We start from the raw sequence: 63,871 nt of genomic DNA on the forward strand, positions 1-63,871 counted from the left end.
TGTTAGATCTCACCGTTTTATAAGACTGATTGAGCCCCATGAGCAATTGCATCAACTTGTCTTCTTCGCGTTGATCAATATGTATTTGACGTTGATTACAGGTAAATGGTGTGCGGTACGCTTCCAGTTCATCTCAGAGTGCTTTGAGCTTGGTGAAATATGTTGACAGTGCCATGGTTCCTTGTGACATCGTTGCTATCGAGTTTTGTATTTGAAAAATTGCTGGAGCATTCTTTTGTGAGAATTGATCGTGAAGATCAACCCACACTTGATGAGCTGTCTTGGCGTGAATAATGCCTTTAGCGATATCTGCTTCAACGGAATGAGTTAACCAAGATATTATCATACTGTTGCACTGATTCCAGAGTTCGAATTCGGTTGAATTTGCATCTTGGGACGGTTCCTCAATTGTGCCATCAATGAAGCCAATTTTCTTCTTGGCAATAAGAGCATGCATAACTGATTTACTCCAGGATTGATAATTTGCTCCATTTAATTTGATTGGAACAAGTGAATATCCTGACTGATCAGAGTGATGAATATAGTACGGATGTGTTAAATCAACATCCGAAATTTTGAAGCTAGATTTGGCTGATTCTGCCATAAAGGAAATTTTGATATTTAAGAACACCAAGATCGGTGCTCTGATACCATGTTAAGAATGAGAAATAGAAATAGAATTGAGATCGAAAGTATGATCTTCATTCAGGTTTACCACGTTTAAATAGGATACAAACTATCAACTAATACCTAAAAATAGAAAAATATATATCTAATTAAATCTGGTAAATAAATAAAATATACGGTTAATCAAATCTATTCTAACAGCTTCCTAAATATCTAAGATATATTCTAACTGATTATCACGGCAAAATATCCTCTTAATACTTTTTGGTATATTAAAATGTTTTACCTTTTTAATAGAAATTATATTAGAAAACCCAGATTATCCACTAAAATATTTTTTAAAGGAATATTTTTAGAATTATATATAAAATGGAAAGAATTACGTGGGATGAGAAATTTCATAAGGATGAAGAATGAAACTTGGAAGAGACAAAACACATAATCAGCGCAAAACTCAAGATTGGAACTCGAAACTCAAACTTGAATCAAACAAACTCCTCACAATATGGAGTTTGCGATGCTCTCGAACAATAGGAGAGTTAGTGACGCCTTGCATTTGAGGAAACAAAGCTAAAACTTAAAGCAATCGATGTCCTTCTGAATGCATCCACTTGCAACGTCTTGTTTCATGGATTGACTAAGTTATTTCATCACTACGTTTTATAGTTGTTCTAGCATGTCAAGAAGGTCAAAATTAGGGGGGAAATGGATTTTTTCAATCTTTTCTAGTTAGAAACCCCTTTCATTTTCTTGTGTTTTTTTTTCTTTTCAGTCTATTTATGTTTTTCTTTTCAAAACAACTTTAGAAGGATTGTATGGACGGTTTAATGGGTATAGACTTATATGAACTCATGATGTTTTTTATTAGAACTTGTTTTTCTGACTAACGAGACTTCACTGCATAACATGTAAACAATTTTTTAGTTCTTCAAAGATGTGAGACGTTACATCTTGGACGTTGTACATGATCCATTGCATGCCTTAAATACACATTTCAGCAAATGGGAAGTTTTGTGAGAGAATCTTTGCCATCAAGATTCATGGCTCTCCAACAATTTATGCGGTTGACATTGGGTTCACTTTTCCGTTGTACTGTGTTGGTGAGAATGAATATGAATATGCTAAGACACATCTTGTGGTGTAGAAGAGAATTAGGAACTCTCTATCGAATTGCTTCCAACTACCAATTGTCTCAAGTTCCACATCGATGTACTAATAAAAAACATTCCATTTTAATGTACAAAATACTTTACTAGTAAATTTTCTCGAGTGTCAGTGTTCTCACATGTCTCAACAAAGTGAGCAATGTGTTGTTTAAAATTGCATTTTCCATCAAATTATTGGAATTTTGACGACTAGTACCTAGTAGACATTCTCACATTCATGATCCTCGTAGTATACAACGAAGAGGTAGGAATAGTTCACTGTACTGAGTTTTGATGGAATTCATGATCATGTCTTGATGATATTGGACTCATACTTCAGTGTTGCTGTTGATCTTCCTGCACGACCAACTTCTCTTTGTTGTGACTTTTGACAATAGGAGTTTGACCTGCTTTCAACAATATTGAACTTCTCTTTGTTGTGACTTTTGACAATAGGAGTTTGACCTGCTTTCAACAATATTGAACTTCTCTTTGTTGTGACTTTTGACAATAGGAGTTTGACCTGCTTTCAACAATATTGAACTTCTCTTTGTTGTGACTTTTGACAATAGGAGTTTGACCTGCTTTCAACAATATTGAACTTCTCTTTGTTGTGACTTTTGATAATAGGAGTTTGACCTGCTTTCAACAATATTTTGACTCTTTATTGTATTGACCAAGGTGCTGATTTGCTTATGCATCTTTATCATTTTTTCTTTCACAATGCTTATTTTAGTTGTCACAATGGACACTGCGTCAAATCGAGATCAAACAAGGGGTTATACCTCACACGAAACTTGTCATCTATAGATGCCTGGAAAGTTTCACTACTTCACTTGTAATGATAGGATTTTCTTTGGTTGAAAATCAATCATCAAAGAAATCCTTCTCAATCACATTACTTCACCTATCTTTGAGATGAGAAAGAGAGAGAGATAGAGAGGGTTCGACATGCTAATTTGTTCACACTTAACTTCTAAAAGAATGTGACGCATGAATAAAGTTATATTTTGTATATATTTTGTAAATGCTTTATAATTTCTAATATGTTCCACTTATTTTCTCTCAAACTAGACAATTTATTCTCGAGTGCACATTTATTGTTGGATCAACTCTTGAATTGTTGATCTTGTTGGATCAATTTTCAACTTATAAGTCAATCTATAATGTTTAGAGACCAAATAGACTTAAATCTAAAAATTTTAAAAATTATTAAAAGCGCTTTAAAAAAGATAAACCGAATAAAAAAACTCAAAATTCAAAAAACTAAACTTCCAATTTAACCTATAAAAAGAAAAAAAAAAAAAAAAACATGCATCTAACCTATTATTTGATGACAATTTGGAAGAGGAATAGGCTGATTCTTCAATAAATTTAATACACGTACAATGCTAGAACTCAATACATATATGCACAAGTTATAACATTCACAAATCTAATCTAAGATGTACCTAACTATGATAAAAGTTTTACACTACAGAAGCTATGTGACAAAGGCTGCACTCTACTTCCTTGAATTTGGCATGGTCTAACTTGGATACAATAAATTACATCCACAATCTGGATAACAGAATACCGTGCAAACTACTCATCTGAACCTGAACCTTCTCTTCTTTCTGAACATTCATCAACATCCTGCAGCTCGTCCTCACTGAACATGCTTCCATCACTTGAATCGGAAAGCAGCCCGACATCGTCATCAGTAAACATCTCTGTCTTGCGTCTTTTCCTAATATCCTTTATACCTTTCCCTTGAAGAGCTAATCTTCGTTTTCGAGTGTTCCTCTTGCGTTTTGGAAACTCTTCTTTATGAGACTCGAGGCCTTTATTTTCTGCAACCTTTACAGGTCTCCCTTTACCGTATTCGCTATCCTCAGATTCTTCAACATCGAATTTCCGTCTTTTCCTACTTGAATTTGTCTGGCATTCAAACATGTCTCAGAATTAGATAACAGTTGGAGTAGTTAACTGAATAAAGCTTTCTTTTTTGAATGACAACTAAACAGCACCTAAACGATGTTTCAAATATAAGATTATAAGACTTCCCTGATCTACATATCAGAACCTAATTCAACACCCATACAAGCCAATATAAATTCCCAAAGCAAGCTGACTTTCATGTGAACCGTGTCAACTTAATTTCAATACAAGGTTAGCACTTACAAATTTATTTGAGGTCTCGTAGATATTCAAAAAGTTATTCCTTTGGATCTCCGTGAACCACCTAATCACAATTGATCTACCTTCAATGTGAAAGTAGAATGGAGAAAAAATGAACAAGAACAGGCTTGAAGCGTTTTAGTACGTTGGAGTTACAAAGTTGAGGCTACATTTGGTAAATAGGTTTGTTGTTGCAAACCACGAGTATGCTAATCTCACGAGCAACATACCACCCACGCACTGTTAATTAGACTCAACTTTTATACTAACATACAGACTTCACCATTTTTTCTTTATATGGGGGAGGGGAAGGAAAATCCTAGCCTATAAGGAATCACAGAAAGAGAATAGCAACTAGAGCAAAGACTGCTGAGAATAAATCACGAAAAAGAAGAGAAGGTAGCATCGTGGGCAGCTACTCTAGAAGTTCCATTCTTTCTCGTGAGTAGCTACAGAGAGAGGAACTTCTATAGTACAAAAAGATAATGTTATTTCTTTGGTTCCAATTTCACAAAAGGAAAGATTCTTCTGATGCTCAACCAAAGGGGCTTCATTCTGTCTTTGAATGGGTGGTTGCCAAAAAAGAAAGAAAAAAAAAAGTTAAACAATTTGACACTTGGTTAAACAAAATGCTCAAGAAAAGCGAGTATTGCATTCGGCTTGCCCATCTTGGAATATTAAACACATTGGAAAGACTAAAAGTACAATATCTAGCATTGGTGATGAATCGTCCATTTCTGGGATAGCACCAGGAGTTTCTTTTCAAGATCCTTGAATTGGCCTGGCTTTTAGATAAAGGTCAAAGGAAAATATCCTTCAACTTCTATTTGGCGTACAGTTGAAGAGTTAAGTTAAATGACAGAGAATGAATGCTTAAAGCTGTTGGAGAATTTAGGATGGAAAGTGACCAAAACTTCTATTTGGCGTACAGTTGAAGGGTGAAGTTAAATGATAGAGAATGAATGCTTAAAGCTGTTGGAGAATTTTGAATGGAGAGTGACCAAAGAATCCATAGAGGAAAGACTTCAAAATGATAAGAAAGATGGGATTTCCTAAAGAAATATGCTTGTTTTTTGGTGTTTTCTTTCAAGTTTCTAGTCCTTTTTCTAATTACTCTCACAACCCAAGCCGATCCTACGGAATGGGCAAGGTCCGTATTGATTAAAAAGTTGAAATTATAGAAGATCAAGCTCAAGCAATGGAACGAGAATGTTTTTGGTCTCCTAGATTAGAGAAGAATTTTCTCGAACACTATCGCACAACTCGATGAAAAAGAGTGGGCTGAAGGGCTCTCTTTAGAGGAGGTTAAGGAGGACCCAAATTATAGATCATTGATGCGAAGCTGAAAAGATAGAGATGGTGGAAACAAAAAAGTAAGTCCAAATGGCTCAAGAGAGAAGGCCAAGGAGCTCGATGAAAAAGAGTGGGCTATGGAACTCATTAACGGAAGTTGAAAGAAGGATCCTAAAGCCCAAATGGCTGTCGTGATTTTGAAAGAAGAGAGGAAATGGAAACCAAGTCAAAATGCTCCAATGAGGATGACAAGAACTCCTGCTTCTTCCACTAACATGAATAATGCTAAAAAGAAGAAAAGCCTTGCTATGGAAATTGTGAACTCAGAAGGAAGAAGCTAAAAAGTGGATTCCACTTCACAAAGGACCTTTTTCTGCTACACAAGCACGTGGGGTTTAATAGCTAAATATTGCTTTTGGATAAAGAAATGGTATGAAGCCAAGATGGGTAATAGAGAGAAGCAAGAGGATGACAGGATCGTTAGTTGCCCTCTCAAATCTACCTTCCAAAGGCTTAATAGTGTAGCGTAATCAAAAAAGTTTTCCAAGCGGATTCTAGACAGTGAACACTCCATAGCAGTGGTTACTTCACAGTGAGCTCTCTCACTCCACACCTCAAATGAAAGTTTTTTTTTTTTCTCTTTTTTTAGTTTTGAATAAGATACAAACTTCTCATAGAAATAATGAATACAAAAGTGTTCAAAAGGCTTAATAGTGTAGCGTAATCAAAAAAGTTTTCCAAGCGGATTCTAGACAGTGAACACTCCATAGCAGTGGTTACTTCACAGTGAGCTCTCTCACTCCACACCTCAAATGAAAGTTTTTTTTTTTTCTCTTTTTTTAGTTTTGAATAAGATACAAACTTCTCATAGAAATAATGAATACAAAAGTGTTCAAAGGAAACAAGCCCCCAAAAGAGTGAAGGTAAAAAACAACATGAGTAAACTTGAGCTTAAAACCTAGTGAGGAAAATAAACTCATCCCAATTCATACAAATATCACTAGAAGAATAATTAGCAAACAAATTAGAAAAAGAACACCAATGAGATGCTTTGTATATAGATATCATTCCTTGAAAAATGTGATACCAGATCAAGGTCCCTAAAAAGGTGAAAGTGTTCCTTTGGATCTTTATTCAAGAAAAATTGAACTCTTGTAATCCAATCCAAAAGAAGCTCCCTATTCTACTGGTTTCCGCAGTTTCCTATTGACTGGTACACATCAAGTCTGAAGAAAGTGTTTTCAAAGCACAACATGCACCCCAAGGGGCAACAAGTCTCTAAACTGCCTCAAGGTGAGAAGCAATGAGAATGTATTTTCCAAGTGGCGCGCTCAGTAAAATAATAATAAAATGTCTATATCCATTATAGATTTATAAATTCTCGATTTTTAAAACACGAAATATTAAACCAAACAATTTAGTATTTAAATAAAAATTAACTCGAGTAATTTTGAAAACTAAGAGTTTTTTTTTTTTTTAAAGGGTAAAATAGGGGGAGGAATGTAAAGTGCAGCTAGTGCTCGTTTGGTCCTAGAAAATGTAAGAGCCTTTTTTCTTTTCTTCTTTTATTTTCTCCTCTTCCGACTCTTTCTCTCCTTTTCTTCTTTTTCTTCTTCTTCAACTGCGTATGTCACCACGATCACACATTCACAGCAACTTAAATGCGGAAATGGTGAGGACATTGGTGCTTGTCTAGGGTGCATATGGGAGATGATCATACCCCTTCCATTGCCCTCATGTACCTCAAAAACACAAATAAAAGTAAATTGGAGAGCAATCATAACCTTTTCTCCGTTGCCCTACCACAGTTACTAGTCAGTCTAAGCTCCTTCATTCCTATGCCTCAAACAGGTGCTTCTCAAAAGTATGTGAAGTCGTTCTTTCTCAGTTGTTGGATGGTTCCCTTTCGAGGGCCAAGTGCTTGTTTTTTTGGTCCAATGTGCGATAATCTTTTGTGACTATGGTTCGAGAGAAACCAAACAGTTCTTAAAGGGGCAGAGATTATTCTGGAGGATTTTTGGGACCTTGTAAATATGTGTTCTTCCACGGGGTGCACCCTATTTAGAGATATTGTGATTATGATCTTGTGCACATCTTAAGGAATATGGAATCATTTTCTGTAACCCGCTTTGATTCTGTGGGAATATCTCATTATCCATTTTGTAAGGGCTTCCTTCATCAATATATGTTCAGTTTATTAGGAAAAAAGAAGGAATTACTCGCTCGATGTAATCAACTCTCTCGCAAGTTCAGTTTCTTAGAAAATAATATAATTAAAAGTTTGGGTAGTTTTTGCTAATTTCGTTACTTTTTCAGCAAATGAATTTTTTTCTATGCCATGGTTAGTATTTGAGGGTGGTAAGCCTAAAGTGAATCTTTGTAATCATTTAATTTAATCAATGTAAATTATGAAGAGTTATTTTTGTTTTAAAAAAATATGTAAGCTCAGCATTTCTGCAAAGGTTCTTGAAGTTGAGACATGTAGCATCATACCATTCTATTCCCATTTATAAAACTAGAGGATTATAAACTTTTCTTATTGAAACACTGTTGCAGACACATAGCAATGGCTCAAATACAAATCACAGGCATACCTTTGGACCACGGTCAACCAGTCTAGCCCACTCATGTCGGTTCCTCAAACAATCAAGAACAGCTTGTGAATGACTCGAATAAGCATAGCGCTCTCCGTTGTGCTTCCTCAGGTTATGCCAGTGCTGCAAAGAAAGCAATTGCACCGAAAAAGGAAAAATGAATATTCTATAATACACCAAACAAATAGTGAATCGAGATGCATACATATAAATATTAAAAAAAAAAATCTGCACATCAGAAGAAGCCGTACAGGCAAAACAGCATTACATAGTTCTTCATAGGTCATACGCCTTCCTTGGCTCATAATTTCATTGATTAAGCCTACATAGAAATAAGATGAGAACACAAGGCAAAGATGTTCAGAATTTTAAAATTAGTTAATTTTATAAGAAAATTTTTATACTTATAGTTCAGTTAACACGTACCAGGTAAAGTTGGATGAACAGGGCCTTCTCCAACCGTGCCTGTGTCATCATCAGATGTGTTTCTTGGTGAATGATGTATGGATGAATTATTATGATCATTTGCTTCCATTGATGAAGATGGGCCACTACTTGCAGTATTTGTAGCATAGGCTGAAAGAAGACCTTTTTTAAGAGCATTCAATCTTGAAGGAGATCCATTTTCTTCCCTCTTAGATGCTTCTGCGGAATTACTTGCAGTATTTGTAGCATAAGTTGAAAGAAGACCTCTTTTATGTGCATTCAATCTTGTAGGAGATCCACTCTCTTCCTTCTTAGATGCTTCTGCAGGATTACTTGTCTCTTGCCTTCTTTGATCAGGGGAAGACAGAATTTCATCAGTTCTTTTAACATCGTCATCAGGCTCATGGGAACTCCGAAATGTGTCTCTCAAGGCATCTCTGTTTTTCATTCTAGAAGCCTACAAAATATAACCACAAATATTTTACAGAAAACTCTTAGAACCAACACATCTGCATATCTAAAAATAGAGCTAAATGGTACACATAATATTCATAGGAGTGAGATATTGACATATATTTTACCGATGCATAATCTCTTCCCCTAGAAGAACTGCGTTTTATTAGCAAGCTTGTTGCATTTGAAGAACCCAACTGTGGTGAGCTGCCTGTCTGACGCAATCGTGGCACACGAGGTACTCTAGGTGAGCTATTGAGCTCCTGATGCAAAAGAAAGGCAAGCTGCCAAAAGCCACAAAAGTTATATATGCAAAAAGTAATATCAAAAGCCTATTAACACAATTCACGAGAAGAAAATGAAAATGTTTAAAAACCTCTTCATCACTCAGCACAGCAGGTGGATTTGTAGTTGCTGGAGGACACATAGCTGTTGCATGACGCTGATTGACCTTAGATGGAAGATGGTTTGGCTTGTCACCTCTTTGTGGTAAACATGAGCTTGAAACCTTGTTGTGTGAAGTTAAACCCTTATGATTGAGATGCGACTCAATGGACTCACTGTAACCTGGACTATCTGGTGCATTATGTGCCAAAGATGTCTTAACCGTTGAGAGCACAACAGAATCTTTTACGTGCAATGTGTTTCTTTTTGAAATAGGATCTTGCAAGTCCCTAACTGAGTATAATGAATTGGCAGCGGCATTTAAGCACTCTTTTGGATGCTCTTTAATTCTTCTCCTAGGCAGTTTATCCCTTTCTTCAACTCTGTCAACGCCATTTGAAGAATATTCTTTCCTACTACCACCACAACTTCCGGACACTGCCTCATGTTTGGCAGCAGTACCTTCTAGGTTTTCAGGATCTTCAGGTGTTAAATCATTGGACATGGATGGTTTAGAAATTATAACATTTGACGATGCAGGGGAAGATTTTCCAACACATAGTGTCGCTTTGTGTTGACTAGGTAATACATGTTGGTGTAAAGCCATTCCACTAGATTTTGATGGCTTTTCATCACCAAATTCAGAGACATTTTGAGGTTTCAAAGAATTAATATGTACTGTTGTGCTGCCTTCTGGACAATCCCACTCCTGTTTAAATACACATGGATTACTACGTTGTTCATCAGCCTTTTCAAGATGATAATTGCTAGCACCTTCAAAGCTTTTTTCTGCCTTATGGCTACCCACTTGCAAACCGCACGATACACCACCAGAATTCACCTTATTACTTTCAGGCATACGATCATTACATTTCTGCATCGCTGTAGCATCCGAATGTGCCGAAGCCTGGAAGTTTAAGGCTCCTCCAGATACATCAAGTTGCTTATCTATTTTAAATTTGGCATCTGTATGGGATGAATCAATTGAATTGCCGCAATTAACATCATCATGAATCTTATCATCCTTGCTTTCAAGTTTAGTGCTACCTAAGCTTCCAACAGAAGGCTTGACAATGGTCCTAGAAAATCCTCCATCATCCGAATGGTCAAGAGCTGTACCACCTCCCTGCAGTTGAATAAGTAAGATTAAGAGTTGCCAAAGATCGAAAAGAAACACAGAAAGAACACGATCCCCAACACCCCCCCCCCCCCCCCCCCCCCCCCNACACACACACACACATTCTTGAAGTATTCAGCATGTGTTGACCTTGCTGGATGACATATTCTAGAGGGTAAATTCATCAACCGCTTGCATGAGGATATCAAAATGGAGATACGGATTGGGCCACCTATTGGGTTGATGTTATAAATGTGGATGGTCCATAAAATTGAAGAAAAGCTACAGCATTCAGAAGAAAGTTGCCTTGAATCCAAAGTATGGAAGCCCAAGCCATGATGTTAGTGTAAAGTCCATTAAGTATGGGGCTGTTTCCATGATGTACAATTTCCATTAACCAAATCTATCTGGGTGTCAGATTTAAACAGGGAGGGATAGGAAGATCATAAACACCACCGTTCAAGCTTAACAGAATCCAAGCGTCAAAGCCGTCGAGTGGAAGGGCTATGATTTTATTAGGAAGAACACTTTACACCTGAGCATCGCTGCAAGAAAAAAAAAAAAAAATACAGGTGATGGTGATCCACGATTTTGAGGAAGAGGGTGTCAAGGAAGTGGCTATGCAAAATTTGGGGATGACTGGTAAAGAAATTGAAGATGAAGAAAAGGATAAGATAGCAAAATCGGCTTTGCATTCGATGGTGGAGAAACAAAATTTTATTCCACAACCTTGGGGTGAAACAGAGGGATACAGTGTGATGCTAGGAACTGAGGCTTCCGTGCGTGGAAATAAGATCTGTAAGCAAGTGGTGTTGACAATGGGAGAAACAACTACAGCGTAGGAACTTTTGCCAATTTTTTTGGGAAGTGCCAATTTAGTTTTCAGTGTACAGTGGCTTGCAACGTTGGGGGATATCACAACGAATCATTAAAATCTGAAGAAAAAAATATTCATGCGAGGTAAATCTTACAAATAATATCCTTCTAAAAAGGGGATCCCACGTTGGTGCATTTGCAGGTAACATTAAAATTCTCGATGAAATCGTCAAAGTTAGAAAAACAAGGGTTTCTTGTACAACTAAATGTGTTATGGAAGTCGGGTGTTGAAGAACCATGGTCACGTGTACCTACGGTCAGTGCTTCAAGCTTATGCTTCAGTATTTCAGCCATTCCCGAGACAACCGCTCGTGAGAGAAAAAGGATCATGGAATTGAATTGTTGTCGGGTTCAACTGCTCTAGGCAATGTTCATCCCCATAGATAACCCAATTCCAAAAAGATGATTGAAAGGTTAGTTGAGGAAATGTAGGTGGCTGGGATAATTCAACTGAGTAATAGTACATTTTCTAGCCCAATTTTATTAGTACACAAAAAAAGATGGAAGTCGGAAGTGGATTATAGAGCTTGGAATAAAGTCACATTACTGAACAAATTTCTCATTCCCATGATTGATGATTTGCTAGAAGAACTTCATGTATCTGAAGATTGATCTGAAGTTGGGTTGATAGCAGAAAATTTCTTGAAGTCAGCTTTTCGAACTTAGGAGGGTCACTAAGACTTCTTAGTGATGCCTTTTGGGTTGAGAAATGCACTAACAACCTTTTAAGTATGGATGAAATTGGTATTATGTCCATATTTAAAAAAAAAATTGTACTGTACGGTGTTTTTTTACGAAATTTTGGTGCTCAATTTTTCGTTGAACGAGTGTGTGCAACACTTGACAAAAGTTTTATCCGTACTTCAAGAGCATCAGTTGATTGCTAATCAAAAGAAGTGCCAATCTGCATTGCAACAAATCAAATATTTGGGGCATATTGTCTTGGCTCAGGGGTTCCTGTTGATCCATCCAAGGTGTCTGCTATGGAAAAATTACCTTTGCCTCAGAATTTGAAAGAATTAAGGGGCTTCTTGGGATTGATAGGCTATTGCCGCTAGTTCGTGGAGAACTATGGTACCATTGCTTTCCCCTGACGCAACCATTGAAGAGGATCGTTTTGCCTCGAAAGAAGAAGCACAAAGGCTTTCTTTATTTGAAAAAGGTAATGGTTTCCATTCATGTGCTTCAGTTGCCTGATTTCTAAAAGGAGATTGTTGTGGAAGCTGATGTATAGAGTTTGGGGTGGGAGTCATTTTGATACAAGAGTCACGACCTAAAGCATTTTTTAGCTATGCTCTTCCACCTTTGCATCGGATTAAAATAGCCTATGAAAGGGAGCTTATGACCATTATCATGGAGGCCTTATATGTTGGGTAAGCACATTATTGTTCAAACATACCAACAAAACTTGGAAGTTTATCTTTGATCAACTTATGGTGGCGGAAGAATATCAAAGGTGTTAAATCCCCAATCAATCCAAAAACTTAACTTGATGGGTATAGTAAATTTAATTTATCAACATTTAAACTCTCTCTTTCACTTATGAGCTTGAAAAAAATTTCAGAGGCTCAACAAGTGAAAATCAACATTAATTGAGGAGGAAATGACATCACGGTTTGAACTCAACATCTCCTACTCGGATACCATGTTTAATCACCAACCAACCTAAAAACTTAAGAAGACAATAATTCAGTCAATAATTTCTTTGGCAAGATTTTTTTTGTTGCAGGGTGTCTCAGTGTTTGGAGGTGTGGTTTGGTGAAGCTTTGTCGGGATGGTTTTGGCAGGGAAAAGCTAAAGTGCTTTGAAGGAATCTTGTTAGGGTTATTTTGTGGCTTCTTTGGAAGGATAGAATCTTGAGAGTACTCTCATATAAGGCATCTTCTTTCAACTTTGGGAGAGAGGATGTCTCATCCCTTTGTCCCTTAGATTATTTTGTTTTGGCTCTTTTGCCTCCTTGAATGAAAGTCTCTAGTTACTTATTAAAAATAATAATAATAAATTAGTTAAATTAAAATTTTCTAAAAAAAAGTCTTATCGATATTGAAATTTGCTTCCACCAGTAGAACTCATCATTGAATTTTATTCAATTTTTAACAACATTTGAGCTCCTTCCGAGAGAATCACATTAGAGTATATCTTTTGTCTAAAAGAGTCGCATGAGATGCTTACAGCAAATTTCCAACCATCCTTTTGGTAAAAAATTACTTATAAGCAAAAGAAGATTTAATTTGAAGTTTGTGCCTCATGTGGAAGAAGACATATACCACTAATGCTATGCTTCCAAAATAAAACCAGGAAATGCAATATAAATACTTTTAGAAAAGACCGACGTACCTGTTTCACGACAATGTTTCCAACATCTTTCTTTGCAAAGAGGGGCGGTCCATCATCCTCAATTTTGGTGGAATTCTCAACCGTCAGAGAAACTTGCACTCCATTTTCGTCCATCGGTCCAACTGCAATGGTGCTGTTGTTTTTAGATATCTCAGAAGATACGACACCAGGAGAGAGCTCACAACTGTCTCTATGGTTATCATTATTTTTATTTGCTACATGATATGCATTTGATAATTCTCGATCCACCATTTCCCTTGAACTCTTGTTCCTAGGATTTTCACTATTGCCCCTCGCATGCTTCTGATCTCTGTCTGCCAATTGTTTTTCATCATTCATCGATGTAAACACCGGTTATAATAAAAGAGTGAGAAAAAAAAAATTGTCCCTGATGTGAAAACTGCACACACTTCCCACATAATAATTTAAGATATCAATTCAGTAAGTATGAAGATGAATTACCGATCTTAGAAGCATGATCAATTCTCTTTTTCAAGTTTGTCACCTTATCAGAGGGCGTAGACTTCATCTTCCCAGATTGATCTTTTGATACCAAGTAGTCTTCCGTTTTGCACTTACCAGAATGTAGCAGAGGTCGAAGAAAGCTTTTCTCCCTCACACCATTGTCAGGACACCTATCCAAATCTTCACTTACACCATGTTTTTCACTCAAAAGCCCATTCCTGTCACATAAAACATCCCCAGATTTGCTTCTCACACCAATCAAAGCTGCCACAGGGGTACCCAATACATTGTCCTTAGACAAAGAGAAAAGAACACCAGCACATTTGTCAGCAGGATTCTCATTTTTCCCATTATCTGTATTCTCGTTCTGGTCCTCATCCCAACAGGGGAACTCCCGGTACTGAAAATTAAATTTCTTTGGAACATACCCAGTGCAGTTCCACAGCTGTGGAGTAAATAACGATGACAACCCGCTGAATAAAGCAGGGTCACCACCTGGAACGCCATGAACATGAACTCTTTCCTCAATCGGTATGTCTGTCCAAAGCCTAAACGGACGCTGGGATGGGCCATTACAGACATATGTACTCTCCATGCTCATGGTTTTGGTAGGAAGTTCAACCAATAACTGCGCAACCTCGGTCTCCTCACAGTCATTCCTCTCATTCTTCCTCTTACATTTGTCGCAAACAAAAATATCATCTCCCTTCACGTAACGCGAACACCTTGTGTGCACCCAAACGCCACATTCATCGCAATTAACCATTTCTTCCCCGTCATCAAAATTGACGCCACAGATGCAATCCACAGTCCACGAACCATTAACCCAATCATCAGGAGGGTCCATACTCTGAAGGCGATTAGACTGCCCTTTCATACCTATTTCAATGCCGAACTACCCAAAGTGCCCAGAATTTCCAACAGAAAAGGTTTAAACAAACACCACAAACCCTAACTCAATTTCCAGATTACAAAGAACAATTCCAAAAGCCAGAATGCAAGATTCTATTTTTTAAAAAAATCAAAAACAGTGTTCCAACAAAGGCCAAACAAGATTAATCTCGTTCCACGTGGGTATACCTGGAAATTACATAACGATTACGACGACAAAGACAAAGGATACTAGAATTCCGCGTTCAACGAAGGGCGACTATTGTGTAGAAGCAGAATCGCTCATAGAATCGATTGAATTACATCCGCAGATGCGAAGAAGGCTTCTCTGCCACTGCCGGATCAGTAAACAAAGAGGCTCGGACTTCCGTGCAGCCACCGGATCTGTGAAACCGTGAAAAAGTAATACATCCTGGGCAAACACGGTATGAACAATTTTGTTAGTGTATTTTATTGTTTATTATTTGTCTCCAGTTTTAAATTTTCAGATTTAATATTTCAATTTTATTATGACATAATAATGACAAGGAGAATAACACGAAGACATCTAATTAGAATATTCAGACATGAAACAAAATATTCCTAATAAATTTGTAATTATATTCTTAATTTTGTCATTTATTTTTTTGGTTTTTGTTATTTTTTTTAGAAAATTTATTCTTTTTTTTTTACAAATTAGTTTATAAAGAGTGGAAGTACCTACAATTGTAAGATTTATTTTATCTCTTAATAGCGGTTATACGTGGATTCATAAAATTGTATGCCTCGTGATATTAACATAATATAAATTTGAAGTTTTTTTTTATAGTTTAACCTCAATTTTATAATTTTAAAGAATAAAATATGCATAAAATTAAATTTTAAAATATAAAATAAATTTTATTTTCACATTTGTCATCATGATTGTTGAAACCACGACATTGGGTGATGAAAATTCTCTATTTATAATCATTTATATAATAGAGAATAATGATAAATTACAAATGATACGGAAAGAAAAATAAATGGAAAGAATAATAAATAGATACAATATATTAACCTATACTAAAAGAGCAAATATGATATCTATGATAAGCTGTAATGGAAGACAAATATCTAGATATTTGCCCATAATAAACGATCAAATATGATACATATGGTAAACCATAATTCAAAACTAAATATCATTAACGTCAGATTTAAACGAACGTGAAGCTTGGATCTGAAGAATTCAGAGAGAGATCGAGAAACACTCTTTGTGAAGATGTCAGCAACTTGGAGATGGGAAGGTACATACTGTGTGCGAAGTTTGTCAGCGATAATAAGTTTCCGAAGGAAATGATAATCTAGTTCAACATGTTTGGCCCGATTGTGAGAAATAGGATTAGAGCTAAAAAAAAAAATAGAACTTTTGTTGTCACATAAGAAGTTCAGCAGCAATCGTGGCAAGAGCACGATACTCAGATTCACAGCTGGAGCGTGTGACAGTAGGTTGCTTTTTGACACTTCAAGAAACGAGATTGTTACCAAGATAAATAGAATAGCTGGATGTAGAACGATAAGTGTCGGGACAAGCAGCCCCAGTCAACATTCGAATAAGCCACTAGCGCACTAGGAACAACGGATACACGAAAGGTAAGACCAAAGTGGAGTGTTCCCTTGACATAGCGAAGAATACATTTGACAGCAAGAAAGTGATCTGCAGTAGGGGTATGCAAAAATTAACTAATAAAATTGATAGCATGGGTAATATCTGGACGCGTAATAGTCAAGTACTGAAAGGCGTCAACTAGAGATTGATAGAGAGTAGGATCAAAGAAAGGAGAATCATCATCATCAGGTGTTGAGAAACAACCATGGGGTGTGGACTAGTTTGCTATCGAGCAACTGAGCACGAGTAAGAATATCTCAAGCATAATTTAACTGACTAATAAAGAGACCATCAGGAGTGGGTGAAGCTTCAAGACTAAGAAAGTAATTGAGAGAACCCAAATCTTTGGTAGCAAACTCAGAATAAAGCTTGCGAGTAAAACTATCAATAAGAGATGAGTTGTTGTCAGTAACAATAATGTCATCAACATAAAAAAAGCAGGTAGATAAGGTTAGATTGTTGATGAAAGACAAAAAGGGACGTGTCAGCACGACTGCAAGAAAAATCAAGTGTGAAGAAATGAGATAAAACATTGAAACCAGGCGATAAGAGCTTGTTTTAAGGTATAGAGGGCTTTCTTTAATAGACAGACATGAGTGGGAAATCGAGGACCAATATAACCAGGAGGTTGTTCAATAAGAACATGTTCAATAAGAGTGTCATTGAGGAAAACATTCTTGACATCAAGTTGCTGAAGAGGCATTTATTTTTTACCGCAATAGAAAGCACAACACGGATAGTGGTAGCTTTGACAATCAGACTGAAAGTGTCAGTGTAGTTGAGACCTGAAACTTAAGTATAATCTTTAGTTACAAGATGAGGCTTGAAATGCTTGACGGATCTATCATGTAATATTTAATGCGAAACACCCATTTAGAACCCATGATGTTGGTGTTGGCAGGGCGAGGAACTAAAGTCCAAATGTCAGGTTGTTGTAAAGCTCAAATTTTTTCATCCATGGCAGCAACCCAAGCAGGATTCTTAGCCGCAGATTTGAATTTCTTTGGGCTTAGTGGATGCAAGAAGAGTAGAAAGAAGGTTAGATGAGTCCAAAATACCAAGATTTGTTGGATGACGAGTCTTGAAGATACCAACTTTGGCTCATGTGATCATAGTATGAGAGCCCAAGGAAGAAGAGGAGTCAACAGTAGGTTCAATAGAGGCAGGATCAGAAGTCGAGGGTGGCAAAGAGGAACCTGCAAGAGAAGTATCAACCTGCACAAACTCATCCACAAGGTCAGAACAAATATCACACGGGGATGAACTAGATCAAGGAATGTGCGTTGAAGAAGTGGTAGGAGAGGATGAATTAATATGGTAAAGATGCAGTTCCAAGAAATTTGAAATATGAAGATAGGAAAGAGGTTGGGCCTAGGAGCTAGGAACAGCAGGAAAGTGAGTTTCATTAAATTGAGCGTGTCGGGTGATGTATAGCTTAGTGGTGGTGGGATCAAGACAACGAAACTCTTTATGAGCAGGACTATAACCCAAAAAAATGTTAGGAATGCTGCAGGGAGAAAGCTTATTAGGCATATAATCACGCAAGCAAGGATAAACACAACAACCAAAGGGATGAAAATTGTCATTATGCAAAAAGTAGCCATAGAGGAGTTCAAAGGGTGACTTACCTCCAAGAAGTGGAGTAGGCAACTGGTTGATAATATAAACTGCAGCATTGAAGACGTCAAACCAGAAATGAGGAGAAAGATGGGAGTGAAAGAGAAGGGTCAAGTCAGTCTCAGTCACATAACGATGTTTTCTCTCAGTACGACCATTTCGAGCAAGTGTATATAGACAAGAGAGTTGATGGTGGATGCCAGAAGTACGTAATTGAGTTTTGAAACAAGTGCTAGTAAGTTCAGCACCTCCATCGCTTTGGAAAACCTTGATACAAGCAGAATATTGATTTTCTGCAAAATGTTGAAATTGAAGAAAAATATCAAAGAATTCATATTTAAATTTTAAAGGGTAAAGCCAAGTGAATTGAGAATAATCATCAATAAAAATAACATAGTAAAGAAAACCCGAATTAGATTTGACAGGGAATGATCCCAACGATCACAATGAATAAGATATAATACATGAGACGACCTACGTTCATTGCGGAAATAAGACAATTGATGACTTTTCGCAAGCTGACAAGTACTACATAGTGATTGGAGGAGGCAATAAAGATGTAGGAGGAAGATCACATTTTTTATTTAAAAAAGAAGTAATATAATAATTCACATGACCCAGACGAGCATGTCATAAATCATACGAATTACGTAAAGATTTGTTTCTAAGAATAGAAATAAAGGCAGAGTTGCCACTCTCTAGCACATATAGTCCTTCATCCCTTTTACCGGTTGCCACCACCCTTCCTGTTTAACGATTCTGGATAGTAAGAAGATTATTAATAAATGTAACAGAGAGAGAAAAATCAAATGTTAATTTACTAATTGGAAGAAGATTTTTTTTTGTGAGACGAGGGACAACCAAGACATCTAATAAATGAATTTTTGGAACTAAAGAAAGAGTACCAATGTGGGTAATGGGTAGGGATGCACCGTTTCCTACGATCACAGAGTCCTTACCCATGTAATTTTTAGACTGATCCAAAATAGATGGGTCGGCAGTCATATAGGTTGAAGCCCCAGTGTCCAAAAACCAATCAGTAGCCTCGGTTCTAGTAATAGAACATGATGTGTTGAATGCTTCAGCAAGGTGAACATGAGCAGAATCAGGCCGAGCGTATCGTTGGTTGCAGTGGTCATGGCAACGAGGTGGTCGACAACCCTGACCTGAGTGGGTTTGTCCTCGGTTGGAAGAATTATTTTTGTGGGAATGAGAACGACCTCGCTGGTTGCTAAAGGAAGTAGGATGACTTCCATGGGTGCGACCACGATTAGTGGTTGCGAATATTGTTGGAGTAGAGTCAGAAGACTCAAGGGAGTGCTGGAACAACTCAAAACTTTTAGCTTTAGAGACTAAATCTGCAAAACAGGGGAGAGAGATGAAAGCCATTTAAGTAGTAGAAAAAGTTGAAAAATCGATGTCGAGTCCACGAAGGAACTAATACACTTTACCAATGTCCTCGACAGGTCTGCCAATAGCATGAAGTTGGTCACAAATTGTTTTGAAGGTACGGGCATACTCAGTAACAAGTTCTCTGCCACGTTTTATCAGCTGCTCATCCTTGAGTCTTAGTTCATGAGCTTTCGAATGATGGTTGAACGTAGTTTTCAACGTGAGCCAAACGTCACGTGCAGTGGAGAGACCAACAACAATAGCAATGGCTTCTCGGTGAGAGAGGAGAGTATGAGATAGAGAAGTCGTTGATTGGCTGCTTTCCGCTTTAGAACGTAATCATACTTGGTCTCTCATTCCTCTACTACCTGGCCATAAAGCTATTGGTTGTCGTTGGGTGTACAAGATTAAATACAACTCTGATAGTTCTGTTGAACGTTATAAAGCTCGGTTGGTAGCAAAGGGATACGCTCAAGTTGAAGGTATTGATTATAAAGAGACATTTTCTCCTACAACAAAACTTACTACACTTCGTTGCTTACTCACGATTGCTGCTGCTCCAAAATGGTTCACTCATCAGTTGGATGCTCAAAATGTATTTTTCCATACTAATCTAGACGAGAAAGTCTACATGTCTTTACCACCAGGTCTTCGTTGACAGGGGGAGAATACAGTATGTCGGCTACATAAATCTCTTTATGGGTTAAAACAGGTTTCTTGCAATTGGTTCTTTATATTCTCTACCATTATACAAAATGTAGGCTACACTCAGTTCAAAGCAGATTACTCTTTATTTAGTACGAGTGAAGGTACTTATTTCACTACAGTTCTTATCTATGTTGATGATATTTTGTTGAAAGACAATGATCTCAAAGAAATTCAACCTCTCAAGACTAGCTTACTCGAGAAATTCATTATCAAAGATTTAGGGAATTTGAAATATTTTCTAGGCATTGAATTTTCTCGATCTAGAAAAGGAATTTTTATGTCTCAAAGGAAGTATGCTCTATACATTCTTCAAGACACAAGTCTTATAGGAGCACATTCAGAAAAATTTCGTGTGGAGCAAAATCTAAAACTTTCTTTAACCGAAGGAGAGAAGTTGAATGATCCAAGTAAATACAGACGGTTGATTGACAGATTAAATATTTAACTGTTACTAGGCTTGATATAGTGTATTCAGTTCGTATGGTTAGTAAATTTATGCATGAACCAAGAAAACTACATTGAGAGGTAGCTCTTCGAGTTCTTAGATACATCAAAGGTACTCCTAATCAAGGACTTCTACTCCCATCTGAAAACAACTTGAGATTACAAGCATATTGCGATTTTGACCGGGTGGTTGTCGAACTAGACGGTCTATTTTTGGGTTCTGCATTTTTCTTGAAAATTCAATTATTTCTTGAGAGTCTAAAAAGCAAACCAATGTGTCTAGACTTGAAAGTTCCACTGTCCGAATCGACATTATTGTATTGGGATAATCAAGCAACATTACATATAACAGTCAGTCCAGATTTTCACAAATGTATGAAGCACATTGAAATAGATTGTCATATAATTCCAGAAAAGTTACAAGCTAGAATCATCAAATCGTGTTATGTTTCAGCTAAAATGCAATTGACAGATATTTTCACTAAAGCTTTGGGACGACAACAATTTTATTTTTTGAAAGACAAGTTAGGTGTGATTAACATACACTCTCCAACTTGTGGGGAGTATTAAGATATAAAGATATTTGAAGAATATACTTTGTGGTATAAGTGTAATTAGTTATGGAATATATCTTAGATATTTATTCATCATCCGTCAATATTTTTTTCACCTATTTTCCGGATTTGGTCAGTAGTATATTTTATATATTTTATCTTATTTTCAGTATTTGGTTAATAGTATATTTTATCTTATTTCAGGATTTGGTTAGTAGTATATTTTATCTTATTTTTAGGATTTAGTTGGTAGCTATTTAAATGTTGTGAACATTAACGAAGATCGTACTTTTGATCCTATTTGTGCTTTTTATTCTTAACACTTAATAAACATGCTCTCATCATTACCAATAAAAATTTGATCGTTAACATATAGACTAACAATCAAAATTTTACCTCCACCTCCTGTTGATATGAATAAAGTAGGGTCATAGTTGCACCTCTCAAATCCTTTTTTGATAGAATGTGCTTCAATTTGATTGTACTATAGACGTGGGGCTTGTTTAAGACCATATAATGTCTTCTTCAATTTGTACCCCTTGTACTCTTCACCTTTTTTCTCATAACCTTGTAGTTGCTCAACAAACACGATTTCATTTAACTCTTCATAAAGCACTTTTCATGTCAAGCTGATCCATGCTCCAACTATTTCGAGCTGCGAAAGTAATTATCATTCGAATAGTATCCCACCTAGCCACAAGTGCATGCACCTCGGTATAGTCTATACCATATTGTTGTGCGTACCCTTTTGCCACTAACCTAATCTTATACTTGTTAACTCATCATTTTCGTTGAGTTTAGTTTTGAAAACTCACTTTACTGTTCTTCATTCCTTTAATCAAATCTGTCAACTCCTAAGTCTCATTTCTTTCGATGGCTTCTATCTCCAAGTCCATTGCAACTCTTTATTTTGAACTTTGAACAGCTTCTTTAAAGGTAGTTGGATCTATAGTTGTGGTTAATAGAACTAAATTGTTGTGTTCAACTTCTTCAGAAAATTCTCCTTGCTCACATAATCTTTCATCCATAATGTTGGAATTCTGTTCCTCCCTTCTGGTGTGATTTCTTCAGATGTTGAAGAATTTGCTTCATACGACTCATGGGAAGATATACTAACCTCCTCTTCTTGTGCCACCACCTCATCTTCAAAAAAAAATTTCACTTTTGTCATGTTAGTTTCATTTTGTATTGTTAACTTCGCATTCGAGGGTATCGAGTCTAGCTTCTTCGTTACTTTTCCCTCAATCCCAACACCTATTTTCTTCAAAAATCACTTCTCTCCTTACAACTATCTTATCCCATTTGAATGAGTCAATTTTCAATAAAAAAATGACATGGGACTGGAATCAAATCGGGTTGCTAACTTATCCCATTTGAATGAGTCAATTTTCAAGTTCAACCAACCCATTTTCAAAATAGTGGATAGATAAAAATCTTTAGAAACTATTTAATTGCCTATCATTATATACATTACCATCTATATTATCATTATCTATGGAACTTGAACCCACAACTCTATTTATAAGCCATTTTTTCATTTCATTGGTCCTTATTTCTTATTAGAGCATATCCATTTAGGTCTAATCTATTAGTTTTTTTTTTTTTCAACCTATACCATTTCTTTCTTTCTTTTTTTTTTTTTAATTTTTTCCATGGAAATTCCACATATTTTCATATTTAGGATTTACATATACAAAAGATTAGATTTTCATATTTTCATATTTTCATTTTTCAATATTTTGAGGCAAAAGATTAGATTACAAACATTAAAAAAAAAAAAAAAAAGAAAAAAAAAGGGATTGAGTTGCATCATACATATAAAAGAGTATACAAGATGAATCAAATACCATGGTCTAATAATGAACCATTTTGATTAGTTGATAATATTAGTCGAGAATTTTGTGAAAGGATTCTTATAAAATGTTTCATTAACTTCTAATTCATGTCGGAGTAGAAGTTGTTGTTGCGAGAATTCTTAATTCATGAGTTGTAGGGACGGACTTATGTCACTACAAATAGAGACTAAAGCAAGTGTTGGATTCAAAGTTGTGTTAAAAATTATAAATTGATTTACTATACTCCTGAATATGAGACCAAAGATACTGATATCTTGGCAGCATATTGAGTAACTCCTCAACTGGGAGTTCCACTCGAGGAAGCAGGGCCTGCTATAGCTATTGAATCTTCTACTGGTATATGGACAATTGTGTGGACCGATGGACTTACCAGTCTTGATCGTTAAGGACGATGCTATGAAATCAAGCCCATTTGTGGAGAAGAAAATCAATATATTGCTTATGTAGCTTATTCCCTAGACCTTTTCGAAGAAGGTTCTGTTACTAACATGTTTACTTCCATTGTGAGTAATGTAATTGGATTCAAGGCTTTGCGTGCTCTACGTATGGAGGATTTGTGAATCCCTACTACTTATATTAAAACTTTCAAAGGTCCGCCTCATAATATCCTAGTTGAAAGAGATAAATTGAACAAGTATGGTCGCCCTCTATTGGGATGTACTATTAAACAAAAATTAAGATTATCCGCTAAGAGTTATGGTAGAGCAGTTTATGAATATCTATGCAGTGGACTTGATTTTACCAAAGATGATGAAAACGTGAATTTCCAGCCATTTATGCGGTTGTAGAGACTGTTTCCTATTTTGTTCGGAAGCCATTTATAAATCACAGGCGGAAAAATGTGAAATCAATGGACAATACTTGAATGCTACTACAGGTACATGCGAAGAAATGATGAAAATGGCTATGTTCGCTTGAGAATTGGGAGTTCCTATCGTAAAGCATGACTACTTAACAGGTGGATTCACTGCAAATACTAGCTTGTCTGATCATTGCCGAGATAATGGTCTACTTTTTCACATTCACCGTGCAATGCATGTCGTTATTGATAGACAAAAGAATCATGGTATGCACTTCCGTGTACTAGCTAAAGTGTTACTTCTGTCTGGTGAAGACCATATCCACGCTGGTACCGTAGTAGGTAAACTTGAAGAGGAAAGAAACATTACTTTAGGCTTTGTTGATTTACAACGTGATGATTTTGTTGAAAAATATCGAAGTCGCGGTATTTATTTCACTCAAGATTGGGCCTCTTTACCAGGTGTTCTGCCCGTGGCTTCTGGTGGTATTCACATTCAGCATATGCCTGCTTTAACCAAGATTTTTGGAGACGATTCTCAACTACATTTCAACATAGGAACTTTGGAGCATCCTTGGGGTAATGCACTAGGTATCGTAGCGAACTGAGTAGCTCCAGAATCATGTGTACAAGCTCATAATGAAGGATGTGATCTTGCTCTTGAGGGTAATGAAATTATTCGTGAGGCTAGTAAATGGAGTACTGAACTAGCTGCTGCTTGTGAAGTATGGAAGGCGATCAAATTCGAATTGAGACCAATAGATATTTTGTAATCTAGTAATTACCCTTCGTTCTTTTAATTGACTTTCAATTAAACTAAACTCTGGTGGTGTTAATATAACACATGCGGAAGCAATTTGGAACTTATGCACTTTTAGAACATTAATTATAGTAAATAACTAGCATGTTCATAAGTATTAAAACTTATTGAGTTTGAATACTAACCTTTTGTAGTTCAAATTTCTTTTTCCTCACTAATCGGTTTCGAACCACCACTAGTGTCTTCTCCACTATCCTCCGGCCTTAGAACGGGATTGTGGAATCCGGTGAGTGACTAAACTTGGGAGGGATTTTGTATATATGAAGAGAGTGTTTGTGAGAGGTTTTTCTCTAGGTTTTTCACCAAGGAAGACCTTCCATGTACCATGATCACTCTATTTATAGAGTTATGTTTGCATGTTCATGCAAATTTGAGATCACAAAATTTTGACACTCAAAATTCCACTCAAATGTTTGGGATTATGTGGCAAGCATGCAAGTTTGAGTTCACCAAATTTTGACACTCAAAATTTCACTAAAATTTGTGGGGTTTATTTGACAAGCATGCAAGTTTGGTTAAACCAAATTTTGACGCCTCAAGGATTTTTCCATTAAATGAAGTCAATATTTTAACTTTCTTAATTCAACCATTAATTTGAATAATTAATTTCAAATTAAAGTAATATTAAATGATTAATTAAACTATTTAATTAATATTTAATATTAATTCAAATGCAAATCTCAATCAATTCCACCCATATTTGATTAAGATATTTAAATCTTATTTAAATATCTTAGATTCTCTCTTTTTGTTTAATTCGTAAATAAAACAAAAATGCGGTTAAATATATCGTATATATGTAGCGTATATTCCATAATTTGAATTCGAACACTTTGAACTCACTCGTCACACTGTTCTATGTTTAGTCCGATATGAGCTAGCAGAGGGACCTAATGGACCTATAGATCATTGGCTCCAACGATCCAAGATTAACCGGTTAAACTCATTAACCTTGTTAACCAACATTCGTTAACAACTAGGACACTCCACTATAGCCTAATAGTTGCACTCCCCTCACTATAGATATATTTCTGTCCATTTGATATAACCATGATTAGTAAGTCGATCCTTCACAAGTTGTTCGTAACTAGAGCTGGGTCAATTTACCATTTTACCCCTGAAGTTACTTCTTGTTCCTTATGTCCCACTGATCCTCTTATGAACAATTGGTTTGTGGTCCAACCAGTAAACCGAATCCCTCTCAGGCCAATGAGAGGGTGGGGCCCCTTGTTCAAGACCTGGAGTCAGTGTTTAAGAGAACTTCCTCTCTTCTATCCCTAAAAGTGGGTAGGAGCGAATTCCATCTTGCACCCCACGTCCAGCTATTCACCCAGTCTTACCCCTGAAATGGGAGGCCTATTGAGTCAGTAAACTTGAGCCACTCTCACCCATGCAAATCTAAGGATAATTCCGAATATACAGGAGTTCATGGTTAGCTCAGGATTAAGATCGAGTTACCTAGGTCATCGAATGAAAAGAAAATCAGTCTCAACAGTAAACGACATTATAAAGTGAGAGTGGTTTTCTTCATGGTCTGATCTTATGAAATACTCATTGCATAGGACGCCCCCACTCACATGTCTCCACATGTACTTCATGGTCTGATCTTATGAAATACTCATTGCATAGGACGCCCCCACTCACATGTCTCCACATGTACAATTTAGTGATATCTTATGAAATACTCATTGCATAGGACGCCCCCACTCACATGTCTCCACATGTACAATTTAGTGATTACATTGTTTATATCATATACAAAAGTGGGCCGCATCCATAGTGTCCCCAGAATAAAGTACTCAGCCTTATCCTTATACTATAGATCATTTTGACTATATACTCGAACTTGATCCACTCTTATGTCTCTACATATAGTTCAAGTAATTATACTATAGCCAGAGTGTTCTTAGTTTATTGGATTTAGATTAATGATCGTAAAGTTCACTATATTCAATAACAATTTTTACTCTATTTTGCTATGAGTTTTAGGACATAAAACCCAACAAACTCGGCCCAATCTTTTACTAAAAGGATTGAGCCAAACACAATACAATGATACTATTGTATATCTTTTTTTGCTAGAAGTACAAAATTCAAAATTGAAATAAAAATCTTAATGGATGTTTCTTTGCCTTTAATACCTATAAACTTCTCGATGGTTATACATATATTCAAAATAAAAATGAGATGAATTAACAATAAAATGTACCAAGTTTTCTTTTCATATCCATGGTACAATATGGCTTAAGGATAAGAAAATTCAATTCAAATGGTACGAAATTTTCCTTTGTTCGGTCTCCTAGGTGAAAGCTAGCTAGATATCCTAACCACAACAATGGATGTTTCTACATTCATGTTTCTTTATCATTAACACTTCTAAACTTCTCGATGGTTATACAGATACCAAAATATAAAAGATACCAAAATACAAACTTCTCGATGGGTATTGAACTTAGGTCTCTGGAGTGAAAGCCAGGTATCCGAACCAATAGACAACAATGGATGTTTCTTTGGCATCATCACCTCTAAACTTCTCGATGGTTATACATATATCCAAAATATAAATGATGTGGATTAAAGATAAAATTCAAATATCCTATAAAATGGTACAATGGTGCTGCGTAAAAGCTACTAAGTGCGGATGTTTCTTTGACATCAGCACCTCTAAACTTCTCGATAGTTATACAGATATCCAAAATATAAACAAAATGGATTAAATGATATGGATGTTTCTTTGACATCAGCACCTCTAAACTTCTCGATAGTTATACAGATATCCAAAATATAAACAAAATGGATTAAATGATATGGATTAAAGATAAAATTCATATATATACCAAGTTTTACATTGTTGGGAATTGAAGCAGGGAGATATCCTAACCATGGATGTTCTTTGGCTTCAACACCTCTAAACTTCGCAATGGTTAGACATCTAAAATATAAGAGTTTTCCATTACTAGGAATTGTACCCGAGTCTGCTTGGTAAAAGCCAAATATCCTAACCGCTAAACAACAATGATGTTTCTTTGGCTTTAATATCTCTAAACTTCTCGATGGTTATATAAATATCCAAAATATAAAGGAAATGGATTAAAGATAAAATTCAAATATCATATAAAATTGTACAATGGTACCAAGATATCCTAACGACAATGGGTGTAAATAAACGATATCTTTTCCATTGCCAGGAATTGAACCTGGGTCTCCTGGGTGAAAGCTAGATATCCTAACCGCTGGACTACAATGGATGTTTTTTTGTCATCGACACCTTTAAACTTCTCGATGGTTATATTAATATCCAAAATATAAACGATATGGATTAAAAATAAAATTCAAATATCCTATAATAAAATGGATGTTTTTTTGTCATCGACACCTCTAAACTTCTCGATGGTTATATTAATATCCAAAATATAAACGATATGGATTAAAAATAAAATTCAAATATCCTATAATAAAATGGTACCAACCAAGCTTTCCATTGCCGAGAATTGAACCCAGGTCTCCTAGGTGAAAGCCAGATATCCTAACCGTTAGACGACAATGGATGTTTCTTTGTCATCAACACCTCTAAACTTCTCAATGGTTATACAGATATCCAAAATATAGAATCCTATAAAATGGTACAAAGCAACACCTCTAAACTTTTTCGAAAATATAAATTGCCAAGAATTAATTGTTAGGAATTGAACCCGAGTCTCCTAGGTGAAAGCTAGATATCCTAATCGCGGGACGACAATGGATGTTTCTTTGTCCTCAACACCTCTATACTTCTCAATGGTTACCAAATTTTCCATTGTGAGGAATCGAACCCAAGTCTCCTAAGTGAAAGCCAGATATCCTAACCATTGGACGACAATGAATGTTTCTTTGTCATTAACACCTCTAAACTTCTCGATTATTATATAGATGTCCCTCGATGGTTATACATATATCCAAAATATAAATGACAGGGAATTGAACCGTTCAATTATCCTGGATGAAAACCAGATATCCTAACTAAGAATGTTTGATTAGTTCACCACACTTAAATGGTGTGAGAGTTATCTTATTTCTAATCAAATAAATTACAAGGATGTGGAAATAGTAATAAATAGAAATAACAATAAATGAAAAGATACCTACGAAAGACAAATATTAGATATTTGCCTTATAATAAAATATCAAATATAATATATATAGTAAACTATAATTTATTACTAAATATACTTAACACTAACAGCTAGACGACAATGGATGTTTCCTTGTCTACAATGCCTCTAAACTTCTCGATGATTGATATAAAAAATATAAACGATATGGATTAAGGATAAAATTCAAATATCCTATAACCGCGAGACGACAATGGATGTTTCTTTGTTCTTAACGCCTCTAAACGTCTGGTTGGTTATATAGATATCCAAAATACAAAGTAGATAGATTAATAATAAAATCCAAATTTCTTTCAAAATGATACAAGGTTTTTGTTGTCGGGAATTGAATGTGGGTGTCTAAGGTGAAAGCTGTTGCTTGTGTTAGAAAAATTTGGTGACTACCATGCAATGATGTTATAGGCCCTTGGTCTAAAATTTAAAAGAAAAGGAAGTCATTTCACCTCCTTCCATTGGACAAGCCATCATGACAAATATTCCTCCTTACGAAATGATAAGGCTTAGTGGAAGAAAGTCAGGGTGCTCATGTAACTGTTACTGATGGAATAAATATTCCTCGAATGGTTGTCAAGAGTTATGGTGATTTCAATTATGCTTCAACTTATCTGCAACCATATGATGTTGCCTTAATGAAGAGAAAGCTGAATGGATTATATACATCATAACTTAATCAAGAGGATTTAGTGACTTCAATTTAGCCCAACCATGTAAGTGATTCTACCAATACAGGCTTGATTGGATGAAATATATGTTGTATGAATGACGCGATCTTATAGCCCCTACACGTGTCATACTTTTATGATGCTATGATGTATGATATATGTTATGTTATGTAACGATTTATGATATGATATGAGTTATGCTATGATATGAATGTTTTAATGATGCATGAACCTCCCTATGTCAAGTCATGTATGTTATGTTAGCATGTTCACACTATATCTATGAGACTATACGTAAACATGTCTCATAGGAGCGTTATACCATGAAAAAGAATGGAGGTATGATTTGTATTATAAGTGTGTACCATGATTTGAAACTATGAGACTTCATACATATTGTATATCACATGCATCGAGACACTTCCCTATTATGATTCGTACGGATGAGTACACTACGATATTACGTACACCATGATATTATGCACACTCCTTTTCCTCCATTCTTCCGATAATGTGTGTATGCTAGCCTGTAGGCAAGACCAAGGGGAACATACACAAACCCGCCTAATGGGTCTATGTGTGCATGCATGGTCCATACGTATACATGAGTGTACACTAACCCGTGCATATGCGTAGGTTGTGTGTAGAGAGATATTACACATTCAACTCTACAAATTAGAAATTAGAGACCAAGGTCATGATAAAGGTAGGTCGCACCATTATTGCATGTGATTGCTTTATTCGACCACAGCAGTGAGACTACTTACTGAGTATTTTTTAAATATTCAACGCACGTGCTACTTATTTTTCAAGTTAAGATAAGACACTCTTGTACGGATGACAATGTCGCTGTGGAGGCCATAGGAATGAAGTTAGGGTAGTCGCAATTACATTTAACATTGTAGTCCTTAAATTAGATCACGAAATTTCCGTCACTTTGTGATTCTGGTTATTTTGATTTTGCTGTTTGTTGACATCATTATTGATTAAAGCGAATTTTGCGAACGTTTAAGTTCATGACAACATTTTAGTAAACAAAGCGGAAAATGAAAAAGAGAATGGTGTAAAGAAGGTAGGAATATGAGAAATTGTGATATTCAAAACGCACATGGACACTCGGTCATTAAGAGAATGGACCTTCCATATAATATTTGGTATCATCATGGAGAAGTACGTGAGGAGGATAAGGTTGAAAAAGACTCGATGATGCTCTGATGTTGGATGCAACAAACTTATATAAGAGGCACATATATCAGAAAGGAGGACAACAACGATATTTTTGCATCAAGAAAAGACAAAAAAAGACAAAAAAAAAAAAAAGTACACATTATGTACAAAATATATAGAGATATTACAATTGTTGCCCGGTATAAACTTACAACTTTTAATGGTAGCTTTTTTTTATGACATGTTCCAATGAATAATGTTAGCTATGAGCACATTCAACAAACAATTGACTTTGTTAGGATGTTTTTTTACCTTACAGTAAAGGTGAAACAATTGTGAAAAGTTAGACATTTTTTATACGTAGCATTGAACAAGTCAAGGTTTAGACAATAATTTCAACAAATAATGTTGATGATGCCTTGAGTAAAGTTCTTGGTCGTGATCGTGAACATGTACGAAGACTTGGATTTGAAGTGACTCATTCAAAAATTATCTCTTTTGTGATCGCATAATCATATATTCATATGTTTTTTTTTTTTTATATTTTTATATAGGTAGATCAAGTAATGCTTTATTCCTGCAAAATATAAATTCGAAGCTAAACTTTTATTAATTAATTTATATATTTTGTAACCACAATCAAGAAAGACTGTATTTTATCCTTAAAATAACTTCTTTATTTGGTATAAATAATTATGAAATTTCAATTATAAATGGAAATTTTTTTTGATAGTTAATGTGGTGTGGAAGATCATTCCAAATATGTGAATTTCTAATTTAATCGAGAATAAATTATATTAAAATAATATTATTGAGAAAAAAAAATGCTATGTGCATTATAATCATTATAGTAATTATAAATGGCTAAATAAATAATTTTGTTATAGCATAAGAGTGCTTACTTCCTATGTTACCCAACACAGCCAATCCTCCGAGAGTAATGGAAGGTCAAGAGTTTCATTTTGAGGCTATATAAAGCCTGGTACGTTAACTTTACAAGAGTAAGGGAGACTTGGAAAATAAAGTGAAGGAGCATTTGTGCTTTCCTTCCGCCAATTCCTTAAGTTTCTTTGCAATTATATATAGTTTAGGTTGTATGTAGAATCATTCAAGATCGACATGATCGATTTGTGAAATGATTCAAATCTCAAACTAAGTGTTTTTGCAACAAGAATCATTCAAAGACATGATCAATCTTGATTGTGGAGTGATTGCGAATCTCAAACAATGTTCTTGCCTTGAGATATTCGATCAACAAGGTAATTCGAATTTTACTCCCTTTGTAGGGATTTCATATCAAGTTCGTTAGACAATTAACTTTACACGACTTGTTCAACAAACAATAATAATAAAAGAAACCAGAACAAAGAGTACCAACATTAATCTATCGAGAGTTCTTCGAAATACAACCGCTTCAATTGATATCAATAAGAACAAGATAATCGTCCGATACCAACAAATAGCACGTTCCTAATTCTACAAGGAATACATAGATTTAAAGGCTCTGAAGTAACTTGAGGGTCTCGTCAATATGCTTTTCAGGTTGGAACTGATTGTTATATATGAGTTGCACAATCCCATTCTTATCAAGAACATAAGTCTGTCTCCCAGGTAATGTTCCAAAAAGATCGGCAGGAACTCCCCATTCTTTCCTCACTTTGTTACCCTCATCACTGAGCAATGTAAATGGAAGTCTATATTTCTTTGCAAAAGCCTACATTTTCAACCATGTCAACGTGAGAATCCTACGTTGGTTGGAGAGGAGAACGACGCACCCTTGTAACGGCCTAGCTATTTTAAAGCCCCCAGGGAAAGTATAAAAGCCCAAAAAAGACCATACTTTGGGTAATTACCTTGTGTGAAGATGAATCATCGCCGCTAATGCCGACAACCGCAGCTCCTGCTTTCTTGAACTTTTCATAAGAATCTCTGAAAGCACAAGCCTGCAGAAATGTGCAGAAATGTGAATTTGTTGGTTTTGGAGTAAGGAAAGGGAAATCCCATTTTAGAGAAGAGGAATGGTACCTGCTTGGTGCAGCCAGGAGTCTCATCGGCAGGGTAGAAGTAGACAACCACAGGCTTCCCTTTGAATTTAGAGAGGCTCACATTCCGCCCGTCCTGGTCTTTCAGGGTGAACGCAGGAGGGGCTTGCCCCTTATTCACCTACCCAACAAACACCCAAAATCTAAGCACAAAAACCAAATGATGAATCAAAAATCGACAAAGGAGAGCGATGTACCTTAGAAGAGATGGCGAATTTGAAGGAGGAAGAAGAAGGAACAGAGGTAGGGGAAATGCGAACACAAATTTGGGCTCCCAGAAACTGGGAATTGGAGGATTTGGAAAGAAATGGGAGTTTAATGGAAGATGGGGTTTTGGGAGTTAGAGAGGGGACAACAAAATGTGCTACTGGGTTAGTAGGGAGAGAAGCCATTTTTGGAGGGTCAAATTCTGAGAAAATGTGCTCTCAAAATCCCCTGTTTCTGCCTATTGCATCTTATCTTGGCGGTGGATGAAGAAGACGCTACACGTGGCAGATGCGTAGACACGGCCAGAAGCTTGGAGACTTTTATTTATTTATTTTTATTTAGTGAAAATTGCTGAAAATAGTGATGGGTGGAGGCGGAGTGGGGAGTATAGATAGCTGGATCGGGTCCCTTTTGGATTCCACGGTCGTCCACCGGACCCACCAGTGTACGGTTAGGTTGATTGACCGATTCAAAATTTTTGGTTGGTTGGGTCGTGATCTATTCTATTTTCAGATTGGGAGAGGAATTTTTTTTTTAAATTATTAAAAACCATACTTTTTCTTAATATATTATATTAATAACTAAATTTATAAAATTAAAATATCAAACGCTCACATGCCATAACATTTATTATTAGCATTCGTTACCTTACGAACATTAAATATTTTCAATATTCATAATAATTAAAAAAGTTATTGGATTGGATTTGTAACTTTATTTTTGTGTTAGTGAGGGTGGGTGGATTGATCCAAGTAAAATATGTCAACTTGCAAACCGATCTAATTTTTTTTTTAACTCAACTCAATCTTAATAGTTTGAATTTGGTAGTTTAAGTTAGTCGATTTATCTGATCATCTTAGAAGTGTGTTTGATAAGCATCAATATCACTGAATTTTTGCAAAGCTAGAGGTTCTTTGAGTATCATTTCAAACTTTCACAAACAAATCTAACTTAGTGATAAGATAAGGAATCAATACAAGTGGAATAAGATTCGGATTACCTTATTGATCGAATATCTCAAGACAAGAACATTGTTTGAGATTCGAATCACTCCACAAGCAAGATCGATCATGTCTAGCTTGAATGATTCTTGTTGATCAAATATCTCAACGCAAGAACACTTGATTGAGATTCGAATCACTCCACAAGCAAGATTGATCATGTCGAGCTTGAATGATTCTACATGCAACCTAAACTACATAGAATTGTAAAGAAACTTAGCCATTGGCTAAAGAAAGCACAAATGCTTCTTTTACTATATTTTCCAAGTCTCCTTACAATTATAACATACATGGCTTTATATAGCCTCAAAATGAAACTAGTAAAGGCATTCAGTAACATTCATACTTCATGACTATAATTAGCCATTATGTAAATGTAATAAAATGTCTTAAAATACACTAACTCTAAATTACTCTAAATTGTAATCCACCAAAAATTTACAACAATCAAACTTTATTCTTCTTCAATGTAGCATGAATTGAAACATCTTTTGATAATTTTGACAACCTTTTCTTCACATCTTCTTTGAAGTATATTGTATGATTGATGTCTCTGGGTTCATATCACTTAGCCAATTGATTCCAACCAAGAGTTAGTTAGAAGATGAATAACTCTTATATCGAACTTGAAATCTATGATGATCACTTTTAGATTCTAAGACGACTCATTTCATAATTAGCTTGATCAGGACTAATCCAATAAATCTATTTAACATCAAACCTAAAGCAAGGTTTGAACAAGAAACATCACACCCAAAGGATTACAAACACAAGGTTTTTGTATTTCACCTTGATTTTAAACTTGAATATTACACGTGTTTGAATAGGCCAAAAAGATCATTCAAACCTAATTTAGTTTAACTACCAATTCAAGTTCAACAACTAAAGACAAAAAGTCTTCAAATCAGATGGTGATATTTATTGTCATTATTCTCTTTTGTTGATTTGATACTTAAATTTTGTTTGCATTGCTTCTGGTAATTGCTTCTTTGAGTCTCTGCAAATGATCCATGGTTGGATACGTATCATGTACCTTTTAAATGCTTTTAGAAGAAGCTATTACTTGTACAATCGTTTTAAATTTTCTAGTTTTTCTATTTAACCCCTTAATAATTTTTTTAATAAACATTTGAAATAGTTTCAAATAATTTTTTTAATAAACATTTGAAGTAGTTTCAATTTCATTTCAAACTATTTTCAATGGCTCTTTTTTATTAAAATTAAAAGTATTTTTATTTCACATTTGATTTATTATACATTTAATTATTTTATTATTAAATAAAAATAATAATAAATAGTTGAATTATTAATTTGAATGTTCAAAATTTATATATTTTTCTATTTTAAATTTAATATATCAAATATATTAAACAATAATTTGAACCTTACAAAATGTCATCAAATTATTGTTGTTTCTTTGTTTCAAGAGTATATACAAATGATATGAATTAAGGATAAAATATAAATATCCTAACAAAGTTTAGCCAAATATCCTAGACAACAATGATTCTTTGTCTTCAACCACTCTAAATTTCTTAGTTATACAAATGTCTAAAATACAAACGAGATGGATTAAGGATAAAATCAAAATATCGATACTAAGTTTTTCATGGCCATGAATTGAACTCAAGTCTCTTGGGTGCAAGCCAACCGCTCAACAACAATGGATGTTTCTTTGTCCTCAACGCCTCTAAACTTCTTCTCGATGGTTATATAGATATCCAAAATACAAATGATATGTACTAAGGATAAAATAAATTTTAACCGATGTTTTCTATTGTCACGATTTGAACCCAAGTCTTCTAGGTGAAAGCCAAATATCCTAACTGCTAGACAACAATGGATATGTCTTTGTCATTACGCCTCTAAACTTCTCGAAGGTTATGAAGATGTCCAAAATACAATTGACACTACAAGAAACAATGAATACAATAACTTACGAAAAATGCTATCATAGACTTTTTATAGCGTTTTTCGTACGTCGTGACAGCCCATGTTATTAAAAGTCTGGGACATTTTATAGCGTTTTTTTGTAGCTATAATAAATGCTATAATAAACTATGAAGTTATAGCTTTTATACATTGTTATATAATCATTTTATAGCGTTTTTTACTAATGCTATTATATGTTTAACATAACTAAAATATTGTGTTATCTTCAACTTATAATTGCATTTTTTTAACGCTATAATATAACATTTATAGCTTTAATATTATGCTATAATAAAATTATTTAATCATTTATAATAATTATAATTATTCTAATAATCTTTTCATAGAATTTATTTATTTTTTGTTGTCAAATTTTATTTTACTATTTAAATATTGTTGAATTAATTATATCGTAATAAAATTTAATCCAAGTACACATCTTTAACTAAATACACATGAAATACATAACACTAATTGAAATTTTATAATTTATTTAGGTTACAAACTAATGTATTCAAATGATACAAGATAAAGTATTCTCCTTGTTGTTCAATGAATGAGAGTCGCTATCATGTTAAGGCTTTGCATTGTAAGTCTTCTATCATCTTTGCTCGTGGAGTATACTTTTACTAACTTTTCAGCTGAGATATTAGATATTAAAACAACATTTTATAAGATAATGAACCAAAAAAATAAAAATAAAAATAAGTAAAATAAAAATAAGATTTTACTATTACTTATAACCACTCAAATCCTAATTAGAAAATGGAAAATTTTAACTCAATAATTTTAACTCAATTTAGCCTGAGAATCCTTAGACTCCTGCCAAAAAATGATTATAAATAATAATAATAAAAAGGAAGTGAAATCTAAACTTGAGAATTCTCCAAATTTCACATTGAGATGTATGTATAACATTAAATAGAGATACTTGCCGTAAAAGTTCAAATTCAAAAATCAAAATTCTTCCAAACTAGAAAGAGATTCTCAAATCTCACTTCATGAACCCGAGTCTCCTGATATTCTAACGCGACAATGGATATTTCTTTGTCCTCAATGCCTTTAAACCTCTCATAGTAAGTTGACCAAGTTTTCCATTGCTGAGAATTGAACTCTGGTCTAAAAGCCAAATAATCCTAAGGGGGACATATTTCTTTGTCCTCAAAGCCTCTAAACCTCTCGATAATATCCTAAGTCAAAACCAAATATCCTAACCGCTGAGCACAATGTATATTTCTAAAATATAAATATTGCTAAGAATTGAACCTAGGTCTCCTAGGTGAAAGACAAACATCCTAACCACTAGACAACAATGGATATTTTTTTGTTATTAACGCCTCTAAACTTCTCGATGGTTATACATATATCCAAAAAAACAAACGAGATGGATTACTTCTTGATGGTTATACATATATCCAAAATACAAACCATATGGATTAAGGATAAAATCTAAACAACCTAACCAAGTTTTCCATTGTTGGGAATTTAACCCATGTCTCCTAGGTGAAAGCCAGATATCCTAACCACTAGACGACTAGATATTTCATCTTTATCAACGCCTCTAAACTTCTCGATAGTTATACATATGTCCAAAATACGAACAAAATGGAGTAGAGATAAAATAAAAAAATCCAACAAAATGGTTTCTCCTAGGTACCGCTTATGAACTTCTAAATGGTTATACAAATATACAGAATACGATTAAGGATAAAGTTCGAATATTGATACTAGGCTATCAAGTTATTGTCCTCGCCTCTAAACTTCTATTATAGAGATGTCCAAAATACCAACCATATGGATTAAGGTTGGATAAAAAAAAAAATATATCCCAACCAAGTTTTCCATAGTCGAGAATTGAACCCGGGTCTCCAAATATCCTAATGACACAGTGGATATTTCTTTGTTCTCAACACCTCTAAACTTCTCTTATTCAAATATCCAGAATACAAACCATATGGATCAAGGGATAAAATATACTTATCGCAACCAATCATATGGATCAAGGGATAAAATATACATATCGCAACCAAGTTTTCCATTGCCAAGAATTAAACTCGGGTCTCCTGGGTGAAAGCCAGATATCCTAATCGCTAGACGACATGGATATTTTTTTCGTCTTCAACACCTCTACACTTCGCGATGGTTATACAAATATCCAAAATGCGAACGATATGGATTATAAGGATAAAAATATAAAAATCCTTACTATGTTTTCCATTGCTGGGAATTAAACCCGGGTCTCTTGGGTGAAAGCCAGATATCCTAACCGCTGGACAACAATGGATATGTTTTTTTGCCCTCAACGCCTCTAAACTTCTCAATGGTTATACAAATATCCAAAATGCCAACGATATGGATTTTAAGGATGAAAATGTAAAAATCCTTACCATGTTTTCCATTGCCGGGAATTGAACCCGGGTCTCCTGGGTGAAAGCCAGATATCCTAACCACTGGACGACAATGGATATTTTTTTTGTCCTCAACGCCTCTAAACATCTCGATAGTTATACAAATATCCAAAATGCCAACTATATGGATTTTTAAGGATAAAAATATAAAAATCCTTACCATGTTTTTTTTCCATTGCCGGGAATTGAAACCGAGTCTCTTAGGTGAAAGCCAGATATCCTAACCACTAGATAGGACCATGGATATTTTTTTTTGTCCTCAATGCCTCTAAACTTCTCGATGGCTATACAAATATCCAAAATACAAAAGATAAGGACTAAGGATAAAATATAAATATCCTAACCAAGTTTTCCATTGTTGAATCCAAGGTCGCCTAGGTGAAAGCCAGATATCCTAACCACTAGACGACAATAGATATTTCTTTATCATCAACGCCTCTAAACTTCTCGTTGGTTATACAGATGTCCAAAATACAAATGATATAGATTAAGGATAGAATAAAAAATCCTACAAAATGGTATCTCTTAGTTACTGCTTCTAAGTTTTCCATGGCCTATAATTGAACTCCTGAACAATAATGAATGGGACAACAACCATGAATATTTCTTTATTCTCAAGGCCTCTAGCCTCTAAACTTCTTTCTCGATCAGTACTAAGTTTTTCATTACAATGAATTGAACCCGAGCATCTTGAGTGAAAGCCAAATATCCTAACCGCGGGACAAAAATGGATATTGCTTTGTCCTCAATAAGCCTATATTTCTTTATCCTCAATGCCTCTAAACTTTCATGGGCATTTGGACTCGGAGTTTATTGGCCTTTTTGTCTGACTATTGGGATTGGACTTCGTTGGCCCCTTAGATTTTAGTTTTGATTAATTTTGATCCAAATAATTAAGGTCAAATGGTAACAACTATGACATGTGACGATATAATTTTAAGGGTTGTCAAATTTATCTTCAAATTGAATTTGGACACATCAATTTATAATTTGTCCAAAATGTAATTAGGTGTACTTTTGTCATTAATATATCATTCTTACTCTATTTTATATATTAAATATTAATTTTCACATTAAACATAATTTTCTCATTTTATATTTAATATAATTAATATATTAACTTCATTTGAAGTTCAAATTTTATATACATTTTTATTTTAAATTTATATACCAAATATATTAAATAATAATTTCAACATTTAAAAATTTCTTTCAACTAAGTGGTTCCTTTTTAGTCTTCTTATCAATTAATAACATCTCGTACTACAATTTTAAGTTTCAATGACATAAATTAAATAATTAAACTCTTTAATAAATTAATTTTTATTTATTAACTCTAGATCACTTTGCTAGTATGTTCTACGGGATTAGTTGTGTCCATGAATATAACTATTACATGCAACTTCATTATTTAAGTTTGTATTATATATACCTATAATTATATCTTGTTTCTTTAAGCACGGTTAATAATTAGTTTATGATCTAATCATAGACTAAATACCTCTCGAGCCAGTGAAAAGGTGAAACCTCATTGTTTAAATCTTTAAGAAACCACTCATTTACTTTTCTTTTATTTCTTTTTTTTAATGGGCTAGAAAGTATTTCATCGTGTGAATTTATGTTCCCAACTTCCCCATTTTATCAAGTCCACAAAACGAACTCAAAGTTTATCGTTCCTTTGAAATCTTGAAGCCAATTCAGCCTACATACTTCATGTTTTGATGGTGGCCAAGTACATTCTGAATCCCTCATGTTATGAGAACTTTTCATGTGAGAGAAGCTTATCCTATGGATAAAGGTTTGAAGAACAAACCATCATGAAATACATATTGTATTTCATTGTAGCGAGTGGGAGAGGTCGAGTTTTATAGTAAAACCCTTGGAGCCATGGTGCACACGTCTCCGCCGTGTATAGAGTAGAAGACATGTAATTGAACTGACTACCCCTTTAATTTTTCTATACCACCCTTAGTTTTTTTACTAATCTGACCGTCTTTTTGACTCGTTCTTATAGAAATAGCAACGATTATGGAAAGCAAACTCCTTGGGGAACCTATACAAGAAAATTGGAGGAATTTCGTGCGTTAGAAGGATAAAATCAAGCTCCCGAACCTGATCAAATTGGTAAGTAACCACCTTAAACATTTCTCAAACTTTACTGGTAGGGATCCCTTGGATAAATCTTTTAAAATTAAGTTTTACTTAATGCTAAGTGATATAAAGGGTTTAGGACTAGAATCACACATTAAGGACCTCAATTGAACGTTTACTTGGTAGTTACCTAATAGAGCTTAGAAACCGAATAATTCAAGAAATTGATCCATGAAATGCATTTTGCCCAGCATGAAATTGTAAACCAAGTAGTTCTTTTCTTAATATCAAACACATTGTTACTAGATAAAAAAAAAATATAGTAACTCTAAATTTTTTTTGTGTCCTAAACACTAAATTTCCTCGAACTAGTCACTTCAAGATGGTTAACATGTATCCAAAATATACACGAGATGGATTGAATATATAAGAATAGATTTTCTTAACAACAAACATATTATTATTAGATAAAAATTAAAATTTTAACTCTAACGATTTATATTTCTCAATGGTTATACAGGTATTCGAGATACAAACAAGATAGATTAATGATAATCAATATTTTCATAAGAACGAATTGTTATAACTTTGCTTATTCAATTCAAAGATGCAACAGTTCATATATAGTCTTAACATACCATAATATGCACTAAAGTTAACATGCAGCAGTTTATGCAATATTAACAAACATGCTTAATGGAAAGATAACGTCCATCTTCATCGGGAGCGTAGATTTCACAAATTTTCTTTTCTCCTTTATCATTCATTTTATCATGCATACATACAGTATCACAATCTTACTCTAAAATGATTTCATAGTCAATCATATGTTGATCCCATTGATTTTCTTAATTAATTCATTTGCATGGCTTACATGCTAATATGCTAGGTTCTGCTAGCTAGGTCTATCAATTTGACAACATGCATGCTTAATTCAAGCAGTTCCTACGAGTATTATTCGTGGGAATCCAAATGGTTACTTACTTGGTTAATGCGTGTTTTCCCGATCTCGAGTCTCTTACTGGAGAGGGTTCCAAAAATTATGAAATTTGCTTGATGGGTCCTAATTCACATAATAATAAGGTCAGTATTGAAATTGGGATGAAAAACAAGCAAACAGGTGAAAAATGGGTGAGAATAGGGGGTTGCACGTGCCTGCACGCATAGGAAAGCTCCCCCACGCGCTGGCACGCGCCACCCAAAAGAAAGCCACCTATGCAGGACCCAAAAGATCTAAGGAAGGAAATGATGAGGATTAAGCAAGGAAAGGAGTCTTAGTAAGTCATTTCTATACCATAAGAAGTAATCTTAAGAACTTAAGACCTTTGGGGAAGGATTGAGAGTGAAAGCATAAGCGAATAGGACCAAAAGGTCATTTTTCCAATTATCAAGGATCTTTCTAGATTTTTAATTCCTTATCTAGAAGGAATTTCAATATGTTCAAGGAGGGGAAAATGACCCAAAGGTATGAAGAATTTTTGGGAAAATTATGGATTTTTCAAGAAAATAATAAAATATTTGGAAAGTGGCAAATTACCAAATACCCTTGAAGTTAAGGATAATTACGGGTTTGCCATTCTACTAAAAAATCAGAAACTTCACAGTGCCCTTCTGCACAAAAGCCTTCGAATCTCGACTCTCAGCCGTTTGATCTCCTCCAAACTTGTATATATTCTAGAAAACTCACGGATCGTCACATCCAACGGCTAGGATTCAAAATAAAAGTCGGCGAGGCTCTAATCGGAGTAGATATTTCCGACGGATTTTCTAGAAAATCCAACTGACAATTCACGACTTTTCTGGAGCTCCCAATGTCGGTTTAAGTTTTTCCTATAAATTCTGAAGTTGGGGTAATCGTTTGGAACAAGAATCGAACAAGGTTGAGCTCCTAATCATTGGCAATAAGTGTTTAGATTTTAGGTCTCCTACTCTCGGGTTTCTTCCAAATTCGAGAGCAATTCTCCACCATTTTCTTTCAAACTTGTTCCTATAGCTTCTAAACAAGACTACCCACAAGTTCTATGAAGTAATAGAGTTCTGAATGTGCCTAGAAACCATTTCCCCAATCCAATCCGCCATTAAAGAGCTTCAAGGAAAACTTAAAATTCAAATCCGAGGACACACAAGTATTCTTTGAGCAAGGACGACCCCAATAGGTTTCCGCACCTCCAGAGAATGTTTCCAATTGAAGAAAATACGTTTCGGGTTCAAATTGGGGGTAAGTGTCGAATTCCTATCTACGGCCTATTTTCCTTCAAATTAGGGATTCCTTTAGCTTGAGAGAAAGAAGATGAGTAACTTTGATGAAGGAATCAAGAGCTGAAACGTCGAAGAACAAGATACTCAAGAGATTGAAAATCCGAGGTGTCGGGTAACTTGCAGACCGAGAGTGATTTCTCGAAATTAAGGTCCCACACTCAAAGTCGTTCCTCCAAACCAATTCCTTTATCTTGAGGGGATAATAAGGAAGAGGTTTTGTGAAGAAATCGAGCCTGAAAAACCACTAGAATTGGCTACCGAATAATAAATTCTCTGTTTTTACTCCGTCGAGAAATCATATTTTGGACGAACTTTGGAAGCAAATATCTTAGGCTAAGATCCATGAAATGGTACGACATCAATCCCTAGCTCTTCCTTGTAATACCCTCTTTAAGATTCATGAAGGAATCGAGGGGAGAAACAGCGTGATAGGAGCTGGGGAGGGCGAGTTACAGCTGGTGGGGCGAACGGTTGCGCGCGTCTTCTTCCCATCTGGAGGAAGAAGACGATGACGTGGCCGGTTCAGTTGAACAAAGGTTGTTGATACCTCCTAAGTTCAAGTGTTACAAAAAATAACATAGTATTTGAATACAAAAAATGAAAAGCCACCTATCAACTACTAAATGAAACCAATGCATACTACTATCCTATCTTGACTTCTATGGCCATTCTAACATTCATCGTCACCCGTGCAGGGGCACTTTTTCTGTAATGACCTTAGATTTATACTAACCTAAATTGGCTAATGTCATCATAACATACTCTCTTGTGCAAAAGTAAACATTTAAAACTTCATCATAAAACACTGCCATGAACTTACATGCTTCAAAAAATATTTAAAGCAACCTAAAAAATCTAAGTAAAACCAATAAAATATTAAAATTTAAAACATCCTATACTAACCTAAAGTCTAAGAAATGAAATACCACTATCCTATGCATGTGCCACGGTCTTTACTTTCAATGTCATCATCAACCGTATAAAAGTATCTTGCCTTTACCTGAAATAAATGTAGCACACGACTTTAGTATTTTAAGAAATACTCAATAAGTGACTCCACTTGGGATGAAACACATAAACCGTCACAAGACAATCAAACAAAATTGAGGGATCTTAGTGGCTAATTACCGAAAACACAGTCAGTGGAGAGCAATTGAAAAATTGGGACTTGTTCATGCTGATTTGTGTGGTCCGATTACTCCGTCTTCAAGCAGCGGAAAAAGGTATGTGTTGTGTTTTATAAATGATTTTTCTAGGAAGGCATGAATGTACTTTCTCCCGGAAAAATCTGAAACATTTTACCATTTTAAATGTTTCAAAATTTTGGTGGAAAAAAAAGTTGGATACCCATAAAATGCGTGAGAGCAGATAGAGGAATTCAATTTGGCAGAATTTAATGACTTTTGCAAGCAGCATGGAGTGGAGAGACAACTGACCATAGCATATGCTCCACAACAAAATGGAGTAGCTGAACGCAAAAATCGTACAGTGATGAACATGGTAAGAGCACAACAAAGAGATTCTGGCCTGAAGCTGTTATGTGGGTGAACCATGTCTTAAATCGATCACCAACTCTTACAATGAAAGATGTAACACCAGAAAAGAAGAGGCTTGGAGTGGAGTAAAACCATTAGTTGACTATTTTTGAGTTTTTCGGATGTGTGGGATATGTTCATATTCTAGATGCTAAGAGAAAAAAGCTTGAAATAAAAATGTAAGTTGTGTTTCATTTGGAATCAATGGTGAATCCAAAGGGTACAAAATGTTTGATCCTGTAGCAAACAAAATCATAGTTAGCCGCGATGTAATTTTTTATGAGGATCGTGAATGGGATTGGAAAAACTCTGAAAATGAAATTGATTTAGATTGGGGAGAAAGCATTGAAATTTCAACATCAACGGAAGAAGACACAGAACAACACTACTTCAACTTCATCGATTAACTCAGATGGTGAAATTGAACCGACTGTTGTACCTGCTGCTGCACTTGCAGCTAAACCTACTGCTGCACGTGCTGCTGAAATCGAACCAGGTTTGGTTATAAGGGAGGGCAGAAGTCGATGCCCACCTATATGGTCAACTGATTATGTTTCCTGTGAAGGTTTGTCCAAAGAAGATGATGTTAATATGACATTTTTTACAAATTCAGATCCTGTAAGGTATGAGAAAGCAGTAAAAAACTTGGAGTGGAGGATTGTCATGGATGAGGAGTTTAAATCCATTGAAAAAAATCAGACCTCACACTTAGTAACTCTACCTGTTGGTACTAAGAAAATTGGGGGACAATGGATTTATAAAACTAAACTACATAAGCTTGGAAAGGTTGACAAATACAAGGCAAGATTGGCGGTAAAAGGATACACACAAGAGCAAGAAATTGATTACACTGAAGTTTTTGCGCCGGTAGCTAGAATGGATACTGTGAGGATGATCATAGATTTTGCAGGTCAGAAAGGCTGGAAGCTTTACCAGTTATATGTAAAATCAGCTTTTTTTACATGGAGAATGGAAAGAAGATATCTTTGTAGAACAACCATATGATGTATAAGTTCAGTAAAGCACTCTACGGGTTAAAACAGGCACCTAGAGCCTGGTTTAGCCGAATCGAATCCTACTTCATCAAAGAAGGTTTTGAAAGAAGTTCTAGTGAGCATACACTCTTCATTATAAAAGGAAGAAAGGTAACATTTTGGTTGTAAGCATATATGTTGATGATCTTTTGTTTACTAGCAAGGATGAAACATTACTGGGAGAATTTAAGTGTTGTGTGAAAAAGGAGTTTAATATGACTGATCTAGGACAGATGAGGTTCATTCTAGGGATTGAAGTAATACAACAGTCAGATAGCATTTTTATATGTCAAAGGAAGTATACAGCTGAAGTTTTGAAGCGCTTTGAGATACAAAATTACAACTCTGTCTGTAATCCTATTGTTACAGGATAAAAAATTGGTAAAGATGAAAATGGTATTAAAATGGATACAACTTTTTTCAAACAGATAGTAGGAAGCTTAATATATCTCACTGCCATATCTTATGTTTGTTGTCAGTCTAATAAGTCGTTTTATAGTTTGTCCAACGCAACAACATTTTGTAGTAGCAAAAAGAGCTTTGAGGTACTTGAAAGGTACAGTTAACTATGGTGTATTCTACAAAAGGGGAGGAATGAGTAAGTTGATCGATTTTACTGATAGTGACTATGCTGGCGAGATAGAAGACTGCAAAAGCACTTCAGGGCTATGTGTTTATATGAGTGAAAGAGCAGTGGCTTGGTCATCTAGAAAGCAGCCTATAGTCACTTTGTTAACCACAAAAAAAACAGAATTTGCTGCTTCATGTACATGTAATAAGGGTTCTAATCCTACTACTTGACTAACATATCTTACAAATATAAACGAATGTGTAGAGCCTAAATCAAATAAAGTGAAAGTATAGTGTCATAGGATAGATAAAGTACCTATCACCACTGTGTCAAATTTCTTGATTTCTCTATTGGTCGAAGCAGATTCTATTGCTTGAGAGTGAGTTTGCATGAGTTTCACTATAACACCTAAGTCCCTTGGTGGGTTAACCGAGTTTTCCATTCTCCATACAATGAAATTCTTAGCAACATTGCCTTCCTAGCCACACATGTCTACATGCATCGCATTGTGGTTTCTCGTTTCCTCTTGCCCTCTTTTGGTCTTTGCGATATCTTTTGTTTGTTGCTGTCTGCATGCAAGTGGTAGACCATTTAGCTCCCCCAATAAATACCATCTTTTTTTTCCTATAGTAACTGCCAACTCTCAACGCTCCTCAACTCGAGGCCCCTCCATAGCCTTAATAGCCCTTAGAGCGACAACATAAGTGGTAGGATCTATGACCTCCATAGTACGACGAATCTTTGTGTTCAAGCCGAAGATGGACCTCTCAACCATTTTCAATTTTGTGTCCACCAGTTCACATTTCAACCTCATAAATACTCTTGCATAGGTGTGAATGTGGCGGCAACCCTATGTCAACTTGGTGAACTCCTATTGCTTCGATGTTGGGATGCCTTTGGGTAATACTCCTTCAAATATACCTCTTTAAATCGAGACCATGGTATCAACTTCCATTTGGGCTGAGAATCTCTTAGCTATCCATCCACCATAGTTTTGAGTCATTTTTCCAGCATAAATGACATGCATGACACCTTCTGATCATCCAAATAGTTCATTAACAAGAAGATCGTCTCCATTGGCGTTAACCACAATTGTGCCTATGTTTGGTCTCCTGAGGTCCCACTAAAGGTACATGGATCATAATGCTTAAAATTCCATAAGTACCTCGCTTCTCGCGTGGACTGCATACTGTAGGCTTGTTGCGTGGGCACCACCATTTTCTTCATGGCTTAGAATGATTCCTACATTAGGTTAGTAGTGGGGTAGTGTAGGTGCAACAGTTGAGTTACATATCCTTCACAAGAAAGGTTCTCTCTACCTCTACCTGTCCTTTAACAGGAGGTTTTCCCCTTCCTCCACGTCCTCTTTCGCGGCCTCTAGGTGCCATGATTCTAAAACAACCATATATTTATTCTTAAGACTATTGCCTTTTGGTTTAAATCATATTACACATAATATCATGACAAATATAGAACAATACAATCAATGGTGACACATTCAATAAGGAATTACATACCTGACGGTGGTATCACATAAGGGCTTTATGTTATAATTATTTTGTTATTTATTATTTCCTTATGTGGCTTTAAAGATGCTTTCAAACGCCTAAATCTACGGGAGTATTTTAAATTTATATTTTAAGATAAAGTTTTAAATGTTTAGTTTAGTATAAGAGCATAGAGTATGATGACAGTAGATAATTTAGGTTACTAGAAATCTAGGATCGTTTCAATCTTTCCTCCTACAAAAGTAAAAGGGTGGTCAGATTCTAGATTATATTACCCAACAAAGAGGTTAATTAAATATGGAATTTCTTATGTGTTTGTAGTGTTACTTTTGCCTTAGTCATTATCAATAAAAAGATCATTATAGAGTAGGTTTTGTTGGATTCAAACTCTCGTCCAAATATAACATATTTTAACGGGGATGTAATAACTTGCTATATATAATACACCCTATTAATTGTTACATGGATATATTTAGATAAATAAGGTTAGAAAAGTAGTGGGATTTAGATGATACAACGGAGTAAATGTTTGTTGTATACCAATTTGATTTGACTATATATAAAAGAAACAAAACAATGGATTTGTGAACAAAGAAAAAGTTACCAACTTAAACTCCCATAAAAAAAAAAATGAAGCCTCAAAACATAAACATATTCTGTCTCGTCATATTACTTGCTTTTAAATCAAACATGATTATTAGCTCATGTTTTGCAGAATCCGACTCAAAGATACAACGCCCATTCTCCCCGTGGGAAGTTGCAATTTGGAATCATATGAAGGATTCAATTCTCTTGGCTCACTGCAAGTCTAAAGACAACGATTTAGGCGAACATGAAATCGACCTTGGAGCAAAATACTCTTGGACCTTCAAAGAAAATTTTTGGCAATCAACACGATTTTGGTGCAATTTTAGCAGCAAACACGGACATGCTTCTGGTGAAGTATTTTGGCCAGAAATGGAAAATTGGTTTAGTGATCAATGTTATAATAGTATTTGTACTTGGGCAGCAGAAGACAATGGCATTTCCTTACGTCTTAGTTCTAAAGAATCATATCTATTAGAGTACCCTTGGAAATGATCGTTGAGTTACATTGGGTTGATTTAAACACAACTTCCAAGGATGTTGAGTTTCATTGGGTTGATTTCAACACAATTCTTGATCTAGACACAAGAAAACCCTTATTGCTTTTCTATTTTGGAGATTGAAGGTCACTTCTTTTGTACTTGTTGAGCTAAAATGTATACCGATGATAATAAAAATAAAACATGATATAGTTATATATATATATATATATATATAAACTTTTTTTTTTTTGAAAGATACAAGTTGTAAGGACTGGCAGACTCGTTGGCTTCATAAAAGACGGAAATTTTTTTAGCGAAATAAAACAAGAAAATTTAAAACATAATATACATTATATCAAAATAAAGTTCATACATAAGTTTTTAAAACACAACCCAACCGTTAAGACACAAAATACGGAATGGACACAAAACATTTTAAAATAAAAAGTTTGAGGACGACAGGTGAAACTTGTCTACGGCACCTACTCCAGAGTCCCCTCCCGACCTTAAAAAGCTCCTTATTAACTGAAAAATATGAAAAATAAGGAATGATTACAAAGACTCAGTAGGTAGCCTACTTGTAGGCTCTTAATTGTGTCCTTGATATGCTAGAGTATCACACTCCTTCTTTTCTTTTTCTTTTTCTGGTTGTAAGTACTTGCACTCTATAGTTCTTATCCTTGACTTGTGGGTTCATATCACGATCTATCCTGAGAACCTTGGTCCTTAGATCCTTTAAACTTTAGTTCTAATCCAAGGGCCTTAGTACTATGGTTCTTAGGTCTTGGTTCTTGGTCTTAGAACTTAGATCTTGATCCATATTCTAGTCATTGATTTTTGTCTTGTTTTTGGTAATTTCTAGGTTCTTGTTTTGCTCTTTTAAGGATATCTAGTACTAAATTATACTTTACCCTATATATATCATATTTGATATTTTATTATAAGCAAATATCTTTTTACCATATGTATCTTTTCATATATTGTTATTTCCATTTATTTCTATTTTCATATCCTTGTAATTTATTTGATTATAAACCGAGAACATTGACACACCATTCAGGTGTGGTGGTTTAACAAATATTCTCAGGTTCGTTCTCCAAGACACTCCCCTAAGATTTATGGTACTATTCATGAACCTGACAACCTTTATCCAAGGTTTCATGCGTTTCAATTGATAGAGTTTCATAATATTTGGAGGTTATCTAGTTCATGAACTGAAGCTAAATTAACTTATGGGTATTATGGTCATTTTACATCATTTCTTGGTTTTACTACTTAACCTTTTTAAATGACAACCAAATTTCTTGGTTTTGGTTGATGGGTTCTAATTCACATAATAACAAGGTCAGTATTGAAATTGGGATGAAAAACAACTAAACAGGCGAAAAACGGGTGAGAATAGGGGGCTCCACATGCCTGCATGCACAGGCAAAGCTCCCCCACGCGCTAGCACGCGTCCCCCACGTGCAATGAACACAGGCGGTCAGCTCGGGCATCGCGCGAGCAGTGGTGCACATCGAACCCCTACGGCGCAAACTTACCCTTCAAATTTTTTGGGCGTCACACATGGCGCACAGGGAGTGGCGAGATCGTTAGGTTGGACTGTGGGTCGCCAGATCGGTCACGTGACAATTTGGTGGTTCCAGACACTGTTTGATTCACGTGAGCATTTTTATTTCGATTTGACCCGAATACGAGCGTATTGACGCGTGTCAAAGGTAGGCTAAATGCATTTCTCTAGTGAAATGCTGCCACGTGTCACTCACCGGCTCCGTTGCGCTCCATTGTAAATTAGGCGACCTTATGCAGCAATTTTCTCTCTCATGCGTGTTTTCAATTTTCCAGATTTCATCCGTTTCGTGTGTTCAAACCATTTACTTCAGATTTTCGTAACTTTTCGCACATAACTTGGATTGACTCAGTTTCTTCACCAAAATCGTAGTTTTTTTATTCACCTGCATCGACGTATTTTTCTTTTATATAGAATGAATTAAATCCATTCAAAGATATGGGAAAACTCATGTTTTCTATTCTTGACCATTGCACCCGAACTCCGATTAATCTCTAATTTTGGTTCGGGATTCCTTCAAGAAACCTGTGTGAATCCTCTTTTAATTACACACCTCAAAGCTCGAGATCCATCATTCAAGAAACTCCTTAGATCTAGGCAAAATTCAAACAAAAAGGTCATAGTCTTACCTTGTCCATTCTCGGATTTTCTGGCTGGAATGGGCGAATCCACCACCTAAACTCCTCCTCTAGCACCAAGAGGAGTCTTGATTCGAAGTTTCTTGCCTTGGATTCGATCTCCAACGGTGGATTTGAGGCAGCTGATTTCTCTGTTCTTCTTTTCTTTCAAAATCCTAACCTTTTTCTTATCCCTTCTTCTTTTCCTCTCCTTTCTTTCGCGACCTTGTCCCTATGTTGATCTTGTCCATTTTTTTTAATCTTACAACCATCTCGACCATAGTTTCCTTCTTCGTCGACTCGAGCCTCGGTCTCTTCAGCCTACAATAAAAAATTAGGACCTAATTATCATGCATATATTTGGATCTTAAGTAGGAAAACAAAGGTCGTTGATACCTCTTAAGTTCAAGTGTTACAAAAAATCAGATGATTTTTCTAGGAAGGCATGAATGTACTTTCTCCTAGAAAAATCAGAAACATTTTACCATTTTAAATGTTTCAAAATTTTGGTGGAAAAAGAATTTGGAATGCCCATAAAATGACTGAGAACAGATAGAGGAGGAGAATCCAATTCGGCAGAATTTAATGACTTTTGTAAGCAGCATGGAGTGGAGATACAACTGACCACAGCTTATGCTTCACAACAAAATGGAGTAGCTGAATGCAAAAATCGTACAGTGATGAACATGGTATGAGCTGTGTTAACAGAAAAGAAAGTACCAAAGAGATTCTAGCCGAAAGCTGTTATGTGGGTGAACCATGTCTTAAATCGATCACCAACTCTTGCAGTGAAAGATGTAACACCAGATGAGGCTTGGAGGGGAGTAAAACCACCAGTTGACTATTTTTCAGTTTTCGGATGTGTGGGATATGTTCATATTCTAGATGCTAAGAGGAAAAAGCTTGAAATAAAAATGTAAGTTGTGTTTCATTTGGAATCAGTGGTGAATCCAAACGGTACAGAATGTTTGATCCTGTAGCAAACAAAATCATAGTTAGCCGCAATCTAATTTTTATGTGGATCGTGAATGGGATTGGAAAGATTCTAAAACTGAAATTAATTTAGATTGGGGAGAAAGCATTGAAATTTCAACCGCAACGGAAGAAGACACAGAACAACACTGCTTCAACTTCATCGATTAACTCAAATGGTGAAATTGAACCTGCTGTTGTACCTGCTGCTGCACTTGCGGCTAAATCTACTGCTGCATGTGCGTCTGAAATTGAACCAAGTTTGCTATAAGAGAGGGTAGAAGTCGATGCCCACCTATATGGTCAACTGATTATGTTTCCGGTGAAGGTTTGTCCGAAGAGGATGATGTTAATATGACATTTTTTACAAATTCAAATCCAGTAAAGTATGTGGAAGCAGTAAAAAACTCAGAGTGAAGGTGATATGAACCAAGAGACATCAATCATACAATATGCTTCAATGAAGATGTGAAGAAAAGGTTGTCAAAATTATCAAAAGATGTTTCAATTCATGCTACATTGAAGAAGAATAAAGTTTGATTGTTGTAAATTTTGGGTGGGTTATAATTTAGAGTTATTGTGTTTTAAGACTTTTTATTTAATTTCGGTTACATTTACATAATGGCTAATTATGGCCATAAAGTGTGAATGTTACAACTTTTGGAATGTCTTTAATAGTTTCATTTTGAGGCTATATAAAGCCATCTATGTTGTATTTGTAATCAGACTTAGAAGATATATCAAAAGAAGCATTTGTGCTTTTCTTTAGCCAATGGCTAAGTTTCTTTGCAACTCTATGTAGTTTAGGTTGCATGTAGAATCATTCAAGCTCGATATGATCAATCTTGCTTGTGGAGTGATTTGAATCTCAAACAAGTGTTTGAGATATTTGATAAACAAGAATCATTGAAGCTAGACATGATCGATCTTGCTTCTGGAGTGATTCGAATCTCAAACAAAGTGTTCTTGGCTTGAGATATTCGATCGACAAGGTAATCCGAATCTTATTCCCCTTGTATTGATTCCTTATCTTATCATTTGGTATCAGAGCTTCAGGCTCAAGATCGGATATATGTTTCCTTTGCGTTTCTTCTCAATTTAATTTTTATTTATTTTCATCTTTTTAGTTTTTAATCGACCCAAAGTTCAAAATTCAATCTTTGCTCTATTTAAAATTTTGAGAGGTGAGAATGAGAGCTTCATTTGTGTAAATGAGTGCAAACAGAGTGGCCTAAAATTCCTTGAGTGTATACACGTGAGAGAGTGTTGTGAGGTCCTTTGTATTTCCATAACTTATTTTTTGCAGCAAAGTTTCACAAATAGATTCGAGGACGAATCCTCTTGAAGAAGTGGAGAATGATATGAACCAAGAGACATCAATCATACAATATGCTTCAATGAAGATGTGAAGAAAAGGTTGTCAAAATTATCAAAAGATGTTTCAATTCATGCTACATTGAAGAAGAATAAAGTTTGATTGTTGTAAATTTTGGGTGGGTTATAATTTAGAGTTATTGTGTTTTAAGACTTTTTATTTAATTTCGGTTACATTTACATAATGGCTAATTATGGCCATAAAGTGTGAATGTTACAACTTTTGGAATGTCTTTAATAGTTTCATTTTGAGGCTATATAAAGCCATCTATGTTGTATTTGTAATCAGACTTAGAAGATATATCAAAAGAAGCATTTGTGCTTTTCTTTAGCCAATGGCTAAGTTTCTTTGCAACTCTATGTAGTTTAGGTTGCATGTAGAATCATTCAAGCTCGATATGATCAATCTTGCTTGTGGAGTGATTTGAATCTCAAACAAGTGTTTGAGATATTTGATAAACAAGAATCATTGAAGCTAGACATGATCGATCTTGCTTCTGGAGTGATTCGAATCTCAAACAAAGTGTTCTTGGCTTGAGATATTCGATCGACAAGGTAATCCGAATCTTATTCCCCTTGTATTGATTCCTTTATCATATCAGAAGGATTGTCATGGATGAGGAGATTAAATCCATTGAAAAAAATCAGACCTGACACTTAGTAGCTCTACCTATTGGTGCTAAGAAAATTGGGGTAAAATGGATTTATAAAACTAAGCTAAATGAGCTTGGAGAGGTTGACGAATACAAGGCAAGATTGGCGGTAAAAGGATACACACAAGAGCAAGAAATTGATTACACTGAAGTTTTTGTGCCGGTAGCTAGAATGGGTACTGTGAGAATGATCATAGATTTTGCAGCTCAGAAAGGCTGGAAGCTTTATCAGTTATATGTAAAATCAGCTTTTTCTTACATGGAGAATTGAAAGAAGATATCTTTGTAGAACAACCAAGAGGCTATGAAAAAAGGGGAAGTGAACATATGGTGTATAAGCTCAGCAAAGCACTCTACGGGTTAAAACAGACACCTAGAGCATGGTTCAGCCGAATCGAATCCTACTTCATTAAAGAAGGTTTTGAAAGAAGTTCTAGTGAGCATACACTCTTCATTAAAAGGAAGAAAGGTAACATTTTGATTGTAAGCATATATGTTGATGATCTTTTGTTTACTAGCAATGATGAAACATTACTAGGAGAAATCAAGTGTTCTATGAAAAAGGAGTTTAATATGACTTATCTAGGATAGATGAGGTTCTTTCTAGGGATTGAAGTAATACAACAATCAGATGACATTTTTATATGTCAAAGGAAGTATACAGCTGAGGTTTTGAAGCGATTTGAAATACAAAATTACAACTCTATCTGTAATCCTACTGTTCCAGGACAAACAATTGGTAAAGATGAAAATTGTATTAAAATGGATACAACTTTTTTCAAACCGATAGTAGGAAGCTTAATATATTTTACTACCACTCGTCCTAATCTTATGTTTGTTATCAGTCTAATAAGTCGTTTTATAGTTTATCCAACACAACAACATTTTGCAGTGGAAAAAGAGCTCTGAGGTACTTGAAAGGTACAGTTAACTATGGTGTATTCTATAAAAGTGGAGGAGTGAGTGAGCTGATCGGTTTTACTGATAGTGACTATGTCAGCGACATAGAAGACTGCAAAAGCACTTCAGCGCTATGTGTTTATATGAGTAAAGGAGCAGTGGCTTGGTCATCTAGAAAGCCGCCTATAGTCACTTTGTCAACCACAAAAGCAGAATTTGCTGCTGTGCATGATGCAATAGGGTTTCTAATCCTACTACTTGGTTAACAAATCTTACAAATATAAACGAATGTGTAGAACCTAAATCAAATAAAGTGAAAGTATAGTGTCCTAGGATAGATAAAGTACCTATCACCACTGTGTCAAATTTCTTGATTTCTCTATTGGTCGAAGCAGATTATCTTGCCTGAGAGTGAGTTTGCATGAGTTTCACTATAGCACCTAAGTCCCTTGGTGGGCTAACCGAGTTTTCCATTCTCCTTATAATGAAATTCTTAGCAACTCTCGCCCACACCTGTCCACATGCATCGCATTGTGGTTTCTCGTTTCCTCTTGCCCTCTCTTGGTCCTTGCGATATCTATTGTTTGTTGCTGTGTGCATGCAAGTGGTAGACCATTTAGCTCCCTCAATAAATACCATCTTTTTTGTCCTATAGTAACTGCTAACTCTCAAAGCTCCTCAATTCGAGGCTCCTCCATAGCCTTAGTAGACCTTAGGGCGACAACATAAGTGGTAGGATCTATGACCTCCATAGTGCGACGAATCTTTGTTTTGAAGCCCAAGATGGACCTCTCAACCATCTTCAATTTTGTGTCCACCCGTTCACATTTCAACCTCATAAATACTCTTGCATAGGTGTCAATGTGTCAGCAACCCTATGTCCACTTGGTGAACTCCTATTGCTTCGATGTTGGGATGCCTTTGGGTAATACTCCATCAAATATACCTCTTTAAATCGAGATCATGGTATCAACTTCCATTTGGGCTGAGAATCTCTTAGCTATCCATCCACCATAGTTTTGAGTCATTTTTCCAGCATAAATGACATGCATGACACCTTCTGATCATCCAAATAGTTCATTAACAAGAAGATCGTCTCTGGATCATAATGCTTAAAATTCCATAAGTACCTCGTTTCTCACGTGGACTGCATACTGTTGGCTTGTTGCGTGGCCACCACCATTTTCTTCATGGCTTAGAATGATTCCTACATTAGGTTAGTAGTGGGGTAGCTGCAATAGTTGAGTTACATATCCTTCACAAGATAGGTTCTCTCTACCTCTACCCGTCCTTTAATAGGAGGTTGTCCCCTTCCTCCACATCCTCTTTCGCGGCCTCTCGGTGCCATGATTCTAAAACTACCATATATTTATTCTTAAGACTATTGCCTTTTGGTTTAAATCATATTACACATAATATCATGACAAATATAGAACTCAGTCAATAGTGGTACAATCAATGGTGACACATTCAATAAAGAATTACATCCGACAATGTCCAAGCAGCAACAACATATTTAATCGGTGACATTTACCCTAATTTTTTTTTTATCTTATGTATAACATACCTGACCGTGACAGAGTATCAGCGGTGGGACCATGGAACATATTAAGCCTACCTCATATGCTAGTCTATAGAATCTATAACCTAGAGCTTTGATACCAACTATAACGACTCGAATTTCCTACTGAAATAGAGTCGCTACCATATGCATGATACAAACTTTCTATTTGGAAACATTCATTTAAAATCATTTATAAAATAATGTCATCAACTTATACGTTTGTATTAAAAGATTTAAAACAAAATAATGAAATAACCAATGTGAAATGTAAATAAATGAAAAAGAAGATTGAAAACGATGTCTAACTTTAGATCTACAAAAATACAATGCAAGTACCCGAACACAAGTTTCATGGTCTTCATGTCACGACTCGATTTTTGAGGCTTCGAAAAATCGAATCGTGACTAGAGACAAAAGCGAAAACAAATGAAATTAAAAAGAAGATAAGATAGAAGATGAAAATTTGATAAAATTTAAATCACGAAAAAGAGTCATCGACACCAAAATTAATATAAAATATTTCCAACGGAAAATACAATTATGAAGAAAAATACAAAAGACTCTAAAAGACCGACAAGGGACTGACGCTCCGGAACGACCCCCTCTGTGACCGCACAGCTCTCGAACGCTCCTCCACCTCAACCGGCACCTGACAAAAAAAGTAGAAAGGAATGAGTATAAAAATTATACTCAGTAAGCCACCTACTTGTAGGCTCTCTTCGCATCTTAATCTAACAGGTTCCCACGGTTTCCTAATTCGGTTCTAGGACATCTGGTTCTAATCTTAGTCCTTTGAAGCTTGTCCCTTGGGTTTCACCGGTTCATCATCCTTTCATTAAACACCTAGAGGTTCCTTACGCCAAGCTAATATGGTCGGTATCTCTCTATGAGGTGCTACCTTTACATGGCTATCTAGGACTACATGGTATCTAGCCTAGGGATGTGTTGAATACCCCTACGCCCATATAGTCCCCCTATGGGGGGGCGCGACCCAACCCGTTCCCATGAGCTAATGGGCTGTACGACGTGGGGACACATTTCCCATGCGAAATGGCTAAGAGCAGTAAGGACTGATCAGGGACCCTTGGTCCTCCCATGAAGCTATAGATACCATTCTCACACTAGCAATCTATGAACACTCCGAGGTACTTTCTTGTCGTGGTAAACCGCTAAGTTTCTAGGGGAAAATTAAGTCTGGCTAGAGCGACATATCGCTCCTAACAGTAATCCCCTAAGCTTATCATGGAAATGGGCGTTAACAATTAACAGAGTGTGCATGCAACCGTCTTCTAACATCATAATATATAATTCATGCAAACTAATCATACCGGCTCAATGGGACGATGACCTCCACAAGCACCCATAGCACGAAGTTCGCGCTCAATGGGGCGAATTCATCCATCAAGCACCCGGAACATGGCATACACAATTCCAACATAAATTAAACGCATGCATACATATGACGGAAGCTTAAAGCATACAGCAACACTCATGTAATTCACCCAATACAATCATAACAATTAATCTGACCAATAATTTACATGGAGAGCTAATCTAAAGCAAAACCACTAGCATGCATGCAATCCAAGCGAATCCTACAAGTATTTTTTCCTAAATACCAGGTGGTGACTTACCTGGTTGACGCGTGCCTTTTTGCTAGCGTTTCTTTGCTTGTGAGGTGTCCAAAAATACTGATTTCTTAATATTAGGTCCCTATTCACGTAAAAACAGTATTAAAACTGGATTCGGGACAAAAATCGGGCAAATAGAGAGCAACCGGGCAAAAACGGCTGTTTCACGCGCTTTCACGCGCCGGCAGTGCGCTGGCCACACGCATGGAAGTGCGCCAGTCGCAGGATGCACGCGCGCCTACCACGCGCGGCAGCTTCTGCACAGACATGGGTCGGCCGGTCCGGTTCGGGTCAGCTTGACTCGCGTTTGCGAGTCGGCTCGGGTTGTTATTTTTTTTGCAGGCGACACGTGTCGTCGCCTCGCTGGAGCTGCATTGCTCTAGCCGACGGTCGACACGTGTCCGACGCCTGTCATGCTGCCCACCGCCGCTCGCGGCCGACCCTTTTTTTTTCTGTCTTCTGCAATCCGTAACACAGCGTCCACTTTCTGATTTTCATATCTTTTGATTCGTAGTTCGAATCGATATGATTTCTTCGGTAAAGTTCTAGATCATGTTACGGGCTATGTCCTAGTATGTTTTTTTTTGTAATTTTTTTCTTGACTACTGGAAGAGTTAAGAACGTCGGAAGTTCGCTCACCGTTCTCGAACGATTCTCGGATCTCCGCCTTTAGGTTGAGATCTCGGCCAAACTTCTTCACAAATCATGCGTAGAGTTGTTCTTAGATGAATATATCAAGATTTCAGATCTTGATTCACAAAGAAAAACCGTAGATCTGAGAAAACGTACAAGATCCTTACCTTGCGGGTTTTCCGATTTCTTGATAAAAAATGGGACTCTGGCCACCCACATTCTCTTTTCCCTTCCAAGAAAGGCTCCTTGCATCATGATCTTCACCGGAATAGACTCCGATGGTAGTTTTCGGTGAGTCTTCCGGCGGTTCATCCTTTCTCCTCTTTTTGAGTTCTCTCTACCCTTTCTCTCACTATTTCTCTTTTGCCGGACTCTTGATGGGGTTTCATTTGGACCCCTTAGGTGGTTGGAGGAGCAAATTTACCTATTTGCCCCTCTCTCGACTTTTCCTATTTTTTTTCTTTTTTTTTCTATTTCTATTTCTATTTCTCTTTCTTCGAGTATTACACTTCAACACGATGTCGCCGTCAATCGTACAGGAGTGTCTTACCTTTACATGAAATGTAAGAATAACACAACGCTTGAGTATTTTAAGAAATACTCACTAAGCAACGAGTACAAAGACTCAGTAAGTAGCCTACTTGTAGGCTCTTAATCGTGTCCTTGATATGCTAGAGTATCACACTCTTTCTTTTCTTTTTCTTGTTCTTGTTGTAAGTATTTATGCTCTTTAGTTCTTATCCTTGACTTGTTTGTTCATACCTACGCTCAAGGTTCTTGATTCATTGCTAGGATTACTTACTCTCTTCTTGTTCCATCGTGGCCATAGGTTACTCCCCATGATAGACCATAAAGGTTACATGATTGATGCATGCATGAACATGGCATAGACCAAAAGGGTCACGTGATCAATGCATGCATGAACATGGCATAGACCATAAAGGTCACATAATCTAACATAGACCATATAGGTCATATAATCTAACATAGACCATATAGGTCGCGTGATCGGTGCATACATAAACATGGCATCTTGCAAATCATAACATGGCGCAGGGCATGTCATCTAGGTGAGGGAAATGAGGCCAAACATGACATCCTGCAAAAGAACACGGTACAGGGCATCCCACCTAGAAGAGGAAAAAGGCCTCCTTAGAAAGCACCGCATGGTGGGAGTTACGGGCCACCATTAGACATGCTTAGAGTATTACGTAGCATTCTTGAATTTTCATTTTTAAGGACTTTGGTCCTCATCTTTGAGTGGTACCTAGCATTCTTCTTATCTGGGTAGTTGTAAAGCTTATTTGGTAATTGTTCTTGGCTCATAATCTTGTAAGTTTCTAAGGTTCTCATTTTCTTGAAGCATAACTTGTAACATACATTCGTAATCATATGAACCCATCTTAGCGTGAGTTTTTCTAGAAGGTCATAGATTCCTAGGGAGTTCTTTAGAGGGTTCTAGAAGAGCCTTGAATCTTGACATGTTTTCTTTAGGCGTTTCCTTAAGTTCCATCTTGGCTTATGTTCCAAACTTGCTCCAACCAACTTAAAATCTTGAGTTTATCCTCGTGTCATATAAAATAGACCTTATAGGACATAGTTGGTGATTTGGAGCATATTTAGACCTTGAGCTAGGATATGACTTCTTGTTTCGTTTTCAAGAACTAACCCTTAGAGGTTGTCATGTCATATATCGTGTTTTGGTCCTGAAAACACTTTCAAAGTAACCCTTAGTTTTCTCCCCATGAGTGCATAGGTGACATTATCATAAACGTGGCATCCTGTTGGCATCTCGTGTTGCAGGGCATCTGATTTAGGTGAGGAAAATAATGAGTCCATCATGACAATCTTCTCGTGGTACATATAGCAGGGCATCTCACCTAAAGAGGAATAGGGATCTCGTGGTACACTTCATGATGGGAGATAATGATTACTTCGGGCATGGATTCGAGCAACTTGTTAAGCATACCATCTGCATTAACCTAGGTGTTTCCTTGTATTCTTGGGGATTCTAGGTTTATTGTAACGCCCCATTAGGTTTAATATATATATATATATATATATATATATATATATATATATATATATTAAAATAAAAATAACAAAATAAAGAAATGGTTTAATGTATATATTAAAATATAAATAACAAAAAAAAACTGACCACCTCTTCTTTAATCTCTCAGTCCCTCCCCTAAAATACCTCCTAAACAAAATAGAAACGGTAAGAAAATATTTTATGGAGGAAAAAAAATGCATACAATGGAGAGGTCCTTAGACAATAATGATGGAGAGATGGTTACACAATAATGGAGAGATCGAGGAGAAGGCAAATAATGAGATCGTAGACAAATAAAGGAAGAGAGATGTCATTTGACCAAGGTTAGTAGTCAGATTTACCTTCTCCTACTACAAAGAATATTAACGATTATTTAGATTTAAGTAAGAAATTTAGAAATTATCTGTTGCAATGATTTGAATTAGAAATTATCTATCCTATCCAGAGTCCATTAAAATTTGTCAGAAAAATATCAAGAGTCCATTAAAATTTGTCAGAAAAAAAAAAGATAGATAAGAAAGAGAGGAAGATAGGAAAAGGAAGATAGGGGAAGATAGGGAAAAGGAAGATGGGAAAACAATTAAAATTTGTCAGAAAAAAAAAAATAGATAGATAAGAAAGAGAGGAAGATATGGAAAAGGAAGATAGGGGAAGATAGGGAAAAGGAAGATGGGAAAAACAATTTCAAATAAAAAAAACCAAGATTTGGAAAACAGAATGAAAAGAGGGGGAAAAATGAAAGAAAGATTGAGAAAGAGAGGAAGATTAGGTAAACAGATAAAAAAAACAATACATGGAAAGAGAGGAAGATTAGGTAAACAGATAAAAAAAAACAATACATGGAAAGAGAAGAAGATTAGATTTGGAAATAGTAAAGAAAAAAAAATTTGGGAATAGAATTAAACGGTTGAATGAACATAATTAAACGATTTAAAGAATTAAACAATTTAGATATGGGAGTAGAATTAAACAGAGGAAGAGGCTGCTTAAAACAATTATAGAATTAAACTCGTGGAAGAAACTGATTAAAAGAATTCTTAAAACAATTATAGAATTAAACTCGTGGAAGAAACTGATTAAAAGAATTAGATTTATATTGCTTAAAATAATTAGACATGGAGGTAGAATTGAAATTAGAGTTAAAAAGTAAAAAAAAAAAAAACAAAAGAGAAGATTTCAGGGAAGAAAAGAAAATTAGAACCGTTTGAAAACGGAAAGTACTGTTCAGATGACAAGTACTCTAAACAGAATTAAAACATAACAGAGAAGAGAAAGAAATAAAGCGAGGGAAGGAAAATAGAAGATATGAGAAATTATTATATTTGTATCTATAGGATATAATATTAAAGGTTGAATTATCCAAGTCGTTTGAAATGTTAATAATATTGACATATCTTTAATTTAAGTTTTAAGTTTTATTATTCTATATAATTTAGAAACAATGAAAACATAGAATTCGATTTTTATTGAGGTGGTTTAGAGCTGTTAGTTGGATTATTAATTAAAATGTGAAATACTAACCAAAGGTGATGAACGATACGATAGGGAATACTTCGGCTAAGGCCAACAAAGTAAGTGGCTCACCCGTCGTAGGTTACGCATTGTTTGCTGTATGTTGGCACGTGCCCGTGGATATGCACGTGTCATTAAATTGTATGCTAGTTTAAGGTGCTTAAGTACGAAATCATATGAACGTGAATGTATGTTATGTATGTTATGTATGTTGCTTAGTTGATGTGATATGTTATGCATGTGACGATGTGTGACCCTTGTACGATTATGGCTTGTTTGTATGAATATTTGAATGTAACTGTATGAATTGTATGACATGAAATACGGTAAATTGCATGAAACATAACCCCGCTAGGAATATGTATGATATGAAACGAAATGGGAATGAGAATGACATGTAAGCATGAAAACGTGATACGGGGTTATGTTCATTAATGATAACTGTAGGACTAGTGGAACCTCTTGCATATTGTGTGTTCATGCATTTGGGGGATACCCCTATCCCATCACGAGGGTACGGACGCGTACATCCAATGGTAGGACAACGATCGTTATGCTTTGCATAGCGCTGCCATGATGGTTCTAGTTTTAACGGGTCCCGGTATAAGGGGCTCCCAAAGTATGCCCACCGGCAAGGGACAGTGGTCCAGCAATGTGCGAACTAGCTGGTGAGCCCATACTCGCACGTATGGGCTGCGTGTAGAGTATATGGTACACGTCCATGATTACCTATTAAGATTACACCGTAGGAAAAACGAAACGAAACGAAACGAAAGATAGGTCCCATCATTTCATTGCATGTGATTGTTGCATAACCCCGATAGGGGGTCACTTACTAAGTATTCTAGAAATACTCAAGCCTCGTGCTATTTTACTTTTTCAGGTTAAGGCAAGGCATTCCTGTACGGCTGATGACGGCATCGCAACTCGAGATCATGACACATGCATAGGATAGTGGTATTTATTTGCTTAGACTTAAGATAGAATAGGATGTTTTAAACTTAAACGCTTATTTATTTTATTTCAAGTCTTTTGTTGTGTCGTTTTAAAGATGTTTTCGAACCATGTAAGTCCATTGCTGTGTTTTAAGTTAAAGGTCATGTTTTATGAAATTTAGATGCAGTCTTCTGCATTCAATGTTTATGGCATGTATACAGTAGCGACCTTAAATTAAGTAGAAAATTTTGGGTTGTTACATTTATGCATAAGTCTTCATTGGAATAGACTCCGACGGTAATTTTCGGTGATTCTTCTGGCGGTTCATCCTTTCTGCTCTCTCTGAGTTATCTCTACCCCTTTTTCTCGCTATTTCTCTTTTGCCGAACTCCTGATGGGGTTTCATTTGGACCCCTTAGGTGGTTGGAGGGGAAAATTTACCTATTTGCCCCTCTCTCGACTTTTCCTATTTGTTTTTTTTTTTCTATTTCTATTTCTCTTTTGCTTTCTTTTTCCTTTCCAATCATTTTTCCAAAAGGCCTTAACTCCTTAAGATTACTTGTTAGGACATAGGAGTGACTTCTTAGGATCTTTATCCTTGCTTAATCCTCTTAATTTCTCCCCTTTTGATCCTTATAGGAGCTAATTTCCTCTTAATTTTTTTGGGTGTTACATCCATCGACCCATTTTTCTTGAATATAGAATGAATTAAATCCATTCAAAGATACAAAAAAAACTAACATTTTCTATTCTTGACCATTTCACCCGAACTCGATTAAGCTCTAATTTTGGTTCGAGATTCCTTCAAGAAACCTGTGTGAATCCTTTTTTAATTACACACCTCAAAACTCCAGATCCATCATTCAAGAAACTCCTTAGATCTAGGCAAAATCGAAATGAAAAGGTCATAGTCTTAACTTCTCCATTCTCGGATTTTCTGGCCGGAATGGACGAATCCACCACCCAAACTCCTCCTCTAGCACCAAGAGGAGTCTTGATTCGAAGTTTCTTGCCTTGGATTCGATCTCCAACGGCGAATTTGAGGTCACCGATTTCTCTGTTCTTCTTTTCTTTCAAATTCCTACCTTCTTCTTATCCCTTCTTCTTTTCCTCTCCTTTCTTTCGTTTTCTTGCTATGACTCAACTATCCAGACTCTTCAGGTAGGAGTATGAGCAAAATGACCTTGTCCCTGTGTTGATCTTGCCTTTTTTTTTTTTTTTTTTTTTTTT

At 35.7% G+C, this 63,871-nt stretch overlaps 2 protein-coding genes and 2 non-coding genes across 7 annotated transcripts; all 4 read right to left on the reverse strand.

Moving 5' to 3' along the window:
• Positions 1-3,112: 3,112 nt before the first annotated feature.
• Positions 3,113-15,222, reverse strand: LOC111438872. Of its 4 annotated transcripts, XM_023076697.1 has the most exons (9): positions 13,875-15,222; positions 13,413-13,726; positions 9,075-10,208; positions 8,818-8,982; positions 8,246-8,702; positions 8,071-8,141; positions 7,820-7,942; positions 3,936-3,996; positions 3,590-3,692 (listed from the first exon to the last, which is right to left on the reverse strand). In XM_023076697.1, the coding sequence occupies exons 1-8, from the start codon at positions 14,752-14,754 to the stop codon at positions 3,970-3,972; spliced, it is 3,171 nt and encodes a 1,056-aa protein (XP_022932465.1). In that variant the 5' UTR covers positions 14,755-15,222; the 3' UTR covers positions 3,590-3,692; positions 3,936-3,969. The 4 variants fall into 4 exon arrangements, with proteins under 4 accessions (XP_022932464.1, XP_022932463.1, XP_022932462.1 ...); XM_023076696.1 differs by lacking the exon at positions 3,936-3,996 and having other exon boundaries at positions 3,113-3,692; positions 13,413-13,534; positions 13,875-15,220; XM_023076695.1 differs by lacking the exon at positions 3,936-3,996 and having other exon boundaries at positions 3,113-3,692; positions 8,827-8,982; positions 13,875-15,220.
• Positions 15,223-27,764: 12,542 nt separating this feature from the next.
• On the reverse strand, positions 27,765-27,836 carry TRNAE-UUC. Its single transcript has one exon. It is a non-coding gene; the product is annotated as a tRNA-Glu (tRNA).
• Positions 27,837-31,828: 3,992 nt separating this feature from the next.
• On the reverse strand, positions 31,829-33,131 carry LOC111438862 (peroxiredoxin Q, chloroplastic-like). The gene is made up of 4 exons (XM_023076675.1): positions 32,808-33,131; positions 32,594-32,731; positions 32,422-32,511; positions 31,829-32,282 (listed from the first exon to the last, which is right to left on the reverse strand). The coding sequence occupies exons 1-4, from the start codon at positions 33,000-33,002 to the stop codon at positions 32,064-32,066; spliced, it is 642 nt and encodes a 213-aa protein (XP_022932443.1). The 5' UTR covers positions 33,003-33,131; the 3' UTR covers positions 31,829-32,063.
• A 5,012-nt stretch (positions 33,132-38,143) lies between these two features.
• On the reverse strand, positions 38,144-38,215 carry TRNAE-UUC. Its single transcript has one exon. It is a non-coding gene; the product is annotated as a tRNA-Glu (tRNA).
• Between the last annotated feature and the right edge of the window lie 25,656 nt (positions 38,216-63,871).

Source organism: Cucurbita moschata, unplaced genomic scaffold (assembly GCF_002738365.1).
Source record: "Cucurbita moschata cultivar Rifu unplaced genomic scaffold, Cmos_1.0 Cmo_Scf00083, whole genome shotgun sequence".
NCBI classification, from domain to species: Eukaryota; Viridiplantae; Streptophyta; class Magnoliopsida; order Cucurbitales; family Cucurbitaceae; genus Cucurbita; species Cucurbita moschata.

What these genes read in the sequence shown, in the direction of transcription:
- LOC111438872 (XM_023076694.1), bottom strand. Translation starts at nt 14,754, where the DNA reads ATGAAAGGGCAGTCTAATCGCCTTCAGAGTATGGACCCTCCTGATGAT. An exon ending in GAAACATTGTCGTGAAACAG is followed by an intron (nt 10,209 to 13,412) that starts GTACGTCGGTCT and finishes ATTCAACTGCAG; the next exon opens with GGAGGTGGTACAGCTCTTGA. An exon ending in CTGTGCTGAGTGATGAAGAG is followed by an intron (nt 8,983 to 9,074) that starts GTTTTTAAACAT and finishes GGCTTTTGGCAG; the next exon opens with CTTGCCTTTCTTTTGCATCA.
- LOC111438862 (XM_023076675.1), bottom strand. Translation starts at nt 33,002, where the DNA reads ATGGCTTCTCTCCCTACTAACCCAGTAGCACATTTTGTTGTCCCCTCT. An exon ending in CTCCTGGCTGCACCAAGCAG is followed by an intron (nt 32,512 to 32,593) that starts GTACCATTCCTC and finishes ACATTTCTGCAG; the next exon opens with GCTTGTGCTTTCAGAGATTC. An exon ending in ATGATTCATCTTCACACAAG is followed by an intron (nt 32,283 to 32,421) that starts GTAATTACCCAA and finishes TTGAAAATGTAG; the next exon opens with GCTTTTGCAAAGAAATATAG.